A 72,089-nucleotide genomic window follows, 5' to 3' on the forward strand; every position below is an offset into this window, starting at 1 on the left:
GCACTTGCCTAGCATGCATGAGCCATATCAACCAGCTTGAGATTGTTGCACTGTATTGGATATTATTTTAAGATGTGCTATATTTGTTTATGCTGTGGAAGATTTGTTCAGTGATGCAAAGATGTGCTGCATTCTTTTATGTTGCGTTTGTTTAACTCTGTGAAGCTGTGTTAGTTTGCCTGTCTAAAACACCTGATGATCTAATAAAGAGCTGAATGGTCAATAGCGAGGCAAGAGAAAGGATAGGCAGGGCTGGCAGGCAGAGAGAATAAACAGAAGGGGAAGAACAGGAGGAAAAAAGAAGAACGATCTAGGAGCAAGAAAAGCAGAAGGACTCAAGGGGCCAGCCACCCAGTTACACAGCAAGTCATGGAGTAAGAAGTACAGAAAGGTATACAGAAATAGAGAAAGGAAAAAGTCCAGAGGCAAAAGATAGATGGGGTGATTTAAGAAAAGCTGGCAAGAAACAAGCCAACCTAAGGCTGGGCATTTATAATTGAGAATAAGCCTCCGTGTGTGATTTATTTGGGAGCTGGGTGGTGGTCCCCCTAAAAGAGCAAAAACAACCAACAACACCACTGTCTTTTACATAGGTATGTGCAAAAGTGTGGAAAGGGATGTTTAATTCTGGAGAAGTCTAAAGCAGTACTTTTTTTTTTTTTTAAGTGTTCCCAGAGTTCTATATTTCCGGGTTACAATTTATTGTTGTATGGACTATAAATTTGGGCTCATCTGGGATGTAAAACCGGGACCTCTCCCACCCTAAGCGAGAATCATACCCCTAGATCAATGAGCCACCTAAAGCAATACTTTTAAGAGAAAAAGTGAATAATTGCTACTATACAGAACACATAAAATGTTTATAATATTTAAGGGATTTAGCATATTAGCATGTTTGACAAAATAAATTGATGAGTCAATTTTTAGATGTATAATTCAGCAACTGGTTTTAGAAACAACATTGAGACATTTTAAACAATTTAGGAATTTTCATGTGTCATAAGCCTGTTATGTCAGAAACATAGATGAACACGTTTGTGTCTTTCTACAATGTCATCCTCCATTAATAACAACAAATTCACAAGATAGATCTGTTTTATTGGCAGCACTTTGCCAAAACGTCCCCCTTTCCATGAGACAAGCACGGATTCTTTTGCTCCAATCTTAATTACTAACAGTCAGTCTCAGATCACACACATTATATGTCACACATATATCACTGCTATCAGAGAGTCTGTGCAGGAATAAGGAAGCAGTCAGTCTGCCGGAGCCCCTGCTGCTGCAGTGGTGGTAGACACAGGCTGTGGGGTCAGAGGGGAGCTTCAGACATGAGACATGCGACCTAGACCACAGTGACTGGACAGGGAAAGGTAGGACCAGGAGATGGATGGATAGAAACTTGAGGTTGGCCGCATCAAGGATAGGGACTGAGCTGAGCTGAAATCTCAGGGCAATCACGAGTTCTCTTCTGTTGGTCTCTTGATGAACATGGCAGGATGTCAGATGAATGATCTGCAGGGCATCACCATCAGTCCAGGTGAGAGTTGCTTCCATTCCTCAGTCTGGAGTGTCTGCTAAGTCCTCAGTCTCATCTTCATGATCTCAACATGCCCATGGGCTTGTGCAGTCCCAGTTCACAATGACCACTGTATAGGACGACATCTTTCCTCCTGTCAGCAATAAACTACTTAGCAGTCAGTCTGCACCTCTCAGGTGGTGCTGGACAGGCGGTGGTGCTTATGTGTCCAGCAAGATGAACAGTCATTCACCATTCTCACAGTGGAGTCAAATGTTGCCTGTAAAATGAAGTCTCTCTTGGGCAAGGCAGTTTTACCCAACACAAAAGAACTTAGAGCAGGGTGCTGGCTGATCTCCACAGCACCATAATAAGAGAGTAGGACAGTGACCTCTGCAATCCAGGATGGTGTTGGTGGAGATGGAGGAGGCTGAGTAACAGGTATCATAATAGAGTTTGAGAGGGAGTCAGGCTTAGTGTTCCACAGCACCTCAGAGTGACTTACTATGCATTTTATTCTTAGAAAAAAGTAGGAGAGAGGACTTTGAAGGTTCTCAATGCACAGGAATTATACTGAAACATGTGGAAACGCTAATTACTCTTATTTGACCATGATATATAATACTTGTTTTGAATTATCATATAGTACTGCATGTAAATGTATGCAATGACCACATGTCAAGTAAAATTAAACATTAATAAGTTAAGTTTAATTTATTAGCTGATGGGACTCTTTACATGGCTGGGAAAAGGTATTACTTGCTAGCAATTAGTTTTGAGTATTTTGAGGATTATTTGTCCAACTAGACCCCATAACACTCACTAATGAGTATGCTGACCATAATGGCCACTGAATGCTAGATTTCGATTAAGAAATTTCCTAAACACAGCGTCCTATTTTGAACTCTTCCTGCTAGTCTGAGAAGTTCCTCCACCCAGCACCCCACCTTTGCTTCCTTCTTTATTGGACGCCTCCACTGGCAGAGTGCACATGACTCAGAAACCGGTTCCCCTGGCTGTAACAATGATACAGCTCTGGGGTCATTACCTGGTAAGCCAATGCCTTGGCTCCATCAGCCAGTCTCTCTCCAAGGTGTGTTGCTGTCAGACTGCTGGGAAAGCACTCCCAGGTGTGGAAAGAGAGGGCTCGCCACCGCCTTGGACTTCCAGGGACATTTCTTTCCGGGAAGAAATTTAATGTTAATTAAAAAACGCCTCCAGAAGATTCACTACTGCACAGTTGAGGGGGAGCAAACCCAGGAAGGACCGGCATGGGAATCCTATATTCTGAGGTATGTCATATTTCTGAACATAGGAATCCAAAGGGGCTAAAAAATTGCTCCTATTTTTCACATATAATTTTCTAGCCTTGTCATTATGTCTTCTTTTCAATTCCGTTTAATTTTCCTTGTGGGTATTAAGTCAGGAAGTTCCTTTGTGCTGGGATGTTTAGTATTTTTAAATATTTCAGCACAAGTTAGCTTGAAATACTAAGGTTTTAGCTAGACCTAAGTTGAGCATGATGGGATATATATTTTCTGACATCCTAATTGCAGAGGTCATCCAAACCTTGAACAATGGAGTTGCAGCTATATTGTGTCTCAGTTAACACTGGAGGGAGGGCAAGAGAAAGTTGTACCTAACTGGATTTTCTAAAAGTCCAAAAATTGGCAGGCTTTTCTATGGAACCCACGAACAAAGGAACTCCTTTAAGCTTGTTATGTGAAAGGAAGCTCACCTCTGGTAATCATTAATACAGATTATCAAATACACAAGAGGTGACAGGCAGTACAGCTTTGGTATTTTGATTAATTCCTTTTCATAGCTGATAGACATGACATTTTCCCACATTGAAAGTCACTTACCAGAATCAAATACATTTGTAATGTTTCAAAGGGTGATGTTTGAACAAGAGTAGCAGAGATACAGTGATGTTATTACTATTATTATTATTATTATTATTATTATTATTCATGACTTACTCCCTCTCTGACACAATTAACTTGCTAATCTGCATTCCATTCTCCAAGTTCAGGGGAACTTCTTTGATTTTGATCTTCGGGTACGAAAGGTAGTTGTTTGGCACCTACTTCAAATGTGCATGTGTGAGCATGAATGTGACTGTGTGAGCATGGGTGTTTGAGTGTGTGTGTGTTTCTTGACTAAATGCACAGTTTGCTCATCTCACCATTCTGGGAAGGTCTTGCTCAGTGGTTTTGATCTCATGAAGAGGGCACACATATAGGAGGATGGCAAAACATACAATGTACTGAGGTTCCACTCTGGTAAATTATCTAAGTGTCAGCAAGAGAAATTTGTTTATAGTGAAGTTTCTAGGACAGCCACTCCAGAGTTCTGATTCAGCTCATGTAGGATTCAGAAAACTAGTTTCAAAGAGTGGAATGCCAGATAACTCTGGTGGGTGTGAGTAGTTCACTACCGTCTTGAAAGACAGAACTCTGTCTCAAGGAGGGTGTTAATCAGACCCTTATTTGCATGGAGATAACCCCAATTTCGTTCAAATGCAGGTTAAGATCATGCATTTTGGCCCTCCAATTCCATGTATATGTAGATGGTCCCTCAAACAGTACTGTGAGTAGCCTGTGGTTTTAAGTGTCTATCAGAGACCCAAGCAGTGTAATTGCCTGTCAGTTCAGTGTTGATCTGTCAAGCAGTTGAGTCAAGGCAAGTACAGGCTAGGTCAGGCATGTTTAACTACTTCCAAGTAGAAGTGAGAATAGTTTCCAAAGTGACATAAATGTTTAATTTTTCAGCTATCTCAAGGACAAAATAATAAATTGGAGTTTTCTTTTTACTTTCCTATTGAATTTTTTTTTTTTTAAAGAAAGATTTATTTAGTTCACTGCAAAAGAAATAGGGCTGGGATAACATATATTAATATGAAATTTTTTATGAAATCTAAAGTATACCCATATACAAATACCACTAACGAATCTCATAGGCAATAATACAGAACTCAAGTGTGGAGTATGGTTGAAACAAATACTGTGGCTGTATTGCAAGGGGAGGCAGGTTTTAGGCCCTTCCCTGTTATTTTTCTCGGTAGTCTGCTTCAGGATTGGCAATCTGAAGCTCGTGAGTCACCGAGGAAATCTTAGTCACTGAAGAAATATGGTGTTTTTGCTTTTGGCAAATGATTTCTCAATATGTAGAATCTCCCTTTGATGTCAGGGGAGAAATCTGCATTTGATACCAGGGCTGGGGATGTAACTCAGTTGAGTAGTCCTCAGCTAGTGTGAGTTTACAAGCTGCGAGCTGTTACTGCTCACTTTCATTACGGAAGTTGTTCTGCTCACCTTGCAGGGTTTCCCAGCCCTTCTGTGCATCAGTATCTCCTACAGATCTTTGAGGCAGCCACAAATGCCCAAATATTCTCAAATGGAACCCGAGCCATGCTTTAAGATACTACAATACTTAATTAGGATTTATAATCACAAAGCTCAAGCACTGACCTAATTCTCACATATTATATTAATTTCTTAACCTGAACCTCTTCTCCTAACCCTTACTTCTCAGCCAGGTCAGGTGGGTCTGTGTGTTAGTTAAGAAGGGATTTTCACCCATGTTCTAGGCACACACCCCTACAGAAGTCTAATTTTAGGAAAGCAACAGTCTAGTTAGGGAGACTCAACCATCTCCATTGGAAAAGGGCCTGGCCTGGGAGCTACTTGTGGTTCTGGGCATTTGTTTTGTGGTAGGGAACGCTAAAGGGCTTCCTGGGAAATGAGCCTGAGGAGAAAATAGCACAGTCTGAAAGGCAGAAGGATAATGAGCAGGTAACCTGGAAGCAGCAGGGTGGCCCGATGGCAGATGTGAGTTCACAGAGGGCAGTGTTCTCCACGACTGGCTCACCCAGACACTCTGAAAATTAAAAACAAAACAAACAAACAAATATCTTGGCTACTTCACTCTCCTAGAAGCAGGGAAAATGTCCGCTTACTATAATGAAAAGTATAATTCAAAAAAATAAAGCAAGGTGATACCGCTGGAAGTGGGCTAGGAAATGGTCCCTTAGGTGCAGTGGTCAAGAATCCTTCTTGTGGCTGACCCGTGTTGCTGAAACTGCCAGATACCTTACAGATCCCAAGAAGAGCGAAGACCTGACATCAGTTAAGAATACAGAATATTCCAGAACAGCTGGAATGTTCTCAGTAAAGAGAGGAGTAGTGGATGAGTTTAAGAGAAAAACCAGCTTAGATTCAATTAATTAATTCTGTACGTTAGTTTTTCAGCTGTGCAGAGCACCATAACATAGGCACACTATGAGCAAGTATTTCCCCTCTTCCTCACCTATCAGTGTATCTTGTGGCCAGGGTTTATATATATATATATATATATATATATATATATATATATATATATATAAAGATCAGTTTCTTGAACTCTTTTGCTTATGGTGCTTTCTTTACCTTCGTGTCGTTTTGTCTCTGCTACTCCAAATCTACTTCTAAATTCTCAAAACACAATTTCACATTTCTTCTGTTCTCTAAAGTTATCCTCAGTGACCTTAAAATCTACAAGAAGTCTTCCTTTTCCTTTTTGGCCTCTATCTTGGCACCCAATCTGTCTCAGTATGACTACTCAAATTTTCTTTCTTGGACAAAGTTTATCGGTCATATCTCTTATCATATTTGCGTGTGTGAGTGTGTGTATGTATGTGTGTGCCTGTGTGTGTGAGTAAATGTGTGTGTGTGTGAGTGCATATGTGTGTATGTTTGTGTATGTGTGTGTGTATGTGTGTGCATGTGTGTGTTAGTTATATGATGCATGTGCATGGGAAGGCCAGAGTACAGCCTTGGGTGTTGTTCCTCAGGAGTTGTTCACTATCTTTAGAGATAGGCTTTTACTGGCCAGGCCCTGGCTGTTTAGGTTTGGCTGGATAGCCAGTGGGACTCAGAGATCTGGCTACCTCACCTCCCAGCACTGGGCCGACAAGTGAGTAGTGTCATACTTAGCTTTTTTCGATGTAAGTTTTGAAGATGGAATTCAAGTCTTTGTGCTTACAAGGTATCTGAGCTCTTCTTCCAGCTCTGTCATCAAAAAAACATTTTTTCTTTTTTCTTTTTGTTTTTTCTCTATGTAACAGCCCTAGCTGTCCTGGAACTCACTTTGGAGACCAGGCTGTCCTCAAACTCACAGAGATCCTCTTGCCTCTGCCTCTGTGGTGCTGGGATTAGCACCACACCAGGGTCAGAAACCATTTTAATAGGTAAAAACCCTATGGCTAGCAAATTGAAAAGAATGTATAAATCTTCAAAAAGGCTAAGAAAGATATCATGAGTATTTAAAGCAGCATACTAAGGACATACCAAGGACAGATTACAGGTTTAGACACTTTCAGTTAAGCACACATGCCCAAGTCAGGGGCATCAATATCTGTCACAGGGAATGCTTTTAGTTCTTTGTAGGCATGTGTTACCTGGGAAACTTTGCAGGGCATTGAGCTGAAGGAACAGGCTGTCGCTGGGTGGGGAAGTAGACCAAAGCTTGCATGGGATCCCAGGGATATGCCACCGTAATTCAACCAATTCTTCAGAGATTTGTTCATTCCCCAAATGAGAATATATAAAATAATGCCCACAGTTTTTCCTAAAACCGGAATAGCCTAAGCCCCGTTGTACTTCAAAATTTACACAGAGAACATTTTAAATTTTTCTTCACTTAACTCTTCTCTACATTAAATACAAAACCGTCTGTGTCCAGGGAAACCTTCTGAGCCAGCTTCCACTTTAAACTTTCCAACAGGAATATATATATATATATATATATATAATATATATTCATATATTCATAGAATGTTTAGAATAACCTAATTGTTGTCAGAGGAAAGAAAGCTTACCTACACCATATAAGGATCCATGCCCTTTGTGTCTGTCTTATTCCATTATGCAAACTGATCAAACGGAAGGACCCCTGAAGCACACAGACAACGACAAATATTCTGGCCAGAATTTTGCACTTTGCTCCAAGAAAGGCAAGGTGTGGTACTGGAGCAGTCTAGGGGTCTTGATGGGGTGCATTTTCTCTGCTGGTTAAAGAACTAAAAGGCAAGAAGCAATCCAGAGTGCAACAGGTGGCGGGTGAGCCATCTCAAACACCACAAACAGCAGCAGAGTCTCCTGAAGAAAGGCACTTATTTACTGGGGAGAGGATACGCGTATGCGCAGCAGACAGGGAAAAAGACCCTCTGTAGAGCAGGGGGGCGGGAGTGGGGTGGTGGTGATGATGGAGAGGAGGACTCACCTGGAGGGGAAGGGGATGGAGGAGGGAGGCGCTTGGGAAGCCAAGAATCCAGTCCCTTCTCAACAGCTGGGTTTTCTGAAGTCTCTGAGGATGGTTGATTCGCCCACGACTGTTGTGTAATAAATCCTGATCCGGTTTGAACTGGTTGAGCCAGGCCACAGCAAGGGGTCTGCTGGAGGGAGACAAAGGCCTACAAGGCCTTGTTTTAAGCTGTCAGGGTTTTGCCTCAGATCAGGAGGGTGAGGAGGAAGTCAGCCATCTTGGAAATTTGCCACGTTTATTACTTAGCCACCTCGGCTCTACCACCTTTCTGCCTACCAGGGACTCTGTCTCACTCCTAGTCTCTTAGTACTTATGGGCAATATTAATTTTGGTACGTCTCAAAGAGATGCACAGAGCGGATTTCCCCGTAGTTGAAATCTGGCTTCATGGTTTCCTAGCACGTGCACCTTGCTCTCGCCACTCTTCCTGCTAGAGCACATGTCTAACTTTGCTCTCATCCCCTCTGCTGGTTTCTGTCTTTCCCGTCCACCCTTCTCCATATTGCTAATTTATGTTTGAGGTGGTAAACCAGCATTTTCCCAGCTCACAGGCAGGTTTCCCATCTTCCACTCTGGGCTCCTTCACTCCACCCGTCTCCAGCCATAGATTGGCTGAAGACACTGCCACACCTGCTCAGCCAGCTGTCGTTTATGACTGTGATCACACATTTGATGACACTAGTCATTAGGGTTGCACTAATTCCCCCGCCCCGTGTTTCGGGAGTCTCTGCTACCCTTGTCTCCACCCCGTCTCCTATGTCATTAACCCATTCATCATGGCAAACATCAATGTTATTCCTTTGCCTAGCTATGTTTACCAGTCTATATCCTTATGACAAATGCCTATTAAAATAAAGTGTGGTGAGCAAACTTCAGATTTTTCTTGCAAAAATATTTCAGCCGAGCGACAGTTCTCTCTACTGAGTTTATCTGGCCTTTCTCCATAGCTTTGGCCTTGGAGCCAGAATTTTCCTTCTGGGTCATCATGCTAATGCATTTTTGCCCTGTCCTGTTATTTCTGCACTCTCTTTCAGCAATCATCTCCTATTTCATAACCACTCCTGCTCATCTTAATTGGATCCTTATGCTTCAATAATTAGAAAAGTTTCTAGCACTAATTGAGGGTTTCAGATGAGTCAGCCCTGAAGAAAATGCTTTGTCCACACAGTCAGGTTTGATTCTTTTTATAGCATTATGCAGAAGAAACAGTTAGTGGATGCAGGAAACTGTGCACAAGTGTTTAAAGTGTCCAGGTGAACTGTCCAAATAACACCTCTGCTAAGTGGGAGAGTGAAGATTAGAACACAGGACTTTCACATCCAAAGCTTGTATTTGTAATCACTGGAAAGCACCGTTGCTCACCAAAATGTGCAGAATTCTGGCTGGACTCTGTGTGCTACATACTCACTAGCTTTTACTAACTGTTTTCCCTGCTAAAGTTACTGTAACTTCCTCTCTCTGATTCTAGTTGTTCAAAGATGGTTCCTGCCCTGTCATATGAGACTAATGATTGCATAATAATGATCACATCTAAATTGTTCTAAAGCTTTCCTTTTTCTTGAAACTTTCCTATTTTGCTGTTAGGTTGTATCTCTACAGATTTGTTTTGTTTTGTTTTATTTTGTTTTGTTGTTGTTGTTTCCTGACAGGGTCTCTTTGTGTAGCTCGGCTGACCTCAGATTTATTATGGAATCTAGTCTGGCTTCCAACTCTTGTTCCTCCTGCTTCTGTATCCTGAGTCCTGAGATTACAGGCAGTTGCCTCCATACTCAGCATTTCTTTCTACCTCAGATATTGCTAATTCTAGGTCAGTTTGGGGAAAGCATTTGAATATATAGCCAAGCACTAGCAGGTCAGTGGCATGAGAAGACTGATCAGGATCCTGAGGGTATAAACCGTAGCTTACTGTTGGCAGCAAGTCTTGCAGCCAGAGAAACACTTAAGACAGAAGTATCTAGAGGTAGAATGAATGACAGTTATGCTCTACAGTTTGACGCAGGTCTCCATCACTTATGAGCTATATGACTTGGGATAAGGAAACAATCTCTCCTAGTTTCACCTGTGTGTAGTGAGTATAAAAAAAACATTACTTACCTTATAGGGTGGTTTTGAGGACTTTGGGAATAGCTGAGGTACTCCATAAATGTTTGTTCATTTCAGAATTCACTCATTCATTTATTTACTCACGAAGTAGATGTTGAATGCCCATGAGGTGTCACACCCTGTGCTAGGTGCTGGAATGCAATGAGAAAGTGTGGACAACAATAATTGCGCTCATGTTGCTAGCGAACTAGTTGGGGAGATGACTGCCAATAACACTAATGGTCTGTTTTTAGGTGATACAACAATTACAGATCATTTATAATGTATTGGCTCACCACTAAAAAAAAGAAAGAAGTGTAAGGCTGAGAGTCAGTACTCGATGAGGGTTCCATTGTTCCATGGCAGAAAGGTAAAGAGAGGGTGGGCAAGAGAACAGACCAGAAGCAGACTTAGCCTTTTAAAATATAAAAAGCCCACTGCCAAAATAAGGAATGCATTCGTTGTTATTGACATCAGAGTCATGTCATCTCGATCCAAAAACCTGATATTTGTGCCCACCACTCAGCATCACCATACTGGGCGTCTTGGGGTTTTTATTGCTGTGAAGAGACACCATGACCACAGCAACACATATAATGGAAAAACATTTAATTGGGGTGGCTTGCTTACAATTTCAGAGATTCAATCCTTTATCATCATGGTGGGGGAGCATGACTGCATGCAGGCAGATGTGGTGCTGGAGAAATAGCTGAGAGTCCTACATCTTGCAGGCAACAGGAAGTCGACAGAGACACTCAGTGGTATCCTGAGTATAGGAACTCTTAAAGCCTGCCCCACAGTGACATACTTCCTCCAACAAGGCCAAATCCACCCCAACAAAACCACACCTCCTAATAGTGCCACTCACTATGAGGTGATGGGGGCCAATTGCATTCAAACTACCACACTGGGGATCAAATCTCTGATACAGAAAATTGAAGGATACATTTAAACCATAGCAAACAGGATTGATTAACTTGGACCAAAGGTGAAGCTAAGGGATCGGTAGGAAAAGTAGTTAGACAGGATTTATGAGAATTGAGAAGCAGCTGTGTCTACTTAAGGACAGCATCCTGACTGGCCATGGAGGAGCGTCTTCAGCAGGGATGTGATGAGCAGCTACTGGGTTGGGAGGGTGAGCTGGAGACTGGATAGATGAGACAGAGAGAGATAACAGAGTCATGGGTAGAGAGCAGTGAGGATCTGAACAGGGGAATGAGCCCCGAAGGAGAGCTGGTGCTGGGCATACAGGGAAATTGCAGAGTTTGAGAGGTAATTTTCCAGGTGGGACTACTCTAATCTAAAGTGCCTCTAGGTTCCATGACCTTCAATAATCCAAAACAGCCTTTCTTTCTGCCCAAATGGATACCGTCTTCTTGTTTACTTTCTACTTTATCAGATTTTTTTTCTAATTTAAATCTTTTATCTAATATAAACTGCACATTTAAGAAGTACAATGGAATAATTTGACTCTTGTGCAATGTACATTGACAAAATCAGAGTGTCTATGTCATCGCTTTAAACATTTATCATTTCTTCATGTTGGGAACCTCTGAACCCCTCTTTTCTGTTTGCTTATAAAATATATAACAAATTGTTTCAAATTGTAGCCACCCTTCCACACTGTAGAGCACTTGTAGACACTGACAGGCCACTACCACTTCTCTGATGGAATTCTCTTCCCCTGCTGTGTGCTTTTCTGACGCCGAGCTGCCCCCTACTGGAAACAGTGCAAAACAGCAGGGAATCTTTTCAGTTGTTAGCTCACGCTTGAAATTACTTGTGGGTTTCGATTTAGGGAGTGTGATATACATTATTCTGGAAAACAACCTCTGCTGTTTAAGCTCATTGAGGAGCTGGCCCCGGAAGTGGGGGTCGCCCCTCCCACATTTCAAGCGTGTTAGTCTCTAAGTGTTCTCCAAGACCCCTTGTCCAGGGACAGTTTGCCTAGCTGGCTGTTACTGAAGGAACAGCAAAATAGGTCAAGGATAAAAGATCATGTCCTTGAGGACAAGGAAGGTAAATGATTTCCATCAGAAGTTACAGTTGTTTGTCCCCATGGTATAAAATGCCTTCGGCTAGGTGGGCAACAAGCAGAAACCGGAAGTTCAGCATGGGAGTCTCACTAATGGAGAGAAAGCTCAGTTGAGAACCCCAGCTGACTGCTTCAGCCTCCCCAGTCGATTTCTGCTAGACATTTGCAAGCCTTCGATTTGATGGCGTGACCTTGGTTTGTTCTTTCAATCCATCCACTTCAGCCGTCTCAGATGTGAACTCAGACTTAATCTTTTGCTATCTACACTCTGCTTCTACCCGCCGCTTGCATATCTGTTCTTTTCCTTTTCTTCACTACTTGCTTAGTAAACTGGCTCATTTGAAACCAAACTATGGCTAGTGTAGATAATCCTCTGGACCATACAGAATAGTGAGTTATCCTAGTCACTGTTTTATTGCTGTGGAGAGACACCATGACTGTGACAACTCTTATAAAAGAAAGCATTTAATTAGGGGCTTGCTTACCATTTCAGAGGGTCAGTCCATCATCATCACGGCTCTGGGGTAGTAGCTGAGAGCTACATCATGATATGTAGGCAGCAGGCAGAGAGAAAAACTCAAAGCCATTGCTAGAGAAACAAGGCCACACTGCGAAAGTTTGAATCCCCTGAGAAAGACCAAAGACTAAGACTCAATTCAAATTTATATTAAATGAATTTATTCTTACTGCTAGCAGAAGGATGACAGCCTTAGAGCCAAACATGTCATACCTAAGGGGGCTAAAGGAGGGGTTTATGTTGGTTTTAATGAGGCGCTTTTACTCTGCAAGGAGAAGTCACGAGGCATGACAAAACCCATTATCAGAGCAGAGTTTTATTAGGAGGATGGAGGGACAGAAGAGAGTGTGACCAGGCCTGTGGAAGAGACCCTTGCAGAGAAAGAGGGTGTGGGGAGGAGAAGGAGAAGGAGGGGGAGGGGTCTGTGCCCCACTTCTTATGGATTCCCCTGCACATGCGCATATAGGCTTACCGAGCTACGCCACGCATGCGCAGATTGTGTGATCACGCAGCGCTCAGGTTATGGAGGACATAAGGCCCCTTACTGGGCTGCTGAACTGCACATGAGCGGTCATGCAGCTGGGGGAGTGGCCAGAAATCCCAACCGTTTATAAAGGTGGATATCAAAGGTAAACATTACAATTACCTATGAAATCCACAACTGAGCAAGAAAATCGGTTTACTTCTCTCATTTGTATAGTAATAAAAAGACCACTTCATCCCAGTCCCACTGGATAAATAGGTTAAATACTTCACAGCAGGAACACCATTATCCTATCTTATCTCACCTGCAGGTCACGAGGCCCTTACAGGTGTTTCAGGACCCTTAGAGATGCCTGGTACCATATTACGTTTCTCTAGCCATCACAGGGGAGTTATGCATACATTATTATCCAGGTCTGAGCACTCTGGAGGGAGTGTCACTAATTAACTGGGATACAGCAGCCAACTACACAGTGCCATCAGGTTAGGGCTGGCTGTCACATTCCTACAATACCTACTCCCAAAAGGCCACACCTCCTAATCCTTCCAAACCATTCACCGACTGGGGACTAAGCATGCAAATATATGAACCTATGGGGGCCATTCTCATTCAAACCATCACAGTGAGGTACACACTTGTTTATTTTTGTACACACACACACACACACACACACACACACACACACACACACACACAGGCTAGAAAGTGAACCCAGGGCTTTGCATACATTCAGCATCAGCTCTAACACTGAGCTTCCCCTGGCCTCTATCACTTTACTTTTCAAAAATAGAAAGTATGTTCAGGTTACAGGATGCATAGGAGAGACCAAAGGGAAGATCAGGCCATAATTAAGTAATATTACCTGAGAAAGCCCTTAGTAACTCTTAATATAATTATCTGTCTTCTGGTCTTCCTATTTTCAGTTTTATTCAATAAAGATTTCAAAGAATCTAAGAAAAGGGATTTAATCTTGGGAGTAGGAGCCAGGCAGGCAACATGGATGGTTGAAATGGACTAGGTGTGGTGTAATGGGGAGTTGTGGGAACTTTGGGGAATTAGAAACAACTGCCAATAATTACCAGTTGGCTGGTGTCCTATTTGGAATATGGTCCAGAATTATGAAATTTATAACAAGAAGATAATTTATAAACAAGAAGATAAACTGTTGTAAAAATGATTTAAAAATCGAACAAGAGAATATACCTTTGAAGTCACCTGCTCCCAGGCTCTCCAGAGCAGACCTAGTACTCCAGAAGCACAGAACCAATAGAATGCATCTATAATTTTTTTTTTTTTTTTTTTGGTTTTTCGAGACAGGGTTTCTCTGTGTAGCTTTGCGCCTTTCCTGGGACTCGCTTGGTAGCCCAGGCTGGCCTCGAACTCACAGAGATCCGCCTGGCTCTGCCTCCCGAGTGCTGGGATTAAAGGCGTGCGCCACCACCGCCCGGCGCATCTATAATTTTTAAGGGGATTTTTATTAGATTAGTGTACACAATCAGAGGCTGAAAAAAATCCCACAATGGCAACTTGTAGGCTGCAGACCCTGGGATGCCAGCGCCAACTAAGCTCAAGGAATTTGACACCAGCAAACAAAAGCGAAAAGGAGGGAATCAGTGATATAGCCCCGGATGAGACCAGGGCCTAGAAGTCCCCTGGAGAGACACTGGTAATCTGCATCCAAAGGCAGAAGAGTCTGGAGTCCATCATTTGGTTTTTATATTTGCTTATTTGTTTGTGTGTGTGTGTGTGTGTGTGTGTGTGTGCATGCTATGCTACAGTGCAGGTGTATAGGTCACAGGACTACTTCCAGAAGTCGGTCCTCTGCTTCTTCCTCGTGGGTTCCTAGGTTAGAACTCAGGTCATCAGGCTTGGAGGCAAGTTTCTTTACCCGCTGCAGAGAAAGTCACATGTGATTTTTTTTTTAAATCATCTACTGCTGCCCTGAACTCTTTCCTTCCCTAATGTATAATTCTGCTCTAGCCAGATTTTGCTTTTTCTGAAAATCTCTTTTTAATTTGCAGTAAAAACTTCCTCAATGAATGAGATTCATAGTATTTCACCCATTTATTTACTCATTCATCCATTTACCTTTTGTCTATTCCACGTGGCAAGCAATTTTTGGAAAATGTAAGCAGATCTTCATGGACGTGTTGTAGACTTAGAGTACTGTCAGTCCCCCCCCCCCCCGCCCCCCCCCCCCCCCCCAGTGGTTCATGTCCGTATTTTAAGAACAGTTCTGCTCTTCTTGACTCAGCCCATCTGCCAGGCAGCCTACCAGAATGACTTGGGGCAAGTGTGGCGGTGGGTAAAAGAGGACAACCATTACGTGGATGTTCAAGATGGCTTCAATGGAGATACTCCCCTCATCTGCGCCTGCAGGCGAGGACACTTGAGAATTGTCTCCTTCCTCTTAAGGAGAAATGCTGATGTCAACCTCAAAAACTTGGTGAGTTTGCTGGGTGATGACGGTCTAATGAGAATGGTATAGTTTCCATTATGTAATTTCTATAGCCATTACTTGGAAAAATACATGCAACGTTCTGGCCTATGTCTTTAGCCAAATACGTTATCCACATAGATATATTAACCACTTGTATAAAGCAAAAAAACAGAATGTGCGACTATAATGAGCAATGCAGTTTCTCTTATATTATCTGATGTCTGCCAAAAGAAGAACAAATAAAATAAGTTAGAATAAATAAATAAACCAAAGCAAGCAAACAAACAGAACCAGAGGACCGTGACAGAGGGGAGAATGTAATTGTGAAGATATTCCTCAAATTGCTGGAATTGGTGAACATCGTTTTTATCTTCTTATAGCTTCTAATATCACGATTCTCTTTAGCCTGCTTTTCCTAACACAACCCATGGGCATTTTGCTAGACTGAAAGCATAAATAAAGCATTCATCCAGCAGGGATGTTTTGTAGCAATGTCCTTGAGCCTCTGAAGAAGAGGATGGTCCACTGTGTTGGCTGTAGGCAGCTTCTCCTTTTCCTGTTCTACTCCCTCCAGCCTGTCTTCTTGCTCTCTTCTGTATTATGGAAATCGTGCCGGGGTTGGGGGTGGAAACACTGTGCCCGTCATTGTTTAGACTTTTTACCTGTTGTTTTAATATAGGTTGGGATTCTTTATACATCTTTTTCACTGTCATGTGTTCATGTACCTGGTGCTGGGTTACGCGAGAGCATTTTCACTCCAGTCTGTTGTGTGCTTTGAACATATTCTCCATCCTCCTCACCTTCTCCTTTCTCTCCTCTCCTGTTTCTCTCCCTTGTTCCTCAAGACAGTTTTGCTTCTATTTTCATCTCAAATATTTGTACACCACTGTATGTATCTTTATAAAACGTATGGCCCACCAGTGAGAGAGAGTGGATGTTTCTCTGGGACTGACTTCTTCACTTGACGATCTCCAGTTGCATCCTTTTTCCTGTGAATGATAGGACTTCATTCGCCTTCATGGCTAAAAAAAATTCCATTATGCATATGCACCACATTTGGCTCATCTCTTCCTCTGCTGATGGGCATTTCATTTGGTTTTATAACTTAGCTATCGTGAAGTGTGCTGCAGGAAATACTAGTTACATTCCCACACTGTATTAGGGTTCCCTTTTGTTCACGTTCTTGCCAGTATTTGTTGTTACTTATTTGTATTCCTAGGGACTGCTGTGCTGACAGGGGTGGATAGAATAGTAATAGCATTTTAATTTGCATTTCTCTTGTGCCTAGTGACATTCATCTTTTCTTTTTGTTTGTTGAACATTTATAAATCATCTTTTGAGAATGGTCTGTCTTTTCGCTTGCACCTTTATTGACTGAGTAGTTTGATTTCTTGTCATTTCGTTTTTTTAGTTATTTGTGAATTCTAAATATCAATCTTCTGTCACTTGTAGAGTTAGAAAAAATATTCAGTCTCATTTTGTAGGCTGCATCTTCACTTGACCCATTATTTCCTCTACCATCCAGAAGTGCTTTCATTTCAGGAGGTCCCACTTGTCATTTATTGTCATTAGTTCTCGCACAACCAGAATCCTATGCAGAAAGTCCTTGCCCATGTCTACATCTTGAAGTGTTTACCCTACTTTACCACTGCAGTTTCAGGGTATTATGACATGAACGCTTTTGCATTAAGATATTTGTCCTCTTTGGACTTATTTTTGTACAGTGCAGAAGACAGGGGTGTAGCTTTATTCTTCTACATGTGGACGTCCAATTTTACCAGAACCATTTGTTGAAGAGGCCATATTTGTTCTAGTGTGTATTTTTGGCATGTTGGACAATAACCAGGTATCTGTGGCTGTGGGGATTTGGATCTGTACTGTCTCTTCTATTCCATTGATCTGCATGTTGGTTTTCGTACCAGTACACCACTTTTGTTGCTATGGCTCTGTAGGATAACTTGAAATTAGGTTTAGTGAAACCTACAGCATTATTGTTTTTTGCTCAGGATTACTTTGACTACTGGAGTCTTTTGTGCTTCTATTTCAACTTTAGGATTTGTTTTCTATTTCTGTGAATAATGACATTGGAGTTTTGATGGGCATTGCATTGAATATATAAATCGTTTTCTATAATAAAATCATGCTCACAATATTATTTCTTCCACTCTATGAACATATGAGACCTTTCCAGCTCTTGATGTCTTTTTCAATTTCCCTTTCTGGTGTTTTAAAGTTCATATTACAGATCTACAGGGAGAGAGGAGAGTGAATATGTATTGTTGATGTGGGGATGGCCATGTCAAAGACCCCAATGCCTTAGTATAAAAGAAGTGGCAAAGCCTTCCCCTGGTGAGGCTTGGGAGGATGTCAAAGCCTTCCTTAAGCCCAACTGTGAATATTGACAGAGTGCACAGAAAATGTACACAGCAGCTCCCACCACCACTAACTTGATTGCTCCCTTACAAGAGACTGCTTCTACCAAGATTAACTAAACCTGCCTCCTTGTTCAGCCATATGAAATAACCCTTCTTCCATGTTCAACTGTATATGATAAAACCCTGAGTTTCTGGGGTGTTATGGCTCCTCTTTTCAAGAGCCCAGATCACACAGATCATACCACATGTGTATTTGTCCCTTCTTCATTCCCTCACCCCCAAGTTGAGTGAATCCCTGGGGCCATGAAGAGCACACAGGGACCTCTCAATTCTTTTGTTAGGTTTATTCAAATATATATTTTAGGTAATTGCAAGCAGGACATTTTTCTCATATTTGTCATTGATTGGTAGGAAGACTACTGATTTTTGCACGTTAATTTTGTACCCTATTACATTGCTGAAATGAAAGTGTTCATCAGATTTCAGAGTTTGATGTTGAAATTTTTAGGGCCTCTTACAGATGGAATCATACCATTAGCAAAAAAGGATATTGACTTGTTCCTTTCATGTCTATATTCCTTTTATGGCTTCTTTTGTTCTATTACTCTAGCTAAGATTCCAAGCATACAGCACAGGAGTGGAGAAAGTGCGTACCTTCATCTACATCTGGTTTGAGTTTTCCCCCATTTAGTGCATCTTTGGCTGTAGATTTGTGGCATGTAGACTTTATTATGTTGAGATACATTCTTTCTGTTTCTAGTTCTTAGGACTTTCTACCATTCAGAGAACCTGGATTTTGTCAAAAGTCTTTTATGGACTTATTGAGGTAGCCATGTGATTCTTGACCTTGGGCTGATTTATTCTGTATATTGAACCATCTCTGAAATGAACCCAAGTTAATCATGGTGGGTAATCTTTTTGACTTGCGCTTGCATTGACTTTCCAAGCATTTTGTTGAAGACTTTTCCATCTGTGTTCATTTGTGAGATTGACCTATAATTATCTTTTTTTTTTTTTTTTTTTTTTGTATCATTATCTGGTCTAATTACCAGGGTAATACTGGCTTCTTTAAAAAGATCTTGGTGTTTCTATTTTAGAGAATAATTTGAGAAGCATTGGTCTTTGTTTTTCTTAACATCTGATAGAATTCAGAAGTGTGGGGGGCTGGAGAGATGGCTCAGAGATTAAGAGCACTGGAAGCTTTTTGGTGGCTCACAACCATCTATAATGAGATCTGGTGCCCTCTTCTGGCATGTAGGTATATATGCCAGCAGCACATTGTATGCATCATAAATAAATAAATCTTTACAAAAAAGAGAATTCAGGAGTGTGCCCATCTTGGCCAGGTCTTTTTTGGTCTAGAGATTTATTTTTTAATTACTGCTTCAAGTTCATTGCTTATTATAAGTCTGTTTGTTTACCTCATCTTGGTTTAATCTTGGTATGCATACAGAAATTTTTGTATTTCTTTTATATTTTTTCACTTCAGTGGAATACAAATTTTTCATGTCCCAATAATTTTTTCAAATTTCATTGATATCTGTTATAATGTTTCCAATTTTAGTTTGGTTTTCTGTGATAAACACTAACAAAAAACAATTTGGGGAGGAAAGGGTTTATTTTGCTTCCATATTACAGTTCATCATCAAGAGAAACTTAGGGTTTATCAATCTTATTTTTTTTCAAAATATTAATTCTTGTTTCACCAGTTCATTTTATTGTTTTTTTGTTTCATTAGTTAAAATTATTTATTATTATTACTACTATTATTATTAATAATTATTAGTGTGTGTGTATGATGTGTGTGTAGTGACATGTGTCTCAGTAATGTGTGGAGGTTGGAGGACACCTTTGTGGAGCCACTTCTCACTTTGTCTGGGATTTCATCTACTTCACCCTCATTAGAGACTGTGACTGTGGGTTTAGAAAGTTTTGAAGACATGTTGCCTTCATTCTCCATGTTTCTCATGGTTTTGAATTGAGACTTTGCATGCTGGGTGATTTTTTTTTTTAATCATCCATATTTACATATGTGTTTTTTAACTGGAAGTGTTTGCAGTCTTCAGGAGGAAGTACATTGTTGAGGTGCCAGTTTTCTATGCTAGACTGTGCATCTAGCTCAGTAGTTAGGCCCTGTTTCAGGCAGCATAGTCAGTCCTCAGCACTATCCTGTGAGTAGAATACTGTCTACGAAAAATAGCCACTATCAAACAGTAGGCTCATTATGAAAATACAGCAACAGTTTAGAAAATGATCACCTCTTGATCGGTCATCATTTTAGGAAGTAAAGGAACCCTGGCAGTACTGTATGCACCAAGGTACTGCTTAATGTGAGTGTTGCTGGGACAGAAGAAAGCAGAGGAAGATTAGTAGTTAGTATTGGGATGGTAGGGAAAGCACAGGGAAGGGAGAAGTCCAGTAAATGGAAGGGGTGGGATAAAAGGGATGGGGGAGGGTGGATAAGGATGCTCGAATGCTAATGCATCCACTTTTGTTTCTTTCTGACCTGTCTTAGTTAGGGTTTCTATTGCTATGAAGAGACACCATGACCACAGCAACTCTTATAGAGGAAAGCATTTAATTGGATTGTCTACAGTTCAGAGGTTCGTCCATTATCATTATGGTGGGACATGGTGGTATGCAGGCAGTCACAGTGCTGGAGAAAGAGCTGAGAGTCCTGCATTTTGATCCACAGGCAACAGGAAGTGAACTGAGATACTGGGCATGGCTTGAGCATATATGAGGCCTCAAAGCCCTGTCTAGTGACACACTTCCTGCAACAAGCCCATACCTCCTAATAGTGCTGCTCCCTATGAGTTTATGGAGGCAGTTGGATTCAAACTACCACACTTTGCTTTTTCCTGTTTTTTACTTTCTTCAGAACGGAAGAAAGAGGTAAAGGAATGCCATCAGATTTGTTAGAATAATAGTAACTCTCAGAAGGCTGAGTCAGGGAGGCCCCATCAGGCCAGACTGTTCTTTGGAAAAACCTATCAGAAAGAAAATGAAACAGAAAAGAAAAGGATCTGATTGTAAAAAACAGAAGAAATAAAAAGAAGAAAAGGAGAGGAGGAGGAGAGATCAGGAGAGAATGAGAACAGAACAGGACAGATCTGATTAGTTGACTTGCTAAATTGACACTGGACATCAAATAAAAAAGGAATAAAAGTCAAGAGAGAGAGAGAGAGAGAGAGAGAGAGAGAGAGAGAGCTGGACGACAGTGTAGGTTTTGAGTGTGGTCACTTGCCTGCTTGTTGACCCACCCTGGACTCTTAGTATTTTTTAATGGACTTCTGGATCCAATCACACTCCTAAATGTGCCCTTAAGGGAGCTGATGCCATCAGTGGGAGGTCCTTCACAGGTGCCCTTGTTAGTGCTTGTTGATCCCGGGGGGTCCCTCCTAAGGTCTGATGTGCTCTTAGAACTCCTTTCTCTGTTCCCCTGCAGACTCTGGCTCTAATTCTACACTGCTGAATACTGTACTGTTTTGATGTTCTTTCTTCCTAGCAGGCTAGAAGTTCTGCTGGCCTGGTGCCTGAGTGCTCAGCAGAGATGGCTTTTCTAGTACCCCACCTTCCTCTATTGCCGACGTATCTAACTTTTGTCTCTTTCCTCCCTTTCCTTTCTCTCTCTCTCTCTTTCTATTTTTATGTCTAGAACTGAAAGTGTAGCATAGATTTTTTTCTGACCTTCTCTGTCAGACACTATGGCTCTGGTCCAGCAGTGTTCTGTTTTTATTGCCTCTCATTGATAGGCAAGAACTCCCCTAACTGTACCCGTCTCCCTGGGGTGGACTCTGGACTCCTTCCCATTCTGCTTGTAAAGTTTCTATTTTACTTTTCTATGGAAATGAGAGATTTTTGGCCCCATTCACCTATTTTGACAGCTGTTACCCAGAATTCCCTGGTTCATTCCCTAGAGATTCTAGTGGACTGTTCTTGTGTGTCATCAGTATTCAGATTTGGATGCTTCCTGTTGTAATGTCTCCAGAAGATCCTATAGTGTGCTTGCTGAACCTAAGCATGTTACTATGAAACCTGCTGCAGACAAAGGAGCTGGTGAGGTAGAGGCTATGGAAAGACACACAGACTCATTGGGGATGTGTTTAAGGAAGCACTATCAGCTGTCTTGGAGGCTTCAGAACCAAGGAAGAACAGCATGAGGGTGTCTTTCTGAATGTTTCTGTGCACCCTTTCTGACTTTCTAACATCTGCCTTTGAGTAGAGACAACATTCAAACTGTACTGAGTAAATATCCAAAGTGCTTTTGCAATAATTACAAATGTCTTTTACCCACTCAAGTGCTTTCAATGTGAGAAATAGTTAGTAGGGACCCACTTGTCCCTTCCAAGTCAGTTAAAGACCAGAAAACTAGGAGCAACAATGCATTATTGAAAGTTTAATCAGGGGCTAGAGAGATCCTTCAGAGGTCCAAGGTTCAGTTCTCCACACCCACATGGTGACACAGCCATCCTTAACTCTAGCTCCAGGGGATCTGGCACCCTCTTCTGACCTCCACGGGCATCAGACCTGCATGCAGTGCACTTACATACATGCAGACAAAACACTCATACACATAAATAAAAAATCTTAATTAAAAATAATTGCCAGATTTTCTTGCTTGTATTTACTGTATATTTGGGTGGTCTTCCCTGGACCCGCCAGTGCTTCAGTATGAAACCTAGGGCTTGCACAAGCTAGACAAATGTCCTGCCACTGAGTCATGCTTGTAGCCTGGCTAAGTTTAAAGTCAAGTCATGCTTGAGTTTAACAGATAAGCAGCTCAGTAAAGTGACAGGACCTTCCTGGAACACAGCAGAGGAGGTAGGTGTGCAGGGTTGTGGTGAGCATCTCTGTCAGAAATCAGATGTCTGTGGGTTCTAGAAGCATGCTATAGGTAGCTGAGGAAGGGAAAAATTTGACAGCCCAGGAGCAGGCTTGGGAGAAACTTTGCTTTGCAGATACCTGAGCTATCTTGGTAGGATTCTCTAATGGGATAAAAATCATGGAAAGGACCTTAGTTACCCACTGTAGACTAGCAGTGGTTTTAGCAGAGGCATTTTGGCTTTTCATATATTTTTAATGGTTTGATGTTTAATTTTTATTTTTCCTAGATATTAGTTGTACATTAATTATTTGAGACAGTATTTTATATTTGTAGAATACATTTAAGAATTATTTAATAAGGACTGGACAAAAGCCTTAAAACATCAAAAAGCTCTGCTGTTAATTCAGAAATTTACATCAGAACATTGGCTCAATGGAAAGCAAGTTGAAATAAAATTAAAACACAGCAATCCATATTTTTTTGTCCGATAATTGGCTAGGATTAAAAAGAAAGTCAAATGTTGACTGGGAAGGAAGTTTAAATCATCGCTACACCATAGCATGAGTTGGTAGCATCGTATGATACACATTCATATCTTTTATGTCAGGAGGTCAATTTATAGAAATTTATGCAAAGAACAAATTTAGAATTGCTGGCAAGGCTTTGTAAACAAGGGTAGTTAGGCAATGTTATTTGTAGGACTTAAATTTTAACAGCTTAAAAAGTCTAACTAGTAGATTTGACTAAAGAAGTTAGAAGAGTTCCATTTGATAGATAATGGAATTTGAAAGTCTATCATTATATTCTTGACTATTTTTTTAGAGATCAGACATAACTTTGGAACAGTGCTTCTCCTCAGTGATCACTTACCTCTCTTATTTTCTTTTCCTACTAGCTTGGTTGGTATTCCAGCTAACACTGCAGGCCTGTAGGCCTTATACTTATTTGTGCATGTTTCTGTCCTACTTCAATGATGAGGACCTGAAGGTGTACATTCCCCACCACCCCTCAAGGCCTAAGTCTATCACCCGGTGAATACTGACATATTTAAGGCATTAAAATTTTTGCAGTGTTTTAGTACTGCTTGTGTGGTAGGAAACATGGGAGAATTGCCAAGTAGTTAAAACTTTGCACAATAAACCACAAAATGAATACATTTCCATCACCAATGAACAAGGGCTAACTATATCCATGTATCTTTTCGTACTAACTTTCTTCCTATGTTTATATCTAATTATATCTCAAAAACTAAAACAAGCATGGAGATCTATCCTGTGATGGTTCATAGGTATACCTATCTCTGTCATTTATCTTTGGTCCTTCCCTAGCGTTTCCTTCATAGTGTACAAATTCAACATTCTGATAAGCAAAACTCTGAGTTAATTAACCAGTTGTGTACCATAAAAGAGGTACTTACGCCGGGCGGTGGTGGCGCACGCCTTTAATCCCAGCACTCGGGAGGCAGAGGCAGGCGGATCTTTGTGAGTTCGAGGCCAGCCTGGTCTACAGAGCGAGATCCAGGAAAAGGCTCAAAGCTACACAGAGAAACCCTGCCTCAAAAAAAAAAAAAAAAAAAAAAAAAAAAAAAAAAAAAAAAAAAAAAAAAAAAAAAAGAGGTACTTAGGCTGAATATGTATACGCAGAATATGGTTTTGAGTGTGCAGTGTAGTCCTACATTTTAAAATTCTATATATGTGTATTTGAGAGACCTGAAGGTATATGGCATAATGTCAGTAATAAATCTGCACTACTTGAAATGGGTATCTTAGAAATGAAAAAAGTGCATGAACTAAATCTTTTGGTATGGTAATCTAAAACCTATGGAACTTGAGCTACAGAATCCTTTTCTTAATTACAGAAGGAGAGAACTTGCCTGCACTATGCTGTGAAGAAGAGGTTTACCTTCTTTGATTATCTACTCATTATCCTTTTAATGCCTGTCTTGCTTATCGGATATTTCCTCATGGTGAGTACTGTTGCTAGGGCAAAGAGCAGATGTTCAGGAGGGCCATGGGATGACTCATCAAGCTTCCCCTGGCAGTGTGATGGAAAGAAAGGACAATAAAATAAGCCCTTGTTTTGTGTATGTATTTTTTGACTTACAGCAGGTTCCTGTCTCAACAAACCTCTCAGAGATGAAATGTTGTAGGTAGAAATGCATTGCTTTTCCCAGCCTATCAAATGCCATGTCTCGGCACCTCAGTACGTTCTAGAATAAATACAAGGTGTTGACCATCTGGTCACTCTGGAAGCTGTAGTTCACCTCCACTGCCCAGCAGCACAAGAGTCTTAAAATCACTGGCTGAGGTTTTTGTTTTATGTTGTCTCTCCCCAAGTTTCTGAATTTTAAGGATGCACCATAATGGTAAGTTGGAGGAAAAAATCCCAAGTCCTCAGCCTCTGGAAGCTGACAAACACAGAAGGTATTTTTGAAGGTTCTGTCCCAGTCTTTCACCTCAAGGAACTGAATCACCCTTGCATGGGTCTTTGGCAGGATGATTTTCTTGAATAAATAATAGGTAGGTAGTGTAGGAATCGTAAGCAGAAGGTCAAACTAGGTTATTTTGCTTGTTTTTTGTTTTCTTCAAATATGGTGACTAATCTACACTGATTTGTTCACTTTTTCTTATCTGAGTCCCGTGGTGACCAGTCCCACTGTTGAGAGATAATTAAAACAATGTATCACTTACCCAAGTTAAATGATTATGCTACCTCTTTTATGTATCTAGCAGATAATAGATATCAATTATTCCTGTTAACACAAGTTCCCATATAAATTCTGCCAGTTAAAAATGCTATTTTCTACTAAGGTACTTCAAGGATACAGAATTTAAGGAATGTGGTATGAATTCTTTAATTCACTCTGAACAAACCATTTGAACACACATCTTTGAAGGCTTTTTGAAAAAATTGTCTGTATCTTTATCTGACAGTATTTGAACATTTGTAATCTCTGGGCAGGAAGAATCTGACATTCATTTATATTTTAGAGGTTTTGAAAACAAGCATTCCAAGATGGTTACTAAGGCTTGTTCAGAATTCACTGTCACACAACTCTGCTTTCAAACATGCCTCAGAAGCTGGAGGCCTATCTGTAAAGATACAGACTGTAGTCGGTAGCCCAGCTGTACCTGCATCCCTACACTCTTAGTGGGACCTGGGATTGTAAGTTTGTGCTGCATGTGGAATAGGTAGCATTAGACAAATTACACAGAAAGGACTAGAAAGGACCAAGTCATTTCAGAGAAGGGCTAGGGCAGAAAGAATTTAGAAGGTGACACAGGAGTACAGCATGGTGGGGAAGACACCTAAGAGGAGTTTCAGAAGTTGAATGGGGAAAATGCCAGGCTTTGCTTATGTGAGTGGTGAGGTCTTTGTGTCCTCAGGTGACAGGCTGTTGGAGGAAGGTTCCTACTATAATGTGGTCAGAATCTTAACAGGCTAGAGAGAGAGAGAGAACACATTTCTGAGGAGCCTCAGATCATGCAATTTACTTCTTCTGTCCTACACCATATGTTTATCATGGCATTCTTTGCCCTCATCAGTCACAGCATGATGGGAAGGTGGTTGTTACCAAATGGTGTGGACTTGTAGGAAATCACAGAGGATATGGGCATTACAAAAGCCTAGAAGAAAGGGATTTCACCTGGCCAGGTAGGCCAGGGAAAGCCGGAGAAAAGGGGCATGGATTGGGAATATCACAAACATATTTTCTAGGCAGATAAAACTTCTAGTTGAAGAAATATCCTGTGACATGATTCTCTGTAGGGAGGGTACTTGATAGGAAATGAAGATTTAACAAAATCCATTGTAACTTGAGTAGGGGAGCCAGGAAGTGGAGCACGTGAAAAGGTTAAGGCTGTATGCTCTAGGGTCACTCAAGAGTTTAGATATTTTCCCCAGAATAATGGGAATTTATAAAACTTCTGAGCCAGCAAGGGGAAGATAGGAACTAATGTCACTCTCATAAGATGTGGTAGAAATGGGGCTAGGCCTGTGGATATGCATTCTGAACAAGTTCCTGGGTGTGAAAATTTGTACTGTGTCCTTAACTGATACTGTAGTGTGTGTGTGTGTGTGTGTGTGTGTGTGTGTGTGTGTGTGTGTGTGTGTTAAGAAGTAGGAGCATAGGATTAACATGAAGCCAGTTGATTGGAGCAGTTCCAAGCAAGATGTACAAAATGTTTGTGAAACACTGTCTTGTTCTTGCTGTTTGTAACAGGTATCAAAGACGAAGCAGAATGAGAATCTTGTTCGCATGCTCCTTGATGCTGGCGTTGAAGTTAATGCTACCGACTGTGTATGTTTGTATTTTGAAATACTACTCAAATGATATACCTGGGTAGAATACTTGCTGTTGACAAAGTTACATGCTTTATTTTTCTAGATGTTCACACATAGTTTTGCTTCCTTTTTTCTCATTGCTGTCAGGTAACTTTGAAGTTATTGATATTCTGTTTGGCTAAACTCATGAGTGTAAAATATTGTTGATTATAGGAAAATTTTAAAATATTTTGCATTTGACTGTAGTGATAGATTATGGAAAATGATACTAAAATACTGTCCTTAGCAGTTTGGCAGCTGAAGTTAGGTAGAAAGTCTATGTGTACATTTAATCTCGTCACTTTTTAGTTAGGTAGGCTTGGAACACTATATATCTGGCTCAATTTTCTTATCTATAAAATGGAGATTAAAACAAATTGTACTGGAGCCTGAACTCAGAACATCATACATGCTAGGTAATACCCTACCACTGAGCTATACCTATCCTCCTTAAAATTGTTTTGTTGTTGTTATGAGACAACCTTTTGTTATATTACTCAGGCTGGCCTTGATCTTGTGACCCTTCAGCTTCAGACCCATGAGTATCTGGAATTACAGACCTGCCCAACATGCCTAGGTGTAAAATGGAAATTAGTACTGACCTTATAGGACAGATTCCTGTGAAGTCCTCAGAAGAGATTAGAATGTAGTCAGTACTCACCTCATGTTAATTGCTGCTGCAGTCATGATCCTAGTCACTAGAAGAGAGGTCTCTTTCACAAATGGAAGGGAGATAAGCTCAAAGTTCAGAGAAATACCCCAGTGTTGGCCAGAGCCACAATAACTGAAACACCATCAGCTCCCTCCTTTCCATAAGGAAGTGGAAGTTTCGTTTTCACCTTTTACTCCAAATTTACTTCTGCTAATGCTTAGGGTCAGCTGAAATTTTGTTATCCTGTTGTTTAATTTTCTTATATTGGTTAGAGAAAATTTTAGATTTCCAATATTTTAGCAAAAAGGGCAAGTTGAAATTTGATTTAAAAGGAATTGAACGCCTATTTGTGATGCCTAACTTATTCTGTGGGTATTACCATTGTCCTGTGATAAATGTCCACTTCATTCTTGTTTCTATTAATTACTTACATTATTTGATGTTATATTTTATTTGTGTTTAAATCAAGGTGAGTTTAATATCTTTTTATAAGTTTCACATTTTAGTTTAGAGTAGAAATGAGAAAGGGGAAGATATCAATGACTTAATGAATTTTCATATACATAGTGAGGAAAAGAAGAAAATGCTCATAATATAAGAAATGCAGCTGCCCATAGATGGCTAGCAGATTGGCCTTGGTTAGTTGTCCACTACAAAATGTGAATAGTTGCTAGAGAAGTGTGTGCTGAAGCCTGTGGACAGCCTGACTGATGAACTACAGATTGGTCCTTTGTGTTTCAGTATGGCTACACGGCTTTGCATTATGCATGCCAGATGAAAAACCAGACTCTCATCCCTCTGCTTCTGAAAGCCCGTGCAGACCCCATGATAAGGAACAAGGTAAGGGCCTAGCAACTGTGGTCCTCCAAGGGGCAAGCTCTTCTCATCTGGGCCTTTAGTAGAAGTAAGTTCACTGTCTCCTGTGTTAGTCTCAGTAAATTAATTGCTCCTCTTAAGGAAGGAAGGAAGGAAGGAAGGATTGCACTAGTTTTACTTTTGAATTTAAAATATTAATACTTTTCATATTTAGGATTAAATACAGCATATTTAATATGTTTGGCAAGTGCTCTACAACTGGGCTACATCTCCAACACCCTTTTGCTCTTTAAATTTTGAGACAGGGTCTCATTCAGCTGCTCAGGTAGGGCACTGAATGCTTTCCAGTCTCTTATTTTTTATTTTTTGTTATTAATTTATTTGAACAGGAGACTTTTTGAAGCCTCTACAAAGTCTGAGAGTTGACTGTCTAAACTGCTGACTAGTCCTCATTGACATTTGTCTTTCCTGGAAGTAAATGATTTCTCTTTTCTGCAGCATGGTGAGAGTTCACTGGATATCGCACAGAGACTAAAATTTTCCCAGATTGTGTTAATGCTAAAGAAAGCCTCATAGTCCTGTGACTTCTTGTGTGGTGACAGAGACGCAGCTGAAGGACTGGATGTTGTCGCTTTCATGGATGACTGCTCTACAGGCACCCAAGCTGGATGCATCTGCCTTGTGACAAGCACTGGACTTATAATGACTTTCATTCAGTGGAGGTCACCACAGCCACGATCCCTCTGAAGGACCCATTACACTTGTTGGAATCTCTGTTACTGTCAAAACTGATTTTTTAAAAATTCTAATTCAGTGTCTTTTAAGAACAAGCCAGATTGCCTGAGGTTGCATTCTCTCTTCCTACTTGTGTCATCCTTCCAAAGACTTTGCCCTACATCCTGTCCTGGGAGACAAACAGTTCTTCACAGGCCCCTTGACGTACTAAGCCAAACAACCAAAGCATGTGCATTTGAACAGCATGGCATGTATGTGTGGAGAGTTAGAGATTCCAGCATAAATATTCCTTTGATGGAAAACTTCAGTAAAAACATCTGTCAGTTGTCAGTTATGAGTTTGTCTAAACCATAGAAACTGGTACATGTTCCACAGAACTGGTTTTTGTCATCATTTCCCAGGGCCTGGTTGGCTTACATACCAGCATACAGTTCACCATCAGTTTATACGTAAGTGTCTTCTCAGTTTATAAGTTATGTAAGTATCAAAAATGTCTGTCCTTATGGGGCTGAAGCTGTAGCCAAGTGGTCAGAGCATGTGTTTGGTATGCATAAAGCCCTGAGCTTAATCCTCACCACCACAAATAATCTTCTTGTGAAAACAAGTTAGTTGCTATTTGTTTATCTATTTTCCTTTTTTTGTGGCATTGGGAATTCAACTTAGAGCCTCACTCCTACCAAGTGTGTTGTCTACCACCGTTACATACTCAGCCCCAATTTTGTTTAGTTTTATTGACAAAATTTAAAATATTATAACTTATTTGTTTAAAGGTCTTTCCTTTTCATAGAAACAGAGAAGTATTTGGGTTATATTTCTAATTGAGAGGTTATGAATACTAAACTATCTGTCTTACTTCTTTTGTGAATGACATTGAATGGAACTAAATCTACGTCATGAGTGAATTTTGAAAATCCAGATGATCCAGGCATAGTTGTAGACATGGGCTAAGCCACATTATATACTGCAGCCAAAACAATAAACAATGAAAGATTTTCTATCCTTGAATACAAAAGGGATCAATAATATCAAACCTGGAAATGTTCATGGAGCTATGTAAAGAACCCAAGGGTCCACGTAGGGTCCTGAAGTCTCTAAGGAACTTACATAAGATGCATCAACATTGGACCAAGCTACCAGGTAACTCTGGGGAGGGAGGACAAATGAACTTCACAGTCTAATATATGTTCAACAAACACCGTATAGTCTCAGTGGGTACCTCCAACAGGCACAGATGGGCTTTGATCTGTCTTCAGAGTAGACTGCAAAATAATATTCATAACTTACAACTTGTCATCTTTGAAATTGTGTGAAAATTAAAGAGTTTTCTAAGGACTTAAATCTAGATTTATGAATGTGTTGGGAGATTATCTACAAGTAATTCTACTTTGATTAAAAGATAAAATATACAACAACTTATTTCATTCTCCTCATGATATAAATTTTTCTTCGTAGCTTCCATTTGGACCAGCTAGTCTCCTAATAGCAGCTGAAAATCTCAGTACTGACACACAGATATGCTATATGAGACACATAATTAATTTATTGAAAAACTCATAAATACCCTAAAAAACAATCTTTGAGATTCAGCTATAAACTTAACCTTATTCTTAGGTTGTTTAGCTTAGATTCCACCTCCCATAATTTCATTTTTCTGTTGTTGTCCAAATGGCTTGCCTTCCTGAAGCAGTACCCTGTCTTAATGGAATAAGATGACAACATATAGTTCATTTTATCCAAGTCAACAGTCCAAATATTTACAATTTTAATCTCTGTCCCAATTCTTCCTTTTACTTTATTGCTCCAATATTTAACTTACAGAAACAAGAATCAGTTTGAAATTGTTGAATGATATAATGAATGTCTAGATACTTTCTGTTGGTGAAGTTAATAGTTACACTGCAACACTGTCGAAGGTCCTGAGCACAGGAAACCTCTGTCCACCAACTTAGCTTAATTAACTGAAAAAACATGTAAATATCAGCTTTAGTGTCAAAGAAAGGACCGTGAAGCGTTCCTCTGAACCAGCAGGTCTTCTGGCATCCCCATAGCCCAGCCCATACTGTGCGACATTGTTCCAAGACTTGCAAACAGAAGGAGCTTCACAGTGCGACCTTGCAGGTTCCCTGGGAAAGGCTGGGCTCTCGCTTCATCAGATGTATGATTTCATTGTACACACGCTGAGGGGCATCCAGCCCCCAGATGAAATCCACGTGAGCCCATTCAGGAATGTTCTTGTGGTAGATGAGGTTGGTCACTTCAGAAAGCAGTGTTTTCACATCATCTGGATTTGAAAGCCAGTCTTGACCTCCAGTCCATATTGCTGTGGGGACCGTCATATCGCGAACTTTGTACCTTATAGGAGTTGGCTAGATAAAAAGAATAGTTTGAATTCACATAATATTTTTACATCCAAATTTACAACTTCTATTTCAGGTAAACATAATGCACATGTCCTGGGCTGTGATGAAAGTGTGTATAAGAGTTAGAGTCACTTAGAACTCTGCTAAGAGTTTCTATTCCAGATCCAATTTCAAGGAAAACTTAGCTAACATCATTCAACTTTAGTTTCTTCACTGTGAAATGGAGATAGTAACTCTAAAACCTTACTAGATCCTGTGAGAAGGCATACAAATTAGCTGTGTGTGTGTGTGTGTGTGTGTGTGTGTGTGTGTGTGTGTGTGTGTTTGTGTGTGTGTGTGTGTGTGTCCACAGGGATTTGACCCATGGCCTTATGCATGCTGAGCACATGTTCTATCACTAAGCTGCACTTGTACTTTAAAAATTGAATAATGTGTAATTTTTGTTATTAAACATTTTATACATAAATCTCCTTTTAAAATAATGTCCTTGTTAGTTACAGTTATGGGACAAGAATTGGAGATACTCCACAGGAAAGACAAGGGAACCTATTACAAAGGCCAGTGTATCCCCAAGGGACACAGTTTAGGTTCAGCGTCACTGAACCTCCCAAACCAGGAGAAACTACAAATCAACCTCAGACACTCAGCTACTCCAAACTAAGGAGGGTGTTAAATTAAATACCTGTCCCAACCTCCACCCAGCTTCCCCCCTAAATCATCCAAAGAAGTCTTCTTTATCCAGGGAACTTCTGTTCAGACAAGGCTGGTAGAGTTTCCTGGCAGTCTGAGTCCTTGAGATCAGTCAACACTCAGAAATTTCCATAGAATCAGGGAGGCCAGTTTCTTAGCATAAAATCAGCTGCAAGCCCCAGCTTCAGTCCTAGATAGCTTCTTTATCTTCCTGGTTCCCTAAAAACTTAAGTGGCTGCCTAATTTAGATGCAGAGCAGAAGGACACTCTGGTGTGAGTAATGCTCTTTCTCATCTTCTGGGTGAAAAGATTGAGCTAAATGTCCCACCTAGCTCTAGCTGACACCGTCTATGACATCTTCCCACACATCTGCTTTTCTTCCCTTCATTGCCATTTCCTCATGCTGATTCTGCATTCATCAATGTCCCTGGAAATCAGTCCACAAAAGCCTTATAAATGAGAAACATCTTAGAACCTGAATGTTCTCTCTAAAGTCGTGGTATTGAAGATAGTCAAGGGCGATCTCAAAAGAAGGAGTTGAGAAATGTGACTAAGTTTGGTATCTAAGGGCAACCACACAGTTTCCCAACATTTTATGTCTAGGTGGATTACTGCACTGGATGTTAAGTATAATGTGAGACCCCAAAGAAAGATTAAGCTGTGTATGGCTAATCTCTACATTCATGATAACCAGGCATCTTCAGTGAGCATTTTACACTCAAAAGAGCATACTTGCTCAACTCTGATTCTCCACATTTCTATTTCATACTCCTGATAATGTAGTAATATTTGTGTGGGTTTCTTTTGTATTTTAGTTTGAAAATTATATTCATTAAAAGTATGATCAGAAAGCACATGTGCATGTGCCCACATGTGCATGTGGTATCTATGTGCATATGTGTGTAACATGTGCACACATTATGAGGCATTGTGTGCATGAATGGAGGCCTAAGGAGGATGTGGGGCAGCTTGTCTGACACTGTCCTGCCCCCTTGAGACAGAGCTCTCGCTGAATCTGGAGTCCACTGTGTTTCTGGCTAAACTGGCTGGTCAGTAAGCCCCAGCAATCCTCCTGTCTTCTACACCCAATCCCCAACACTGAGGTTGTAGACATGCTTGGCCATGCCTAGCTTTTTATGGAAGTGCTGGGGGAACCCAGGTCCTTATGTTTGCTTAGCAAGTACTCTTACCCATGGACTATCTCTCCAGCCTTCTCCCCAGGCATCTTAAGGATTACATGTAGAATGGTTTCTATTTTAGATAGAGTAAGTCCTGAATAACGGCAGCCTACCCACAATCCCATAGGCTTGAGGTACAGAGCCATGACAAACGGGAATCTCCATCTACTGCTTCAGGCTCTTTATACTGAGTCACTTCATTATAGCATCTCCATGTGCATGTTTGTTTTGGTCCTAAAAGGATCCCTTTAGTATGCACTCATCCCTCACTAACTCGACCCCATCTTGCTCCCAAGAAGCCCTGATGCCTTACTCCTGGGACAGGCTCAATGAAACAGGCCTCCCATGCCTTGTGGAAATGAAGAGGTTGCTGGTTAAGTACTCTCTCATTTCCAGATGCAGTTAGACTTGAACTATGCTCTTTCCTGCTTGAATTTCTGTATTTTATTCCTATTTCTGGAATAACATGTCACTGTAACTTCCCTCTCACACATTTCTGAAGGTTGATGTATTTTTAGCAGGTGGTATTGGACAGTCTTACTTGATTGCATTTCTCCAGATTTTTGGTCTCACTTCCCCAGTCAAAGGCACGAAGTTCACCAGAATTAACTGCCTAGAAAGAAAGAAAGAAAAAAAAAAACCCAAGGTATTTAAAGGGAAAATGGGGTTTTCAAATGTGCACCCCATCTTTGACTGTGAGAAAAGCAGAGAACAAAGTTCTTTGGGCTATTCTCTCAATCCACACTGGGAGTCCTTTTAGAAGAGTGCAAAGCAAGAATCTGGCTCTTTTAGCAAGAAATACTGTGTGCAGCAGAGCTTTGCTATTACATTTATTGCAGGAAGTGCATCTCTGGTGTATCAGTGTGGATGGGTGTTTGGTACAATTCCAGACACCATGAGAGGACTGCACATCGCACTGTGGGATGTCATGCTAATGGGAGACAGTGCCCATTGCTTTTCTACTGACCTCCTCTGTGTCTTCCTTCCTTCCTTCCTTCCTTCCTTCCTTCCTTCCTTCCTTCCTTCCTCCCTCCCTCCCTCCCTCCCTCCCTCCCTCCCTCCTTCCCTTCCTTTCTCCCTTCTTTCCTTCTTTTCTCACTCCTCTCCCATTTCTCTTTCTCTCCCTACATGTGCATGTACACACACACACACACACACACACACACACACACACACACACACACACACACACACAAATTTCTCTCCCTAGACTGTAAAGTTTACAACACCAAAAACTCCTGTGAAAATTTCTTTCTGCAGTTTGGCCCACCTGATCACTTTTGTTCTGGCTTGACTGTGCTGCTCAAAAAGCCGATAAGGACAATTAGAAACATAATTTCCTTCATCAGTCTTTGCGACTCTTACTCCAGAAAGAGAAGGGTCTCATTTGAATCGCCCTACTTTCAAGCTGCAGTTAAGATGGGCTTAAGCCACTTTCTGCCCTTGCCTCCTGTCACTGGAAATTTTGAATAAGTTCACATTCTAATGTCAGTGGCCAGATTCTAACTCAGGATAAACAGAAACTGTCAGGCTATATGATAATTCCAGACAACATGTGCAAGGGTCCTGATCCAGGGCTGCAAGCTGGGCATTCTTACCTGGCTCCAATGGAGAATATTCTGCACAGATGTTCCAGCAGGTGTATGGGCGACATACACATTTGCTCGGCTCTGTAACAAAGCATAATGACTTAAGGGACCAGATGTCAGTCTTGTCAAGACCAAACCTCCATGGAATCAGGCTAAGAGATGGGATCATCATTAAATCAGCAGCCATTATCTACTGACCAGAAAAGTACATGTGCGTATAAATCATACTGAACAAAAAAGTACATGTGCGTGTAAAGCAACTGCCACTGCCTTCCCATGAAACAATGTTGTTCATTCGAGAACAGGTTCTCATTAAAAAGACCTTACAAGTTTCAACCCCAGCACTGCCGAAATAGACTAAACAATAATAAATAGCAAATTTACTAGAGAAATTTAGGATAAGAACTTGAGTACTGGACCTATTATTTAATTTTGGGGTGGATCTGGGCAAGTTAATTAAAACCTGAATTCAGTATACTAAACCATACAGTGGAGATATTAATAATACTTGTCTCTTGGGTTTGTTGTCAGGAACAATTTATCCTGGCACAGTACAGATGCCTATTAAATGGTGGTTATAAGCTAATTCATTATTTTTTTTTTAAAGAAAATTTCCTAGGAATGAAAGACAAGACGTTACTCCACTCACTGAGAATGCTACAGGTAGGCAGATCTCCACTGTCAGATCTCCACTGTCAGATCTCCACTGTCAGATCTCCACTGTCAGATCTCCACTGTCAGATCTCCACTGTCAGATCTCCACTGTCAGATCTCCATGCCTTGGCCAAAGCCTCCCTCACTATCATCTCTGTAGGATTAGTCCACCTTCACAAATCCTAGAGCAGTGGTTCTCAACTTGCCTAATACTGTGACCCTTTATACCGTTCCTCATGTTGTGGTGACCCCTAACCCTAAAGTTACTTTGTTGCTACTTCATAACTGTCATTTTGCTACTGTTATGAATCATAATGTAAATATCAGAATATCTGATATGTGACCCCTGTGGGAATCATGAGTTGATTCCCAAGGGTTGAGAATCACCATCCTAGAGAGAGGGTCAACTTCAGCTTGTTTTGAAGTTACTTCATAGCCCCACCTTTTATCTGCCGAGTCCATTTTCCTTCATTCTCTAGGAATTATCTCAAGAGCCAAATCACTTTGTACATTAATCTCTAACTCATACACGCTAGAGAACTCACCTGGTGATGTCATCAGAGTCATACCTAAGCCAAGCTGAAATTCCCATTTCCATCACAGAAATTCAAATCAAAAGTCCCCATGTGGAGGACAGAGATGAATGATGTCTGGTCAATTGACTTCCGGTTTCCTTGTTACTTTTCTCCATGTATTTATTTCCTATAGGTTTCCAACCTTGCCTATAATCTGTCAAGTTAGGACCTGGTAATGCTTTCACATTAACCTTACATTATCCCCTCTATGAAATACCCAGGGGTCCAGGGATTTAGCTACGTCCAGCGTGGGATGTCTGAGGGAAAAAAAAAATCTACATACACTATGCTCTTATGTCTGTTAACTTTATTCCTCTAAGACAAAATTCTATCAGTACATCTATAGCTTCATCAGGCATTCAGAGCATGAATAACTCTAGATATACCAAGCTTTTTATCCGTTTACTTTATTTCTCTGGGATGAGATTCTGTCCACATAGCTTCAGTTCTGTCCAGTTCCTTATCTCATAGTCCTGCTAACAACTAAACTCCTATGCTTCCAACCTCATCTTTGTCCTCTGTTTCCTCATTCTCCATTTCCACTACTCTCTACTCCTAGCACTCAGAAAACTCTACCCGACATCTGCTTACCCTCTATGCAACCTCTGTCTCCCTTTCTTCTCTCTCGCTATGAGCCACTAGGCCTCAAGGCAAGGAGATGGTCTGAGCTTCATTTGCACAATAAACAAAGCTATGTCGTGTGTGTGTGTGTGTGTGTGTGTGTGTGTGTGTGTGTGTGTGTGTCCCCGCTTGTTTTTGCCTACACTGGCTCCATCAGGGAAGGAAGTTCAGCAGATCTGGGGAGCTGAACTGTTAACCAAATGGTCTGGAATATATTTGGGCACGCAAGAATTTCATAGTAGAAGACAGCTGAAGTATTAAAGGCTGGATAGCACCAAATATTCATAATAAATGGCTTGCCTTTTGATAGACCCTTGGCCGGCCAAAGCATAGCTTTAATACACAGCTGGATTTCTATAATATATTCTTGCAGCCACAAGTCCCCTACTGAAGTTTGCCCAACATTTTCTTACAATTAGGAAATCACAAATTACATGTTGTACATCATTTCTCCAACCCTTGGCTGGTGTTAGCTCATTTTCAAGGACTAGGACCTAGAACTCCCAGCTTTGCTTAGGAAATGAAATTCTTACTCACCATGTTCATGTTGTTCGTGTTAAATCCCCCCAGAAGTAATATGATGTTGCTGCAGATTTGGTCAAGAATCATCTGGCCACAAAGGTAAATAAAAAGCTGTCTGAAAAATCTAGTCTGATATAAAAATTCTTGTCTGCCAAATAATCCCTGTAAAGATAAGAGATGAAATAATGTCCATGGCAATATACCCAGGAACAAAAACGGCTTCTATTTAGAGCATGCATTGCAAGAAACTGGGCTGAAAGACTTCCCTGCAGACAGAGACATCTGGGCTGTCACATACCTTGATCATCATATCTGGTAGCAGCAGAAATTTGGTACCAGGACTTCTTGCATATTTAACAGTGGCTATAGGTGCTAAGGCAAAATACATTTTGATTTTATGAGCTAGCTCTGGCATCGTGGAAAATGCAATAAAGCCTGTAAGAGAGAAAAATTTATCACTGTGGGTATTGAATGTCCAAAAACTCATAAGATGTGTATTTTACTTGTGTCCAAATCCTCTAATAATTGTGTGTGATTGTATCTTAACCTTACTCCGGTGCAGTTGTAGGCTTCACGGATATAGTGTGTGTACGGGGTGGGGTGGGGATGAGGTCCAATGTAAAAACTCCTGTGTTTCATATGACACCTTTCATATTTGTTTTCAGGTAGTATGTTCTCATTGAGTTCAATTGTTTGACTTCTACACCCAGAGTAGAGAGAGCAATTTCCCCAAATATTCTTACTTATTGAAGATCTCTGATGAACCTATGGAGGAGAAAGTCTGTCCCGTGAAGTCAGGGCATGGTCTTACATTTAAAATCATGTACATATGCACATTCTCTGTTTAGGATGATATTTCCAGTGTGACGGTTGGAGATGAGAAAAAGTCGATTCGTGACCTCTGTTCAGTTCCCAGAAAGCGAATGGGTGTGAAAGAAGACAGAATCTTTCTACCCAGTCCTCTGCATCTGGTTGGGTTTGCTTGCTGCGTGCGAAGTCAAACTCAGGGGAGACTTGTTATTATCTCTTGCTCTCTCAGCGATGCTGTGAGTACAAGCGGGTTGGAATACATAAACCTATCCTGAGTAGATTAATCCTGACCAGATTAGAACTCCCCTCAAATGATAAGATCTGAGAACTCTAAATAGCCTCTCCCAGGAACATGCAAAACAAGTTCAAGGTTTTTATTTTAACAGCCCCATGGCTTACCATTATACTAACGTATGTTTTCTCGCTCATTCGTTCCTCTCAAAAACAGCATCTAGCCTTGTCACTAGTACCTCTGCCTTGGTGTGAAGATTAACAATTTGAGTATAGAGAAACCAGTTAAAAAAGATCCCTGAGTCATAGAGATATGAAACAATGTAACCTTTCTATCTCTAGTTTGATGAGAGTGAGCAACACTATCTACCATTACTGTTACCCAAAATTAAGGTAAGGAAAGTGTGGAACCTAAGCTTCTCTCATCCTTTGGAGTATGGGTTAAAAATGAGCCCACTGAATTTGAGCTCTCACTTCCAACAGTCATTAGAATTTTTGATTCCCAGTATGGCTTTATTTTTACATGATGTCAATGTGAGTAACGATCTTAGTGATAGTTGGAAATTTTTACAGGAAACAAGTTGGTTCCATGAATAAAACTCAAGAAGCCCCAGTGAACCACATAGTTCCCAATAGATACTGACAGCAATGTGATTGATACAAATCAAGAGAGAAAGATGGATAAACAAAAATAGCCAGTTATACTGTGCTCACTGCTCTTCAGAGTCAGGTTAATTTTGTGTATAAATTATGCTGTCTGCTTAACAAAATTGATGTCTAGGGCTTGGCTATAACCAGTTTACTCTTTGTGACTCTGTATGATGTGTGTCCTGGGGCTAAATAAATTTAAGGGAAAATGCTGACAATTTGATACACATGAACTCTCCTATAACATGTTGAACTTGCATATAAATAGATTTTCTCCTCCTCATTCTGGCTCCTTCTTTGAATGTCTCAAAGTAAGTACATTAAGTCCTTTATTCCTTTAGTAGAGTGAGGACAGAGCAAAAACCTGAAGAATTTCAGAGAAAGGAAAATGGCCACTGTATTCATTGGGGGAAATTGCAGCTAGTAAAAAGGTAAGTTTGGTGAGACCATTTATTGATCAGTGAGAACTTTGGCAGAAGGGAATCACCTGGTGAGTCAGTACCCATGACCGGAGTGACTGCATGGTCTGCTGGCACCATGGTGTATTGCTGAGTTAAGGCAACAACATGCATGCTATGAGTTTACCCAGTGCTGGTTGAGGTCTATTGGCCTGGATTCATAGTGCTTCAGTAGGATGGCAGGCTTCAAAGGTATCCACGTCTCTTCCTTGAGAGATTGGACTTGATAGTCCTCAATGGTTGTGGATATGGAAGTAAGACTCTTTTAGGAGCTGAGGAAGGTGTGTGTGTGTGTGTGTGTGTGTGTGTGTGTGTGTGTGTGTGTGCATGTGTTTCTCATTCAATGTGTTGCCCTCACTGTATATTAGTTATTTGACATGCACAAGTGCAGTTATCAACTTATTGACTCACTGTTAAGTTCCTAGTTCTTTCATTATGTTACCATTCACTCATCTATAAGATGCGGATATGAAGTTTTCCCAAATACTCTTGCTCAGAGATGAAGCAAAGTGATACTTTTCTAATGGCAACCAGTTAGTAAATATTCATGTAAGTCAATTATTATTATGAAGGTTAAAACAATACAAAGATGGTATTAAACCCACTTAACTTCATCATTCTAATGAGTATAAATGCTGTCTTGGTAGCTAGACACAGCTACCATGGCTGAAAAGTACGTATTATTCCTTAGAAAACTGAACACATTCACTGAGTGCATACCATGGACTACAAACCTCTATTACAACTGTCTTTTAGACAAAATACCTACCTTCACAGAGCTAACATACATCATTGTATTAAGTAGTCCAGTTAGTTAGAATACCCTTCAGAGAGAACTATTATCTCTGTTTTGCAGATGAGGAAATTGAACATGAGTAAAGGATTTGCTTTGGGATATCTAAAGAGTGACAGAGATGGTATTTGCATCCTTATCAGTTCCTCTTTCTGCCACACCCCAGGCCTTCTTCAGTTCAGCCTCTGTTCCCTGAAGCTTTTAGAGCCACTGAAGAGGAGAAAGCCAGGTGAGGGGAGTAATTGACTGAGCTCAGTCACAGCTTGGGTCGCAGGCTCATACTTCTGCAGATACAAACCTTCTCGCCTGTGAACCTACCCATGGTGGTGCCCTGTGAATAGCCGACATAATAGATCTTTTTCTGGCCTGTTTTCTGTAAGATAAAGTTTATCACAGCGGGAAGGTCAAACCTAGCCATTTCATCATAACTACAAGGGGAAAAGACAAAATTAGACAACAATTATAACATAAACAGAACACAGTCAAAAATCACTCACCTCCCACACCCAGAATCTGCCAACAAGCGCCCCCTAGTGTCAGCTCTGCTAACTTACTGTGCCCCTCATAACCCTCAAGATGGATTTGTTTCAAACCTGTGGTGACTCTGTGAGGCCACAGACTGATAGAAATGTCTATTCTCTCTAAATGCTATAATAGAGTGATGATTATTGAATAGTTTTGGACACACAGATCATCTCCTAATGTGAGGAGTGTTCTACCCCATAAGCAGAACAGCACAGGGGGATGCAGATTTCTTTGTAGAACAAATACTGAAAGTGTAGCAGAACTTTTATCTGATGAAAAAAGAATGGGTTGAATATCAGTGGTAAGCAAGGACCTTAGGAACTTGAGTGGGGTTATGAGAAACACTAGTAAAGTTGACGGCACACAAAGATTAACAAACCCCCGCTTAATGACACTTGGTCTCCTCTCCTGGGGGTGTCTGCTGTGGGATGGTCTGTATGTCAAATGTGTTGCTGATTGGTCAATAAATAAATCACTGATTGGCCAGTGGCCAGGCAGGAAGTATAGGCGGGACAAGGAGGAGAATAAAGCTGGGAAGTGGAAGGCTGAGTCAGAGAGACACTGCCAGCCACCACGATGACAAACAGCATGTGAAGATGCCGGTAAGCCATGAGCCACGTGGCAAGGTATAGATTTATAGAAATGGATTAATTTAAGCTGTAAGAACAGTTAGCAAGAAGCCTGCCACGACCTTACAGTTTGTAACCAATATAAGTCTCTGTGTTTACTTGGTCGGGTCTGAGTGGCTGTGGGACTGGCAGGTGAGAGAGATTTGTCCTGACTGTGGGCCAGGCAGGAAAACTCTAGCTACAGGTGTCAGTCATGTTGTCACATATGAGGGAGTTAGTCCTAGATACTCGCTCACACGCAAATGAACCTACACTTTTCTTACTTCAGTCTCCATCAACCGACAACAGCCACTGTTCCACCCCATTGTTAGCCAGACCTTGAGAAGACTGGGTAGTCTTCTCCATTCTCAGCTAAAGCATCACAAGATAGTTAAGAAAACTAGGGGATATCAAGTTGGGACTTTGGTGATACAGCTAAATGAGCTATCCAAACGCTACAAGTCACCATTCTTTACTCAGTTCTTCCAGGCACATCTATGTCCACATCCATCCTCAAAGTTTTCTTATACCTGAAAGCCCAGAACTCATCTTGGTCTATGGAGAGAGTTTTGTGTTTCCGAGACCAGGTATTTCCTCTGCTGTTTCCCATCCACACATCAAAGCCAGCATCAGCCAGAATGAAGCCCAGACTGTTGTTGGGCAGGTTGGAAATCCAGTTGCTAGCGTCCCCAAGAAGGCCATGCTGCAGTAACACCACTGGCCTGGATCCTGCAGACAAGAGAAAAATCCAACTGCCTTGAAATGTTCTCTGTTCTTCTTGCTTTCTCTCCAAACAAGGACTTGCATGCCCGAGAAATTTATGTGCAAATCTTTCCTTTACCGCTTGCTAGTTTGGCTATCTTAGTTCACTTTTTTTTTGTGTGTGTTTTAGTTTCTTCACCACCAGAAATTAGGATTTTTGTTATGAATAAATAAGATACATCACAAGTGACAGACAGCATATTGCCCGTTAAAGAGGGGGAAAAAAAAAACAACTAAAATGCAGTTTCCATACTTGGTTTTTGAGGAACTTTAAGTATGAAACTGTTAGTATTAGGTCCTCAGAAAATATTTGGTCTGTTTCAGAAGAGGATATTTTATAATGATGAACACACACATATACACATGTACATATATAAAATGGTCTAATGACTAAGGCTACTACATGTAAAAAGGACCCACACTTCAGAGAAATATGTCTATCAGAATAAAGCTTTAAGCTGGGTATGATGACATATACATATAATATCAGAACTGAGGAGGCTAATTCAGGAGGATCATGATTTTGAGGCCAGCCAGGGCTACCACAGCAAGACACTGTCAAAACCCAAATAAATAGTCATAATCAATTACAGCCCATTAGGAAGTAACAGGAATCATAAGAATATTGGCCAGTAGGAGGCTGTATTGCACACCAATTGGACTAAAAGGCTTCTTGAAGGTCAAACTCAGGCCAGTCAGCAGTCTGTGAGTACAAACACTTGACCCTCGAGCAGTGCAGTTGTCCTCTTCCACACTGAGCAACAGTAACTGCTTGACTGGAAGCACCATGCCTTGCCCAAGCCTGTAAGATTTGTGGAACCTAGTGAAAAGTCTGTTCCTAGGGTATTCATTTATTTGCACATTTCATTCCTCCATCTCACAAATAAATTTATCAGCACCTAGACTGTTCTCAGCGTTGTGTTAGCTGTTGCACAGGCCTTGAATGAAGTGGGAGAAGACCCTGCTTTCATTGTGTTTCCACTCTGGTGGAGAAGTAGAAGACAATAAACCATCCAGAAAGTAGCTACCATAAGGAAAGTCTTCAGACATTGTAAGGGAAAGTATGAGGGAGTGAGGCAGATGTTAATAGATGGTGTGAAGCTGCATTCTGACTAGGGTGGTCAGAGAAGAAGAAGGGTCTTGAAAACTGTAAAGAAAATTGTAGGTTCAAAGGCACTGGGGTGGAAACCAAGCAGACCCACATCAGGTTAAACATGTGTTAAACAAGCACTCATTTTCAAGGCTATATAAGTATAAATTGGGATAAACAGAATTTTGAACTTTTTATATCTAAGACCAATAGCATTTGCCCAGTATTAGTTAAGAACATGTGTTGTTAGTTGGCTTTTTTTTTTCTTTTGGCTTTTTTGGGTGCCTGCCACCCAGCTCCGAAGGAAATCACACATGGAGTCTTATTATTATCTATAAATGCCTGGCCTTAGCTTGGCTTGTTTCTAGCCAGCTTTGTTTTGTTTTGTTTTGTTTTTTTGAGACAGTGTTTCTCTGTGTAGTTTTGGTGCCTGTCCTAGATCTTGCTCTGTAGACCAGGCTGGCCTCAAACTCAGAGAGCCACTGGCTCTGCCTCCCGAGTGCTGGGATTAAAGGCGTGCGCCACCACCGCCTGGCCAGCTTTTCTTAATTTAAATGATCCCATCTACCTTTAGCTTCTGGACTTTTATCTTTCTCTTATTTCTACAAATCTTACTTTCACTCTCACTCCGTGGCTGTCTGGGTGGTTGGCCTCTAGCACCCTCTTCTCCTGTTCTTTCTCTTTTTTTCTTTTCTCTCTTTTTCTTCTATTTATTCTCTGTCTTCCAGCCCCTCCTATCTTTTCTCCTGCCTTGCTGTTGGCCGTTCAACTCTTTATCAGACCATCAGGTGTTTTAGACAGGCACAGTAACATAGCTTCACAGAGTTAAACAAATGCAATATAAAAGAATTCAACACATCTTTGCATCATTAAAACAAATGTTCCACAGCATAAACGAGTGTAACACATCTTAAAATAACATTCCACAACAAACACGGGTTGCACTCTTACAAACGTCTTAATTTGAATGACTTATACTAGCAAGTATTAGCATGTAATTTCTGGGCTACTGTGTGACAGAGTTATAATGAAAAATACATGAGATTAAGAAAATGAAGCACTTGGTGTTATAGTGGGCATAGAGAGAGGGCCAAAAAAGTTATATTTTGGCACCCATGACCAACAATACAGTTACTGTTATCAAGGTAGGGCCAGAATATAAAAGACACAGAGATCAGTGGAAACCAGTGGGCATATACTTTGTTGATGAGGATGAAAGTTTAAAAGGTGTCAGTCGAGAATCTCATACAGAAACAAAATTAAGCAAATGGCATAAACATACACTGAAAATTAAAATATGTGCACTTAGAGCCTGGTTCTTAGTCCTTAGTGGAAATGGGGCAACATCATAAATATCTGAAATACTCTTTGGAGGAGGGACACATTGTACAGTGTAGAGCTTCAGACACTTCACTGACTTCACTGGAGCTTTCATTCTTTATGACCGGGTCTTTTCAAGGGATCATCAGGGAATGTTCTAGAATTTCTATGTAGAAGAAGTTTGGAAATGGATTAAGTGCCAGAATGGATTTTTATTTTTTTCTAAAAATCCATTAAAATGAATTTTTCTTGAAGGTTTTGTTTTGTTTTGTTCTGTTTGTGGGTTTTGTTTTGTTTTTATTTTATTATTTATTTATTTATTTATTTATTTATTTATTTATTTATTTATTTATTTTTGTAGTAATGGTGACTGAACCCATGGCCCCACAAATGTTTGGCATGCGTTCTACCCCTGATCTCCCTCTCCAGATCAAAGGCAATTTTGAAAAGAAAACATATGTCTGAGATAGTTGATGGATAGGCTGTAATGTGGTAATGGGGATAGACATTATGTGGGAACTGACATTATCTTTCAGCCTAACCAAGAGACCTCAGACTATCCTAAAAACCAAACTTAATTCTAAATATCAAGAAAGTCTGTGCTGCAAGAAGACTGTCATACTGGGGTGATACTGAATAAACCATACCTTCCTTTTTTAGTTGTGTTAGACCTTGAGGGATTCTGTTCACAGAAAGGATGTATCCATCTTCAGTTGCAACTTCATATTCCTCGCTGGGATAACCCTTGTGTTGGATGATTTCACTCTATAGAAAACAAACAAACAAAAACCTCAAAATTTATTTAGAGTTCAGGTTTACATGGTCATAGTCCTAAGATCTTAAGAGTAAGAGTAGCTTCTTTGGTGTTGCAAGAAGGTCCTTATTATTCTCTAACTGATAATATTTAGTAAAACCAGCCAATCCTCCTAGGCTTCACCTTCACTAGTTTTTATATTTTTTAGTACTGGTGATCAAATCGAGTAGTACTTGTACACTAGGCCAGTGCTGTGCCCTAAACTACACCCTATCTCTCTCATTTTTTTTTGCTCTTCATATAGAGACTGAACTAGACCATGGTTTTCAGTAGTTGGGGGCAATTTTGCCAGCCTCACCTGGCACTTGCTAGGAAGGCAGAGCATGGCAATAGAACCTACTGTATTAGGAACTCTGAAGGTAGATCCCAGCAATCTGTGTTTCAAAAAGGTCTTCACAGAATTCTGATATTTGACAAACACTGAACCAAAACACAGATTCCAAAGCCTGGATGTGTCTCAGAATCATTGAGGGCCAATGTAGAGAATCTTGGGCTCTGGCCAGGTTAGAAATCAGGCCATTGTACTGCAATCGATAGCATGCCTGTTCTGGGGATGACTTGGGGACATTCCTGGGCCCCGCAGTTCCTCAAACTCATTCAGTTTTAAATTTACAAACTGAAGAACAGTAATTCTTAAGCTTTTAGATGTAAAAACCCTCCTTAGATTTGGGGATAACTATAAAAATGTTATGCATAAACATTTCCTTTGTATGCAATTCCAGGAGTCTCAAACTCCTTCATGTCTACCCTGGATCACTCGCTAAACATCTCCACTCCAAGTAGAAGTGCACGCTGAAACTCTGCCTCCTAAGCACGCTCTCACAGCTCTTACCATTTGTCACCATCTCATCAGTCAGAGGAGGGGACCTTTTCAATCAGGGGCTGCTGCAAAATGAGTCAGAGAGGAGAAACCATGTGCCAAAGGCCCAGCACTGAATCCAGAGTGGCAAGCATAATCACTAAGAAGAAAGGCCAAACCAGGGGTGGTGGCACACACCTTTAATCCCAGCACTCCGAAGGCAGAGGCAGGCGGATCTCTGTGATTTTAAGGCTAGCCTGGTCTACAAAGCGAGTTGCAGGAGAGCTATTACACAGTGAAACCCTGTCTTGAAAAAACAATAAGCAAGCAAGCAAACAAATAAGCAAACGATGAAGTCTCCCCGCTGGGTTCTACCCTAACACACAAGTTGGCTGTATGATATCAAAAACCTTAACTACTTACTGTTCCTTACTTTATTTCTCTGCTAGTTCATGATATATAGGATAAGGCAAGGAAAATGCACGGAACACTAATGCAATGCCTGACACCAACAATAGGCACTCAGTAGGAATCATATATAATTAAAAATCCAATAAGTACACAATTAAAACCCAACTGACGAAGCATTATGGATTTGTGTGTGTGTGGTGTACAAACCATTGCATGGTTAAATTGTTTTGATCATGCATCAGACCTACTTAGAGGTTTGTCAAGACACAAATTGCTGGATTCCATTCTCAGAGTTTTGGCAGGTCTGGGGTAGACCCAAAGCATGCATGCATTTATTTATTTATTTATTTATTTATTTATTTATTTATTTATTTATTTATTTATTTATTTATCTATCTATCTATCTATCTATCTATCTATCTATCTATTTATTTATTTATATTCTTCTCTCGTACATTACATCCCAACTGCTGTTTCCTCTCCCTCCACTTCTCCCAGTCCCTCCCCACAACTTTCTTTCTCCACTATATCTCTTCCTCCATTTCCCTTCATAAAAAGAGCAGGCCTCCCTGGGATGTCAACTGAACACAACATAACAAGATACAGTAAGACTAGGCACTGCTGTTTCTAACAAGCTTCCAGATGTTGAAGAAGCTGTTTGTTCTGGTATCCTTCTAGAGTCACTGTTGGGGACAACTTGGAGAGATAAGATACACACTTAAAATGTTAGTGGGCTTCCTTCTGAGAAGGGCTGTGTAACTTGTTATGGGGAGGAGCGGTTAGGTGTAAATAATGACTGAAGGATGTGAGGGAAGGAAGGAGGAGAGGAATTCTGTGCAGAGAGAGACCCACGAACAGACCAGTTCAGCAAATTTTTATGGAGGAGGGAGAATTTGAGCTTGTCTAAGACTGAATAGGAATAACCCGAGAGAACCTAGGAGGTAGATGCTAGGGACATGGGTATCTTAGAAAGAAAAGGATTATATGTTAGTGAACACTGTCAACAGATGGTCAGGAGACACTATATTTGGTAAGAGAGCTTACACAGGGTAATATTAAAACATAAATGTGTCTACATAAAAATACAGATCCAACATATTCTAAAGATGTTTTTATAACAATTTTTCCTTTGTGTTTTGAGGCAAGGTCTCCTTTTCTATGTAGCCCTGGGTGTCTTTGCTATATAGACTAGGCTGGCCTTGAAATCACAGAGATCCATCTGCTTCTACATTCTGAGTGCTGGGATGAAAATTGTGTACCACCATGCCCAGCGGCATAAGCATTTTTGAAGGTACATCTATCAGTGTATATGTACATATATATGTATATTAACACACATACATATATGCATTTTGAATCAGAACCTCACTGTACAATCAAAGCTGAGTCAAAGCTTAGAATGCTTTTGCTCTCCTAAATGTAAATTAAAAATTCTAAACATATTTAATACTTAACTTTCAACCTAATTCTCTATTTTAAAATGTTTACCTGAAGGAAAAAAATCAGTTATATGAATTAAAACATTACTTTAAGAATATTTACCCTTTGTTGTTTGTTCTTTTTTAGAAATGTTGCCTGTGTGTGTGTGTGTGTGTGTGTGTGTGTGTGTGTGTGTGTGTGTATGTGTGTGTGTGTGTTGCTGTATTGTGGGGTCAAGAGTCCCCTCTGCTTCCCCTAGAAGCTTTTGACTGCAGGTGTGTGCCACTATGCCCAGCCACAAGGGTTCCTAATAAAAATCTTGCACATGAATTATGCTTTAAAACATGACTGCTCTCTGAGAAACCAACCCGAGACAAATACGTACACCACTAAGTATAATGTGATACAGAAAATTGAATAATGTTCTTAGAGCTTATTTAAAACCTTGGGAAATTCTTCATGATATATATTGTTAATAGAAAATGTTGGAAAATGGAAAATTGTGTATGATGTTCCTTAGTCTTCTCAGAAAACAGAAAACTTCATAGATTTAGAAGAAAATTAAAGGACTCGACAGAGCTGTTGGTGGTTAGCTCAGTGTATTAATGTATTAATGCATTAATCATTATTGGCTCTCCAAAGTTCTTAGGTTTCATACAAGGGAATCATAATGTTCTTATAATAAAAGTACTGAATTTAAAAGTCAACTGCACAATAAGCTACTCTCATTGTGAATAAGGCCTGAATACTGCGAGATTTCAGCTGCTCCAGTTTCTCAACATGCTGACCTCTTTGCCAGCAACCCCCTTCCCAGCTCCTATTTATTTTTCTGGTTTCAGGCTACAAAATTTAATTTCCCCTGTTTTATGCTTTTTCTCCCCCTTTATCTCAGTCTTGTGATCAATAATTGAGAGTTTGTCTTTTGTGCTGGACCGTCAGCTCAGTGAAACCAGGTGTTTGATTTTTCTGAGATTTCTCTGTAGCCTTAGGTGCATAGCACAGCTTCAGGCATCTGCAGTGGGGGAGTCCAGTTCCTTCCAGAAATCCTGGCAGCCTGGAGGTACTGGGCATGTGCAGGGGTTGGTCTAGGAAGGCAATCTTTGTCAAAGGGATTCTCTGTATGCTAGAGGACTTGGTGTGGGACATTTAGGATTCCTGAAGATCTGCAATAATGTCCTGGGAGGACAGACATGAGTAATCAGTAGGATGGTTGGAAGAAGCCCGATATCCATACTCTGTAGACTCAGAATGCTTCTACAGTCTGTGAGTTTCAGAAACTATGACAGCAGCCGTTGAGATGGCAGATGAAGCCTGATAGACCTATGGAGATTCATAGAAACCTCTTTTGTTATAGGCTACTAGTTTTAGAAATCAGGCCAAAAACACCAGAAAAAAAAAAAGAAAGTTTCTATGAAAAGGGTCTTCAGTCACAAAACATTAAGCTCCCTCTCTTGGTGGGGCTATCAGATGAGTCTAAGGAGCATCCAGCACATCATCACACCCATCTGGAAGTCAACTCTCCACCCTGTCACATGGTAGGCTTTATTGCATAGTGGTTATAATTACAGTCGTGTGTTTCGGTGAGCCTGAATTTAAATTGCAGGTCTACCAAGGAGCAGCGGTAGGGCTTGTTTAACTTGTTTAGATGCTTCTTTAATGTCAATGCCTTGATTTGAAAAGTATAGATAATCATCTCTCCAGGACAGAGCACTGAAAAGGAGATGGTGTCCCTATCACTTTTCTTACAATACTGTCTATGGATTAAATGGTACTGTGTGGTGATCATGTACTAAAAACCAACTGGGGGTTTGGAAGTACACACAAAAATTCTACAGAAGACTTCCAAAGACATGTGCCATCCTCTGTGCACCTTACTCACACATCTTCTCTAGCACAAGCAGGGACCTCTCATTGCTATTGGACAGCGTTAGCATCCAGAGCAGGCTAAGAGTACGAAGCTACTATAAGCATATGCTTGCACAGCAAGAGGTCGGGGGTGATAAAAGGGACAAAGCAGGAAAGAAAACAGACAGACCGAAAAGCATCAAGAATGTTTCAATTCTTTCCTTGTTTACTGGGTGAATCTGAGAATTCAAGGACAAATTAAGTTGTTCTTCAAGCCCAAAGAGATTAAATCATTCACCTGAAATCACTGGATGTGACTGGGAAGCCCCCAGATCAATTGACAACCAGTTTAGCTTTCTTCCAGTTCTGGTGTTTTCCACCATACTGTTCTAGCATGAAACATCTCACTACATAAAAATAACACAGCATGCAGCTACTGTAGAGATGCAAATGGTAAAACACATAACCCTTCATTTCCTCCAAACATGACAAACCCCAACTTACAACATTCATGAATGCTTCCGGATCCACAGCTTTCGTTGGCATATGTCCTGAGTTCACGTTTCGTTGGAGTAAATAAGCCACCAGGATCAGAAGCCATATCTCCACTCTGTGTGAAACAGTCCATGCTCTTGACAAGATTTCTGACATGGTCCAACACCTGCATTTGCTTTGTTCCTAAGGATGTAACAACTACATCTAGAGGAAGGACCTGTAGGTTTAAAACATCTTTGTGTATTTTCCAGTGGCAAAAAATCTGAAGCAGATAAAGCAGGTTTAGGTATAGGAACGAAACAACACAGTGTAGGCTGCAAACATTGCTTAGAATGTCACAGTCCCATCTGGCTCCTCCTGTTCCTCTCTCATTCATCTTGTAAACACCAATCCTTCCACTTCTAGGTGTGTCTGACTTTCCTTGTTGCAATCGGGAGTTTCATGCATGTTTTATGTAGCCCATAAACACCTGCTGGCCGTCTCCACGTGAGGGCCATATGAAGCACCTCCCCCTTACACTCAGTTCTTATCTTTGTTTGATAAATAGCGAGACATGGAACATGCCGGACATACTGCAAGTCTCTATAGTAGCATTTGGTGGTTTCCATCATCACTATAGTAGCATTTGGTGGTTTCCATCATCACTGTCCTGCTGTTGAAGAGGAAATGCAGGCCTAACTACTTTTATTTGAAATGTCAAAATCTTTAAGAACACTTCTTATTTTTAGTGCTGGATAAAAAATATTAATTGTAAGAGAACAATCTAGGTTTAGCCCGCTTCTCTCTAGTTCAATACATATATACCAAATTTTAAATTTGGTTTGTAGTTACTAGTTATTGTTAACAGTGACATCTAGTAATTAAATCACCTGAAGTAACCCAAAGAATGAGTGGAAGCCTCATTGTTTTTATGAGCCAAATGTCCTAGTTAAGCAGACTGTGAGGCAATGTGAGATCAGCTCCTTGACCTGCTATTAATTGAGCATGCCAAGAAGGAAGACTCATTAGTTTAAGTAAAGACTGTGCTTCAAGTTAATTAAAAAAAAACAACCCACTAAGGTAATTTTTCTACTTTTACATCAATTCTTCAGCTCTAATAGCAGCCACACCCATTTGCAGACTTTGGGAATGTGGTGGGTGAAGAAGCCAAAGTCAAAGCTGGAAAGACGACTCTGTGGAAATGTGCCCAGATGACTCATCCTTCACCATCCCCACTGGCTGGGTAGGTGTGAAGAGGCAAGTGTCTTTATCTGAGTCTGGCTGAGCATTCGTCCACAGTATTGTTGATTGTTACATTTTAGAGAGGAGTGATTTGACCGGATGAGGAAAAGCGAAACGAAAGACTATCTCCACAAGGCCCCACATCCTCTCCTTGGAACTCACTGAGCTTGCTCTAAAGTAAAGCAAAATGAGATCTCAGAAGAGAACTTCACCTCCTACTGCTGACATTTTAAGATTTTAAAATGCTATGTTGCCCAAATGGGGGTGGGAGGTGGCTTTCATTTTCATTTCAGAATTAGATGATCCCCTCAGCATTATCAAGTTAGATTGTGGCAAAGCCAGAAGTAAAACTTAGATATTGGGACTAGGGAGATGCCTCAGTGGTTGAGAGTACATGCTGCTCTTGTAGAGGACCTAAACTCAATTCTCAGTACAGAGGTCCAGTGGCTGAATATTGCCTTCTACTCCAGATTTAGGGGATCTGACATTTTTTGGCCTCAGTGGGCACCTGCACCCCCTACTCAATGCCCACGTGCTGGTACACACACACACACACACACACACACACACACACACACACACACATTATTAAACACACACACACACAAAAATAAATCTTAAAAACAAACAGGTATCTTAATCCACTGTTTAGTATTACAGTCATGTGGAAAGTCCCCTCAACATGTCCTTCCTCACGAAAGGATGGACTTAGATAACTATTCCATGTTGTGTGAATTGCTTCTCACTGCTAGGAAGAAACTGAACCCAGGACCCTGTGCATGCTAGGCAGTTTAAGTTGTTTCTTCAGGTTCTGGATTTAAAATGAACTTAAACATGTTAAATACATATGTGTTTAACATACGTAAGTCACACATATTTGCTTCAATATGCTCAAGTAAGCCAGTCCTTACCTTTGAATACGCTTCTGGATTCTGTAGAGACTAATGATGGCAAAAACAAAACAAAACAAAACAGAAACCTCTTAACCACCTGGTTTTCTTAGTGAGTCTACAAAATTTTCTCTAACCACCCTGTCTGTTTAAGTTCAGGCTAGAGGGCTCTCAAATTAGTGTTCAATTGACTTTTATTAAAGTGATTCTTTCGGCTATTACAAGTAACTTGAAACCAGTTGGGTGTTTGACATGGGAACAATTTGACTGACACACGTCGAGTCGACGTTCTTGTGTCACCTGAATCACAATGACTTAGGATCAAATGACTAAGATGTTTGTGTTGAGTCAAACTCACAACCCACTCCTTTTAATATGGCTCATTTCTCAGGAGACTCGGAGGCATTCAGGCAAATGGGCATGGCTCATCTGTCTCCTGTCTTGTCAGACATGCCTGCACAGGCATGGTTCCCACTGAGACTCCATTATCTTCTCAGCTGTATCAAACAGCGTGCCCTGGTTCCTCATAGACTCTGTTCCAGTAATGAAGTATTAGAAACCATTCCACATTCCCCAAACAGGCAGCTTTATCTCTGCCTCCAACCAGGGATCTCGGAGTCACTTCAGCACCTACCATCTTAGTTTAGGTCTCCCTCCTCAGAGACCAGTTTTTAAAAACACTGTTTCAAACACTGTTCAGTATGCAGTAATTAAGACAGGTTGTGAAGTCATATAACAAATGTCATTGCTTACTACCGAGATGGCTTTGGGACATGTTCCCACGGTCTCTGAGCCTCGGCGTCCTCATTTGCAAGCTGTGACAGTAATGGCACCTTCTCTTGAGGCTGCCAGGAGGGTTACATCAGATCGCACTGCGGAACCTGATGCAGAATGAGTGCTCAGCAGTTTTGCTTCGTGCAGGTTTGAAGGCTTGTGCTGCCTGGTGGTTGTTTCCTCACTCTCTGTCCCAAGGCTTCTAAGATAAAGCAGTATTTCTCCATCAGCTTGTGGTACTAACACATCTCTGACGGAGAGAACAGCAATCACATTTTCCCCATCCGTTGATTAAATTGTGTTTTCTGGCTCCCTCCTTTCCTAGGCCAGTGTGATCTTGATCAGAGCACTCAACCTTTCATAGCCAGAGACCATCTGACATTAAAAGATGCTGGGAGGGCCGGGCGGTGGTGGCGCACGCCTTTAATCCCAGCACTCGGGAGGCAGAGCCAGGCGGATCTCTGTGAGTTCGAGGCCAGCCTGGACTACCAAGTGAGTTCCAGGAAAGGCGCAAAGCTACACAGAGAAACCCTGTCTCGAAAAACCAAAAAAAAAAAAAAAAAAAAAAAAAAAAAAAAAAAAAAAAAAAACAAACAAAAAAAACAAACAAAAGATGCTGGGAGGACCAGCATAGTCATCTAAGGCAGGAACCAAACATCTAGAGGGATTTACAGAGTTGCCTGGCCTTTCTCCTTTTCCTATCTTCGTTTTAGCTTTTCTGATTTCGTTTTTGTTTTTATTGAGATAGTGTCTCCTGTGGTCTGGGTTGGCCTGGAACTACTAATTTTCTTTCCTTAACCTCCCCAGCCCTGGGGTTGCTGGGGTATGTCAGGACACTTGCCTCTCCCCCTTTTCTTTTCTTAAAGGAATCTGTGGTATGAACATAAACATCGTGGATTACCTTTGAGAATTTATTTGTAGACTAGACTTAAGTCACAGTATTTAGAACGAAAATCACAGATTTCAGAACCCACTTACTTCAGCACGCTACTTTCATTTCTGTATTTTGAACACGTATAATATGAAAATATGTGATGTAGTAAAAGTTATAGAATACACATTTGTGTAAAACTTTGACCACTGTGATATGCATAGATAGAGATGTACATTCTAATTTTTTCCCTGAAATTAATTTTCATTAACAATTTGGTATATACTTTCAAGGTATTTTATATATATTGTATGTACATGATAAAATATCATCACAGGACACATTCATAAATACAGAACCCTAGGCAAAAGGTATGCACAGTCTATGTCCTGTAAGATCCTGTTAAACTGTTCCCGAAAAGACTGGTAGAAACATGACCGTGACCCCACCCTTCCTTCAATAGTTTAACATTTCAAAAATCCCTATAGTTTGGTCAGTCTCATGGGGTGACACCTCATGGTGATTTTGCTTTCATTTTCTTGAACTAGAGTCAGATTATGATGTTGTAATATATTTCAAATATTGAGTTTTCTTTTGCGGCCTGCCTTTTGAGTTACTAGTCTGTTTCATCTTAATGTTTCAAAGAACAATCACTTTGAGCCTTTTCTTTATTATGGATATTGATCTTCACTTTGTTACAAGTTAGTTAACACATTTGCTTTCTCTTTTTAAACTTTGGCTTGTGATGTGTAGTTATTTCATAAGTATTTCATTATGGATATTCCATAGTTAAGTGATTTGAGCTTTTCCCTTCTAGGATCTCTATTTCACTCACACTGATCTTTTTCACCCTCAGGTTAAATTATATTCTTCATATATTTTTAATATTTTCACAGATTTTTTTCAGCTGATTCTAGATCAATTGAAATTTCCTTTTCGATATAGAATGGTATTGAGTCTGAATATTATTTTTTCTAACGTCATTAATTCTACAGAGCTCACATTATAAGTGTTTTCTGATTTCTCTGGGATGGAGGTCACTTGTATATCCTCATCTTATGTAACAGAGATATGTAGCTCTAGTGAGAGCTTGTAGTTCCCAGAGCAGGCTTTCTCAACTGGAGCTGTTTGCTCTCCAGAGGAAGGACATTTGGCAAGGTCTGTAGAAATTCGGCTGCCACTGTTAGGGGAGTGCTGCTGGCATCTAGTGGCAGAGGCTAGAGATGACACTAAATACCTTAAAATACGCAGGGCAGCCCCACAGCAAAGTGTGTGCCCCCCCCCCAAAGTCAATTATGTCAAACAAGCTGAGATATCACGGAGACATGGCATTCTTTGTATACAGATCTATGAAAAACACATACTCTCACTTAAAAATTATACTTAAAGTTTCGTCAGTCAGTAGTGGTATCTGTTGACAAATCTTCCTGAAATTGTTTTTCATTGGGATCTACTGTTTGTTTTCCAGTTTAGAAAAACACTGAACTTTTTTTGTGCCTGGTGGGTACCTGTGGAAATGTTCATAGTTCACAGACTCTTATTAGCAAGCCTAGAACTCAGCTTACATAAACTAGGTTTACAGGTCATAAATTGGAAGGTGCTATCTATCACCAGATGCCACCCACTTAGAGGAACATGCTTTACACATAACCTGAACATGCGCGCGCGCGCGCGCGCGCGCGCGCACACACACACACACACACACACACACACACACACACACACTACATCTAACTGCAAAAAACTTAGATGAAGAATTTGTTAACTTCAAGAGCCTTAGAGTAATTCTTTCTCTGTTATCTTGTAAAATTCAAGTTGTTTGCAGATTGTCACTATTTAAAAATAACTATGAGGTATAGGAGAAGTGGCTTGGTGGTTAGAAGGGCTTGCTGTTTTTGTAGAGGACCCAAGTATCATTCCAAGCCTTCATGTTGGGCAGCTCACAAATGCCTCTGACTCCACCTTCTAAGGACCTGATGCTTATGGCTTCTTTTTGCATTCATGTGCAAGTTAAATTCACAATCTTGAAAAAAAATCTGCAACTACATATATGCAGATGGTATCATATCAGACAGTCACACAAAGTGGAACATCAATGTCTGGGCCAGGTGGTTTACAACAGCATACTGCCATTTGCAACCCCACCTCTAATTCTGAAGACCTCTAAAATGGTCTCTTCTCTACACTGTATTTTCTAATGTGCAGCTGTTATACATTTGAATATTATGTGGTACATTTATTTATATTAGCTACTTTCTACTCACTTATCCTATGCATGCTGGAAGATGTGGGATATTTTTATTTGAAAATGTTGCTTTTAAAATGTTTAAAATGGAGTATACAGTTTCTATAATTCTCCTCTCTGATATATCTAAGTGCTTTAACGAATTAGAAATCATTGGTTTCTTTGTGGTACTTTGCTCTTTTGGACATTTTGAGGTGGGGCATCAAATGTTTGGGGATTATTTTAGTCCTGGAGTTCTGGGAGGAGAGCCAGCCTCAGGTGGCTTCCAAAGTTAGTATGTAGGAGCACTCTGAGAGCAGCACAGGGTACCACAAATCCTTATGAAGAGGGCCAAGTTCTGGGCGGTTGCTAAAGGGCCAGCTGCTGCAATCTTCCTGGCTGTCAGGAGAAATGCGTGCTACTCAGCTCCGCCTTCACCTTGCCCTGATTTGCAAGAGATTAAGTTATAAGACTGAGTAATGCTGGGGCGGACAGCAAAGACCTGGTGGAGCAACTTGTTACTTTATAGGTGAAGAGCCTTGGGCAAAACAAAGGGAAATCATTTGCCCAGGTATTTATGATGAGTTTGAGCTGCAGGGAGACTGAGGTGAGCAATGGGAAGGAGGGAATGAAAGAGGAGAAGGACCCATAGGAAGGAAGCAGAGGCTCTTTCATCTAACTAGGGTTCAGAGACTCCCAAAGGATGTCCATTTTCTCACACCAAGAGCTCTAAGCAGTGTGTGTATCTTCAGAGACTGTCCCTTCTTCTTGGGCGCTCTGCCTTTTGTATTGATGCCCTGGCATGCCTACTTCTAGAACATATTGGCAGGTTGCCTACCTCACCCTGTCACTAGCACAGACACCATTCCCAGAAGCTCTTTCCAAAGGGTCCTTCCTGTTTTACTGTCTGGGATATGCCTGGTATATTTTCACATCAAGAAAAATGCAGCAAATTCTTAATCATATTAATACACACCAGACAAAATAAAGCAAATCACCCCAAAATTCACAAACTTTAATAACAATAAAAAGACTCAATGATCTTAAAAATCTGGAAGGAAACTAGTTTCTCCTTCACCTCTCATTGATCTTTCAAACTTGTAATTAGACCTAATGAGCAATGGTGCATCGGGGGCCAGGAAAGAAGAGAAGATGCTACACGTTACTAGATCTTTCTCCCCCCTCCCCTTCTTTCTTTCTTTGTGTGTGCATGTGTGCACATGTAGACAAGCCCAGGTCAAGTCAGGCCAACCTTTTTTTGTTTTTTTGTTTTTGTTTTGACAAGGTCTCTCTTTGGTCTGGAACTTACTGATTTGGGTGGCCAGCAAACCCCACAGATCCTCCTGGCCCAATATCCCCCAGGATTATAATCACTGACATATTATGTGGGTACCAGGGCTCAAACTCAAGTCCTTGTAGCTACACAGCAAGTACTTTCTCAACTGAGTTCTCTCTCTAACCTCATCACTGGGTTTCTTCAAAAATTTGAATGTCATTATGGGGATAAGCATAGGGACTTGTATATGTTTGGAATGATATGGCAATATTGATTGAGGCCTAAAGCCACAGGGTTCTTCATCAAAGAAACAGAGGTCAGCGAAGTTGAGTCGACCTAGGTTCAAACGCCTTCCCCTAGCTGTGGCTCCTTGGATAATTCATTGATTTTTTTTTCAATGTGCTTATTCATAAATTGATAATAACAATGACTTTATAGCATGGTTGTAAAACCAAAGTAAAATATGTGTGGAAGATGCATATCGTAGTTCCTGGCTCACAGAAGCCGGTTTATATGTTGTTACCATTCATTGTTGTTATTATCGTATCATTAGGGCAAATATCAGCTGTAGGCTTGTGTGGGAAAAGATGAAAGCTTCTTACTCAAACTCTCTACATTATATTTCAGATAAACTATGAAAAGGAGACTGGGTTAGGTGACCCCAACAGCAGATCATGGTATAGCTAAAGCTGTCTGGCCTGGTGAGCATCTAGTTTCTCCGCTTAGCAACCTGTGTGGATGGCCAAAGCTGGCTTCTCAGGTCACTTGTCATCCAGTCCGGTGCTGGTCGTGTTCCAACACAGTTTTCTGAAAAGGTCAAGTTTTCTGTACCGAGGACTATCTACCCACTGCACCTTTCTCCAGCTAGAACATTCTGAAGGTAGAATTCTTTAAATGAATGTAAATGTCCCTAGGAGAAAGGTTCATCATTCTTTTGTCCCCTTAAAGAGTTTCACCAGTTCCAAGAGCCCTGCTTCCTTCCCTGTTTCCTCTCTGATACACAGTCAGTTCAAGACAAAGATGGGCAGACATTCCTACCTATCCCACATAGTATAAAGTGAACAGTTCTTTCTCTGAAAGAGGTTAGCACTTATTTACTGCTTCATTCTCTCAAATATGCAATTAATTCACTTAAAAATATCAATCACAATGTAAATTTTTATAACTGTGATGAGTAATTCGGAAATATGTTCTCCAAATTCCAATATTTGTAGTTGAGAAATATATTTTAGAAGCCACCATTGCTAGCAGAAAGCTTTAAAAGGGAAACAGTGAGAAACTGAAAAAAAAATCAAGACTAGCCAGCCACATTGAGTAAAATGGCTACACAGAGATGGTACAGTCTCAGAGCAGAAGGAAGTATAGGCATAACCTACCTTGGCACAGAGTTCCCGTGCTCCCGAAGGCCTGGCTCGGAGTGGAGTCTTCTGCAGTACAGAGGGAGGCAAGGTAAAGAGGAAACAGGACAATGGGTGTGCAGAGCTTCCCTTTAGTCATCCATCACCTCAGCAAACAGCTTCACTGCCTCAAGCCAAATTCCTCTATGAGTGCTTTAATCTACCAGTACCATTATTTCTGGCTGTCAAGAGAGTTCCCTCAGCAGTGTTTAGTTTTCCTGTGTAGGCTGTTCACCACTGAGGCTCTGAATGATTTCCACTGATATCTGAGTACATTGCTCAGCTTTCCATTACTGTAACAAAATGCCTGAGATAATCAACTTGTGAAAAGGAAAAAGCTCACAGTTTTGGAAGGTTCAATCATTGGTTAACCTCACTGTTTTTGGAGCTGTTGTGAAGTATAGCATTGTGGTAGGAACGTGTGGTGGGGATTCTCTTACATCATGCACCTGGGAAACAAGAAAGAGGAAGGTGCTAGGTATCCAGTGTCTCCTTCAGAGGCTTAACTCCTTCCTACCAGGTCCCACCTCTTAAAGGTTCTTTCCCAATGCCATGTCAGGCTGGTAACCAAGCCTTTAATGCAGAGACCTTCAAGATCTAAACTGCAATGCTGGGCATGATACTATACAGCACCGAGTTCCATGGGGAGACAATTCATTTCTGCACTTTTAGTTTCTTGCTGCTGCTACAATGAATTACCACAAATAAGACTTAAATTCACATACATTTTTTTGTAATACAGGGTGGAGGTTGTGATTCTCCCATCAAGGTATCAGAGGGATGCAGAAACTTCAGGGGAGAATCTGCTTTCTTCCCTTTTCCAGTTTTCTCTCCTAGGAGACAGTTTTCTTTCCCTAGCTCCTAGTCCACAACTTGAACCCCTGGCTCCATTGTAACTTTCAATTTCTAAATTTAACCTTCTTGCCTCTACCTTTTAAGGTTCCTGCAATTACACTGGGCCAACGTAATCTCAAACCCAGCCCAACTCAACCCAAACCCCCCAAAATAGGACTTCAGTACCCCTAACTGTCAAAAATGTACCTTTCATATGTAACATTTTACATGTAAACACAATATGCACCCTCATATGTGATAAGAAAATACATTTGTAATTGAATATTCACAAATAGAAAGATATGGAGATGCTTATGAAATGGCGTAGAAAATATTCTAGAAGTGGTGGAAAGAGAAATCCCATTTATAACACTCTGTTTACACTTACCAGGGTAGGCATTTGTTGTATTGTTTTCTATATAGTTTTGTAGGTGTGAATAATTTTTTTTTGGTAATGAAAAATGCCATTGCATGGAAGAGAAGGAAAATGAACAAGATAAAACACACAGGAGAGCTGAACACATAGATACAAACACTGCAAGCTAACATGCTCATGGCTGCGCCAGCAACCCTGAGAAGCAATTTATCACCAAACCATAGAGACAACAAATGGCAGAGGAGACGGCAGATGCTCAGAAAACAAAGAAGAGAACTGATTTTCCTCGACCACATTAAATCCAGTGACTGAAACAAAAAGCAGACACACACATATTCAAATGCATGACATAGACAACTTAAGTCGAAGAAAACCTACTCCTGTGGGTTGGAAAAAGATCACAGTAAAATGGAAATCCGAGGAAGGGATTTGGACAGCATATGCATAATAACTTTAATGATGAAACATAAAATACACAACCATACAAAACAGACATTGGAACAAATAAATAATACTTCTTGAAAAATTGCAACAGGTTACCTAAAAAATGTATTAACAACAAGTGTGACTTTGGACTTCTTTGCCAAAATGCCAAAGTCCAGGAGGAAAACTTGAGTGACGATTTCTGAAGAGGAGTTTTGTTGCTTGGTGTTAGGGCAACAAAAGACATTGCCAGGCATCTACAATTAAGAAAACTCAATGCATTTTTCTTCTCCAAAAAAATATTTAAGCCATATGTAAAAGACTGAGAGATGTGGGGAAAAAATAACAGGGAATAAAAGGTAAAAGCTAAACAAATACAGAAATGTAGATATATATATTACAACAACATAAAAAATTAAAGAGCTGTTTAGTACCAAACCACTCATAATATTTGCATTTTCATAATCTCGATCACTTACATAATCTTATTTTATCGCATTGAAAGTAGTCACACTATCATACACATTCTAAGCCAAATGTGGTGATGCACACAGTCCTGGCACTTGGGAGACTAAGACAAGAGGATTGTGTTTAGGGACAGCCTGGGCTACATACAAAGACAGTCTCTCAGAAAACCCAAACTCAAACCAAAACCAAACCAAACAAAATTAAACCAGAATATCATTCTCAGATTCTATGTACCCCCACATCAAAGCTCACGGATGGACATGGTAATTTTTCTTCTACTCCACTCCAATTTTTTATCATTACCTTCCGCTCTTGGTGATTCTGACTTCTGCACCCCACACAGGGTTTATGACTGGATGATCACCTTTAGTAGTTTCCAGGGACTCGTAGGTAAGAGTTGAACTTCAGGACATGAAATAAATATTTTAACAGGGCTTTATGTTGAAGCTTATCAAGAGCAGGTGGCCTTCAAAATAAAATTAACACTCTCAGCTTAGCTGATTGGTTTGGTTATCAGAATAATTCACACACAAGATGGCTCACAAATGCAGAAAAGAGCTAGAAAAGGTTTGACTTCGGAATTCTCTACATCAGTAGTTCTCAACCTTCCTAATACTGGGACCTTTTAATATAGTTCCTCCCCCCACAAACCATACAATTATTTTTTGTTACTACTTCATAACTGTAATTTTGCTACTGTTACGAATTGTATCGTAAATGTTTGTGTTTTCTGATGGTCTTAGGTGACTCCCGTGAAAAAGTTGTTCAACCCCCTAGGGGGTCGTGACCCACATGTTGAGAACCCAGGGAGCATGTAAACACACTTGCTGCCGAGACTGACAAAGCTTTAATATTGAAGACTATTTTAGTTTATAAACAAGCAATCCGTATGCACAATTTATTTTAAAATGCATGGGTTACATTTAATTTCATGTGTGCTTAAATTTAATATTTGAGTCACCTTCTGCTGGAACAATTGTACCACGTCTATAAGAATATAAAATACATTAGACATCATGTTATTACCATGGAACACCACATTCTATTTTAATAATGCTTCAGTTTTTGTTGTGTATATTTTAATATTTACGTAATAAAGTAATATAATATTCATCGTATCCATTGTATAAAAGGCATTGCTCCATTTCACAATGTGATTTTCATGGTGATCACTGTCACCCTTCAGGGCTCATAAAAATGTGACTGGAAAGCTGGTTTGGAGAGAAGAGTGCCTTTTCTCTCCAATCCAGCTTTCTCACAAGCAATCAGCAGCTTGTGGACTTGCCAGCAGGTCACAGAACTGCTTCTGGCTTTTCTAGAAATGGTTTCTTCTGGATAGTACAGCAGGAAGAGATGGGCCTGTCTTAGTCTTACATATTTGTTTGTGATCTGCTATTGGTCCATTGTACTTCACTTTCTGTGCAGCAACCAGAGCGATCTTTGAAACAGTCTAATGAATAGGTCTCCTTTGATGACACCCTTCAGTGCCTTCCTGCCTTCCCCTTGCTTTTAAGACAGAGGAGGAGCCAGGCAGTGATCGTGCAGGCCTTTAATTACAGCATTTGGGAGGCAGAGGCAGGGGACCTCTGAATTTGAGGCCAGCCTGGTCTACAGAGTGAGTTCCAGGACAGCCAGCGAAGGAGGAAAACTCTTTCCATACACACACCTTTAAACTTAACTGGGCCTCTGTTTCTATCTCCAGCTCAATTTCTCACTGTGTTTTCATTGGTCAGTTTTTACAGAATATTCACAAACATATAAAATTCTATAAAAAGGGTACTTCATAGTGAATAATAAAGTCTTTCCATGATTACAATATAAAGTTGAATTATAAATTCCATATATTCTTTAAAGTATAAAGATTTTGATATCTTTATACTTATACTATAGATATAATAGTATTTGCACAGTTTATTTATGTCACAGATACAAATGACATTTACATGAACACATATACATTATTCTTATATTATTATACCACTGGGTATAATTATAAAAGATTCTAACCTGTTTAAATGTCTGTTGATAATGAATTTGAGGTAGTCACAATGATGCTTTTGATTATGAGCTGGTAGGCAAAAATTTAGTCATCAAAGATGAAGATGAAGGAGAGCCTCTATAGAATGCTGTAATTGGGTGATAAAATGAAGTAGGTAACTTAATTTTAAAGGGGGGTTGTGATATAATCTTGGAAAGATGTGAAAAACACTTTGCTAAGAGTTGTCTCTGAATGAAAGAATGTATAGACAGGGTACAGGGGAGATTTACTTTGTAGTTTATTTTGCAATTTTATTTTTTGTACTTGTGTGTGATAAAATGAATTATTTTCCTTAATTGTGCACCCCTGGCTACTTATTTATTTTTGTGCTGTGTGATTTGCAGCCTTCCATGGTAGATGAGGTCAACTAGCCATTCCATGGAATTAGGCTTGGTCATATGACCTGAATTAGCCATGTGAAGGAGGCAGAGGTTTAAATAAACTACTGTGGTTTATGCCTTTTCTTCTTCTGGGATCTGTCACAAGAAGAATAATCCCGAAAGTTGTTCCTTCCAGGAAGATGTGTGGAACAGGCTTGAACCTACCCTATGGCTTTGAACCAAAACCCAAGTGATTTCATCCAGAAGCAGACAAACTACAAACTTGTAAACGTGAGAAAGAACTCTGTTGCTAGAAGCCACTGAGTTGTTAATGATAGTCTGTTCCACTGTACTGCTTTAATAGGAATTCTGCTAACTTACCTCTCTTTAATCAGATTTCTGTGTTAACGTTGTCCTGCTGTATTCCCATAAACCATGTTAACTGATGTTCAGTGCCTCTGTTGGAATCCGGGGTGGTGGGACCTCCTGGTGAAGAAACTAGGGTCTCTGGCTTGGGTGAAGACCTACATTCCAGTAGGGCTGGTTCAACCACTTTGGCAAGGGAGGTGTGTGTAGCAGGAATCTTAAAGAATCTTATTAATAAAATCAAACCCGAGGCCAGTTATTGGAGTGAACACTGGAAAATCAGAGAGCCAGAACAAGCCACAGCTTGTTGGATCCTCAGCTGGTCTTGCTTCCTCAGACTGGAGGTCTCTGAGTCCTCATCCAGAATGGGTCTCAGCTGAATTGCTGCTCAAAAGCCTGAATGCTTAACCAGCCAAATGCTTAACCAGCCAAAGCTTCCAGTTTCTGGTCCTCATGCCTTATATACCTTTCTGCTTTCTACCACCACTCCCTGGGATTAAAGGCTTGCTTTCTGGGATTAAAGGTGTGATGAGTCACCATGCCTGGCTGTATCCTTGAACACATGGATTTCTGCCTCTGGAATGCTAGGATTAAAGGCGTGTGCTACCACTGCCTATCTTAAGTATCTAGTGGCTTTTCTGTTCTCTGACTCCAGATAAGTTTATTAAGGTACACAATATTTTGGGGAACACAGTACCACCACAGGTGTGCTCACTTTAAGCTATGCTAAAGAGATGGGCAGAATAACTAGGCCTTCAGCAAGATACTGGGCATTTCCTTCCCAGAAGAGAAACTTCCCTAGGGTAGAAACTTAAGGGCTGAAGTCATATAGGGTCATATAGGTCCTGCCAGTTGCTTTTCTGAGCTATTTAGAAAAGCATACCTTATCTCTTCTTCTCTCTGTTTTTAAAGCATGCTTTCCTTTGCACTTGGGGCTCCCTCTCCTCCATGCACAACATTTTGAACTTCCTTACTCTTTCTCTAAAGCTTCACCCTTTTCAGAGTGGTTGTAGGTCAGCCATGTGGCTGACCTCCGTGACAGCTTGAGTAGCGTGGCTTTTCCCTTCTATCCTCCATTTTCCTCTGGGAAGGAGTTGAGGTTTTACTCCCAGCCTGCCCCACGGTTTTTCTTCTAAACTCTAGTAAATTGTCCTGGTGTTTTCATTTGAATATCCTTCCTTCCTTCCTTCCTTCCTTCCTTCCTTTCTTTCTTTCTTTCTTTCTTTCTTTCTTTCTTTCTTTCTTTCTTTCTTTCTTTCTTTCTCCTTTTCTAGTTCTAAATTAGGCTTTCTGTTATCAGTTAACCTTATTAATTTATCTTTGTTTCAGACATTGTCCTATGGTAGATAATTTTAGTAATTAATAGTTAGTTAATTTTTAGTTCATTTTTCCAAATTTTGTGTCTCTGCTCACCTGCCAGTTTGTAGCAGTATAATAAGTTTCTGGAAAACTTAAATTTAATAGTTTTCCATGCTGCTGATTTCTTATGGGCTTGTTGATGTGAGCTAAGATTTGTTTTGTGTCTTGTTTATAATGTTTTCAGGTCAAATTATGATTTCAGGTAAGGCAAAGTCACAGCTGCATGTGTGCTCCAATGGCTGCCTTAACCAAGCCTTTCTTTTTAGGCCACGTTCCAATGCTTATATTCAATTCTTTGAAAAAGAGGAGAGCATATTTATGAGGTTCAAATGCATAGCTTTGTGCATGGTAGGCTAACCCTCTACTTCCTGAGCTATACCCTTAGCTTTTGAGAAAGTCCTCTTATAACAATTCTCTCAATTGTACCTTTAACAGAGAAAAGTTCACTAGATCATCTTGGCTTAAAAAGAGAGCCTGCTTCTGATCTTTGTCAAGGGGTAACACCCTGACATTTCATATTTAGACATTTCTTTGAGAAGCACAAGTCACAGATTCCCCAGTGGAGCTTTGAGACTCAGGAACACTTCAGCAATAGCAAATGAACGCTGCAGACAACCTCACCATTCATCAGTGTTTTTCCTAAAGCTGTTCATGGGTTTAGAGGCAAATTTTGACTGAAAAACAGATGGATTGGGTTTAGAGATATTCCTTCATCAAATTTATGATTTTACTGTACAGCCTTTGAGGGGCATCAAGGCCCCAGACAAAATCAAAATGGTTCCAATCTGGAAATAGTTTGAAGTAGCGTAGATTTGTAACTTGGGGAAGTATCCTGGCTACATCTTGAGGTGTTATGAGGACATCGTGTCCACCAGCCCAAATGGCAGTGGGCACCTTCATAGAAGTCAGGTCATAGATGGGAGGACGACTCTGTGAGAGAGACAAAAAGCAATCATGAAAAGACACTCTTCATTAGCAACATGTGGACTTCTATGAGTGGAAAGCCTGCAAAATGAGTATCTGCTATGAGCACAATTCTGTTAGACAATGAAAGAGTGGAGGGGGAGAAGCTCCCATGAAATGAATGGTCCCTGTCTTCAGGGAGTTTGTGAAGGAAAAATGCAAGGAAAGATACCTAACCAGATACTTGAATACAGATGTTAAGGGGGTTGGGTTTTGACAGGTGTGGTGGTTTGAATAAGAATGATCCCCATAAACTCATATATTTGAATACTTGGTTGCCCACTGGTAGAACTATTTGGGAAGGATTAGGAGGTGTGACCTTGATGGAGGAGATGTATCACTGGGAGTGAGTTTTGAGGTTTCAAAACCCACCCCCAGTGTCTCTTTTTGCCTCATGGTTGTGTCTCAAGATGTGAGCTCTCAGATATGGCTCCAGTGCCATGCCTGCCTGCCTGCTGCCATGCTTCCCATCCTAATGGTTATAAACTCTAACCCTCTGAAACTGTGAGCCCCAAACTAAGCCTTGGTCATGGTGTTCTAGCAATAGAAAAGTAATGAAGATAACAGGTAAAGATGTGTGCTGGAAGGCCTCCCAGTGAAGGAAGAGTGTGCAGACCATGATCAGGAGCAATAAATTTACCTATCTACCTAACTAAGGAATCTAGATCTTTTAGAAACTTTGAAACAAAGCAGAGTCATTTTTTTTCAGAGCTCTGTGTTAAGACAGGTAACATATGAGCTGTGGGCTGACTAGAGAAGGGATGAGTAGAAGACTGATTGTACCAAACTGAGGACAAATGGTATGGATTCTCTAAATTCAAGCTCTAGAGACAACCAAATTCTCCAAAGAACAGAGGAAGATGTGAAGACTCTAAGGAGAACGCCAATAGTTTAGGAGGGTTGGGAAGAAGAGTAACTAATACAAGGAACAAAGAGGAAAAACAAACATGGATGCCCTTGTATTGGGAGCATAAAAGTCCAGAACTGAGACTTCATCTTGATGGATGTTTTCTCTTTTGATTAAGTTTAGTTTGAAGTCTATTTTGTTAGATATTAAGATAGCTACATCAGCTTGCTTCTTAGGTCCATTTGATTGGAAATTCTTTTCCCAATCCTTAACTCTGAGGTAGTGCCTGTCCTTGATAGAGGGAGCTATTATGGGGTTAGGGAGAAACCTGGTGCTAGGGAAATTCCCAGGAATCTACTAGAATGACCCTAGATTAGACTACTAGCAATAATGGAGAGGGTGCCTGAACTGGTCTTCTCCTGTAATCAGATTGGTGAATACTCTGCCATTATAGAGCCTTTATCCAGTAAATGATGGAAGCAGATGCGGAGATCCATAGCCAAACATCAGGCCAAGCTCCAGGAGTCCAGTCGAAAGAGAGGGAAGAGGCATCATATGAGCAAGACAGGTCAAGATCATGATGGGGAAATCTACAGAGACAACTGAACCAAGCTCATGGGAGCTCACCAACTTTAGATCAACAGCTGTGGAATCTGCATGGGATTGGACTAGGCCCTCTGCATACAGGAGACAGTTGCATGGCTTGGTCTGTTTGAGGGGCCCCTGGGAGTGGAATCAGAATCTTTCCCTGGTGCATGAGCTGATTTTTTTGGAGACTGTTCCCTATGGTGGGATGCCACGCTCAGCCTTGATGCAGGGGCAAGGGTCTTGGTCCTGCCTCAACTGAATGTACCAGGCTTTGTTGACTCTCTTTTAGAGGAGTAGATAGGGGTGGGTCTGAGGGGGGAGGAGGGTGAGGGACAGCTGCAGGAGGGATGGGAGGGGGAATTGTGGTTGATATGTAAAACAAAAAAAAAAGTAAAAAAAGAGGAAAAATAAATAATCAGAACATTGAACTACAGAAATTTAGGACAAGGGGAATTGTTCCAATATAATATAAAGAACTTCAAAATGTGAGATTAGAAAAATAAATTTGCTAATTGAAAGCCACATATGACTTTAAGTGGACTGTTGTATAACAGAAAAAGACCCCAAATAGATTTTTTTCAAAGTTCAAGAAAGAAAGGGAGAGGGAAGTAAGCTTTTTCTACTTCTATATTAAAAGGCATTGGGAGAAATAGAGGGATGAAATGGGGACTTCGTAGAATCAATGGATCAAAGGAAGGTTTGTTTGCTTATGTCTTATAAAGGACTGGAGTTTCTGTAAGGCAATAAGAGCAGCTGGTACCATAGCATTTTACAAATTCAAAGTAACCCCCCCCCCCGCAATGACTTTCTTTATAGAATTAGATGAAAATATCATAAAATGTGTATGGAGGCAAAAAAGGACATAAATAACCAATGCAATTCTGAGCAGATAAAGAAATGTTTGAGATATCATAATTTCTGAATTAAGTTGTGCTACAGAGCTATCATAATAAAACAAGGACATGTCGACCAACTGAACATAGCAGATACCTGGAAACTAATGACACAGTTCCAGAGATGTGAAACCCATGCATTGAAGACTGGACAACCTTTTCCACAAATGGTGCTGGGAAAACTGGAGGGCCTCAGGTTTGAAAATGAAATAAAAACCTGATGACTCACACTGTAGAAAAAGTCAGTTCAAAATTTAGCATCCATGTGTTTACTTCACATTTAGAGGTCCAGCTCCAACCATAAGAAGAGAAAAGTGGCTAATGGCTTATTCAAAGCACAGGGCTAAATGAGTCCACAGTTCTGTTTGGTTTCCATCAGAACTGTGTATTTATTTACCAGGATGCTAGTAAAGATTCTTGAGAAACAATTTCCAATATTATGCACCCTTTAAATTTTTTGTTTAAAAAACTTGTCAGAAACATTGATTGTTTCTTCCTGTAATTTGAAAAAAGGGAGCAAGAGTAACAGTTATATAAAGCTAATATACATGCTATGAAAATTGAGATAAAACAAACTATTAATATATCTAACACCCCTGTGTAGAGGGAGTGCAAACAATTTATTCACCTTTGTATATGTCCCTTTTATTTCTAGAAAGTCTGCATATTACAAAGTTCTGCAGACTAATAATTTAAAAAAAACTATCAGTACAAATATTAGAAATTAGCATGTAGAATTCTTCTTACTCAGATAATTTCTCATCAAAATTTCCCAAAACCCTATTGTGAGGTCTCTGAGTAGCTCACCTGGTTGTAGTGATTCATATTTTCAGTTTCACTTCCCCAGTCATAAGCTCTGAATTCATCAGATCGGTAAAGCTGAAATCAGTGTGTTAGAGAGGATATTCAGGGTAAGAATCATGAGAACCACAGTGCGTCTTAGAGAAATATCAGGTGGGGAGGGAAAAGGGCTCTGGGTTTTCAGAAGGAAGCAAACATCTTATCAATACAGAGAACGTTGTCAAACAGAGAGACTAAGATGGTTTTTCTTGGTTTGATGAAGAAACTTGTGGAAAAGTAAGCCCCATTAGAAAGTCAAATCCCAGATACTTCTCTCTTGGAGGAAACTTCAGCTTGCTTCAGGGCACCCTTTACTGCAGCTGAGGGACTGTTTTACCAGCTCTAGTTTAAAATGGGATTGATTTGTGTGACACATTTGCTCTCTACCATAAAAACCCTTTCTCTTCAACTCCAGGCAAATCAAAGTCTGGAGAGGCAACAGGGACAAAGATGGAGACAGTTTCTAAGCTTCTAGAGACAAGCCTGTGGAGAGGGTGAATTATGACCTTTGGCATTAACTGAGACAAGGATGAGGCTGACTTTCTGTGACAAAGATGTTACCTGTTTTATATGCAGGATGTTCTGTATTGATGAGCCCGTGGGAGCATGTGACATGTACACATCCAATCGACTCTAGGAAGTTAAACACAGCCACCAGGGGAAATGAACTATGTCTCTCAGAAACAAAGGACAATTAAGAGCTTGTAACAAATACTGGCACTTTGAAAAAGACAGCACAACCATCTCTGAATGTGTGTCTATGTGAAACATCTCAGTGTGAGCAGAGCTAAGGTGACTTGGGCATGGGTTTCCTGAGGACAAAAATCTGCACTAAGCCAAGAACAACCAGGAAAAGGGCTCCACGCAAGCACAGGAATTGGTATAAGGTACAGGCATGGTGTGTACAAAGCAGGCATGCAGGCTGCCACAGATACATCATAGATCCTGGATTTCAGGTCTACATGTTGTTAGTTACCATCTTTAGGATTTTGGTCAAATTATTTAATTTGAGTTTTATTTTTTCACCTACAAAATAAATATGTTAACCTTGTAGATGTGGCAGGGCATACTTTTAATTCTAGCACTGGGTAGTAGGAGTAGGATGCAGAGGCAGGAGGGTAACCATGAGTTTAAGGTCAATCTAGGCTACAGTGTGAGACTATGTCTCAGACAACCACAGAAACAAATAAATAAATGCACTAAAAATCATGCCTTCAACCTGCTAAGTTCCTGTAGAGAGATAACATACTGCAAGAATAAAGGAGGAATCTTTCCAAAGATTACTTTAATTTTTGTGGAGATCATTGGGGCAAAAATGATGGAGTCAAATAATAACCATACCTGTACCTTAGATACTATGATCTACACAAAAGGAAACTATTAAACATCCTAACTTCCAAACAAGGAAGCCTTGATCAGTGGTTTCTTATGGGTATAGCCTTTGAAAGCATAGGGGTGAAATGGGATGCTGAACATCTCTTCTGGACCTGTCTTGTATTCTTTCTAATTAGCAATTGCCAACTTCTCATTAGAATATAGCAGGCTTAGCTATACAACCACTCTACTCTGTGAACAACTTAAACTCCTCCTTCTTCTTGAATTCTCAGGAGCAGGAGAAATGAGTTGCTAATAAAACAGAACTCTAACATCTTCCTCAGAAGAGGATTCCATTTCCTTCTGTTCTGTACTAGACTTTTCACATTAAGCAGCGACTTTTCTTTGAATCAAAATTCATAAATTAATGGCTGCACCCATGTAATAAGTGCACTGTTTACTCAAACTTCTCCTTTCCTGGAATTTTATTTTTAGTTGAATATACCAAAATGAAGTAAACTGAAATTGCCATAAGTTGTAGCTGCTTACAAGCATGTGAGAATATTCTTAGCACTCATTAGACAATGTTCTATCTCCTAACTTTGACAGAAGATGGAATGAACCTTTCCTTCCCCTGCCCTCATGTTCATGAGATACCTAATCCTTCATGCATATCAAATATCTGTCTTCAAGGACTTGCAATACCTGTGTATCTATATAGTATAATAGATAAGCATAAAAATGAAAGCTGGAATTTCTTCAAACGTCAAATGGCCACTTAGTTACTATACATACCATATTCATATTTTTCTTGTTGAATCCAGCCCACAGGGACATAAATTCACTACACATTGGTCGGAGTAGCTTTTTGTTGCAGACTTTGATGTAAGATGCCTTTGCCTTCTTATCTTCTAAGAAGAAACCTTTGGTACCAAACACACTCTGTGAAAATAAAAAAAAAAAACTTTTTAAGATGTCTCCTTAAGTACCTTGATATTCCCTTAGTTATAAGAATGAACCAATTTGGGAATCTATTTGTATTTGCATTTATTTTCCATAGTTGAGGGGACAAAGTCACTTAGGGGAGGAGCAGTAGGCATCCGTTTTCAAATACAGAGGATCATAAATTGTAGGAAGCAGTCTTTGACCCCAAATTCACTTCTTCATGGTGGATCTTGCCTGTAATTTGTCTAATCAGTGGTTGCCAAGTTGTCATTCAGTGAAAAGCAAGATAAAAGAGGTTTTCATTTTAAGGCGAAATATTACACTGAGCAGGAAGGACATGCAGGTTTTAATCCATATTTTTCACATACGCATTGGCTGTGTATTACTGTCCTAAACTAACCATACTTCATGATGAAAAGTAGAGAATGAAGCACCAAAGAGAATTTGGTGCTGGGCATCAAATACATGATGACGCCACAAGAACAGTGTGTTAAAATATCTAGAGATTATGATGTAAGCTTGAGCAGATCTCCAGGA

At 40.4% G+C, this 72,089-nt stretch overlaps 3 protein-coding genes across 3 annotated transcripts in view; 1 reads left to right on the forward strand and 2 right to left on the reverse strand.

Moving 5' to 3' along the window:
* The first annotated feature begins 2,559 nt into the window (after positions 1 to 2,559).
* Positions 2,560 to 29,442, forward strand: Ankrd22 (ankyrin repeat domain 22). Its single transcript, XM_052713607.1, has 6 exons — positions 2,560 to 2,808; positions 15,194 to 15,385; positions 24,441 to 24,548; positions 26,805 to 26,882; positions 28,299 to 28,397; positions 28,872 to 29,442. The coding sequence occupies exons 1-6, from the start codon at positions 2,788 to 2,790 to the stop codon at positions 28,947 to 28,949; spliced, it is 576 nt and encodes a 191-aa protein (XP_052569567.1). The 5' UTR covers positions 2,560 to 2,787; the 3' UTR covers positions 28,950 to 29,442.
* A 1,181-nt stretch (positions 29,443 to 30,623) lies between these two features.
* On the reverse strand, positions 30,624 to 50,684 carry LOC128094975 (lipase member M). The gene is made up of 9 exons (XM_052713606.1): positions 50,335 to 50,684; positions 45,190 to 45,307; positions 41,901 to 42,099; positions 40,556 to 40,665; positions 37,596 to 37,732; positions 37,313 to 37,459; positions 34,935 to 35,006; positions 33,878 to 33,949; positions 30,624 to 31,474 (listed from the first exon to the last, which is right to left on the reverse strand). Exons 1-9 carry the CDS (start codon positions 50,479 to 50,481, stop codon positions 31,208 to 31,210), a joined length of 1,269 nt encoding a protein of 422 aa, XP_052569566.1. The 5' UTR covers positions 50,482 to 50,684; the 3' UTR covers positions 30,624 to 31,207.
* Positions 50,685 to 65,858: 15,174 nt separating this feature from the next.
* Lipn (lipase family member N) overlaps positions 65,859 to 72,089 on the reverse strand; it is a 15,924-nt gene continuing 9,693 nt past the window's right edge. The window contains exons 6-9 of the mRNA XM_052714191.1: positions 71,403 to 71,549; positions 69,855 to 69,926; positions 69,261 to 69,332; positions 65,859 to 66,092 (exon numbers count right to left, since the gene is read on the reverse strand). Of these exons, the coding sequence (XP_052570151.1) occupies positions 65,859 to 66,092; positions 69,261 to 69,332; positions 69,855 to 69,926; positions 71,403 to 71,549 (525 nt within the window). The remainder of the gene's footprint in view (positions 66,093 to 69,260; positions 69,333 to 69,854; positions 69,927 to 71,402; positions 71,550 to 72,089) is intronic.

Source organism: Peromyscus californicus, unplaced genomic scaffold, assembly GCF_007827085.1.
Source record: "Peromyscus californicus insignis strain IS unplaced genomic scaffold, ASM782708v3 Scaffold_4__1_contigs__length_199733344, whole genome shotgun sequence".
NCBI classification, from domain to species: domain Eukaryota; kingdom Metazoa; phylum Chordata; class Mammalia; order Rodentia; family Cricetidae; genus Peromyscus; species Peromyscus californicus.

Excerpts from the sequence above, each read along its gene's own strand:
- Ankrd22 (XM_052713607.1), top strand. The coding sequence starts at position 2,788 with ATGGGAATCCTATATTCTGAG. Across the intron at positions 2,809-15,193 it reads TGGGAATCCTATATTCTGAG|CCCATCTGCCAGGCAGCCTA; the intron begins GTATGTCATATT and ends TTCTTGACTCAG. Across the intron at positions 28,398-28,871 it reads ACCCCATGATAAGGAACAAG|CATGGTGAGAGTTCACTGGA; the intron begins GTAAGGGCCTAG and ends TCTTTTCTGCAG.
- LOC128094975 (XM_052713606.1), bottom strand. The coding sequence starts at position 50,481 with ATGTCAGAAATCTTGTCAAGAGCATGGACTGTTTCACACAGAGTGGAG. Across the intron at positions 40,666-41,900 it reads GATGAGTTCTGGGCTTTCAG|TTATGATGAAATGGCTAGGT; the intron begins GTATAAGAAAAC and ends TTCCCCTTGTAG. Across the intron at positions 37,460-37,595 it reads TACCAGATATGATGATCAAG|GGATTATTTGGCAGACAAGA; the intron begins GTATGTGACAGC and ends TTATCTTTACAG.